General features: G+C 43.4%; 2 protein-coding genes across 2 annotated transcripts; both read right to left on the bottom strand.

Moving 5' to 3' along the window:
• Positions 1 to 18803: 18803 nt before the first annotated feature.
• On the bottom strand, positions 18804 to 19189 carry LOC123082568 (protein RADIALIS-like 3). The gene has a single exon (XM_044504875.1). The coding sequence runs from the start codon at positions 19147 to 19149 to the stop codon at positions 18859 to 18861; it is 291 nt and encodes a 96-aa protein (XP_044360810.1). The 5' UTR covers positions 19150 to 19189; the 3' UTR covers positions 18804 to 18858.
• Positions 19190 to 21889: 2700 nt separating this feature from the next.
• Positions 21890 to 26448, bottom strand: LOC123087498 (outer envelope pore protein 24, chloroplastic). The gene is made up of 3 exons (XM_044509516.1): positions 26125 to 26448; positions 25581 to 26027; positions 21890 to 22210 (listed from the first exon to the last, which is right to left on the bottom strand). The coding sequence occupies exons 1-3, from the start codon at positions 26323 to 26325 to the stop codon at positions 22130 to 22132; spliced, it is 729 nt and encodes a 242-aa protein (XP_044365451.1). The 5' UTR covers positions 26326 to 26448; the 3' UTR covers positions 21890 to 22129.
• Between the last annotated feature and the right edge of the window lie 45641 nt (positions 26449 to 72089).

The following is a 72089-nucleotide window of genomic DNA, read 5'->3' as shown; positions in this document are numbered from 1 at the left end:
ATGAAGAAATCGTGATAATTGACAGGAATGCCATGAACGATGTTGAATACCAGATTCTTCATGATGCCAACAATTTCCTCATCAGATGAGTCGTGGCCTTTGATGGGACTGATTGTCCTCGTAAGAATACGATAGACAGTTCTGGGCACGTACAGCAATTCCTTCACGAGGAATTTGGTTCTTGGTGCTTGACCTGGCTTCAAAGGTTTCATCAGCACCTGCATGTAATGATGTGTGAGCTCAGGTTCACTGTAGATGCAGCGAGCTTCTTCAAGGGGAGGACTGAGTGGTAGAGCACGAAGCAATTCAGAGGCTGGTGCAGTGTAGTGAGTGTTTTCAGACATCCAGTCCAGCACCCATGAATTCACATCTTCAGCATCTCCGGTGATGTGCAGCGTTGCATAGAATTGAAGAATCAGTTCTTCATTCCAATCGCAGATGTCAGAGCAAAAGTTTAGCAGTCCAGCGTCGTGAAGAACACTGAGGACTGGTGCGAAGCACGGCAGAGATTCCATATCCACGTGAGGAATATGCTCATGGTAGAAGATCTTCTCCTTGTTGAACAGCACTGAGGAATAGAAATTGGCTTGACTAGCAGTCCAGAAACGCCTCTTCCTAATGCGAGCAGAGTCATATGGGTTGTAATCTTCGAAGAATACGTGCTCACCGAAGAAATCATCAGCCTTGAACTTTTGCTTGCGTGAGAATGGATCCTTTGGCTTCGGCAGAGGAGTGTCAGTGAGTTGCATCACGACCTCAGGAATCTCAATCGCAGGTTCTTCAGGCTGAGGAATTTCTGGTTCCTCCTCAGTGGCAGTCTGCGTCGTTGGTTGTTCAGCAGCAGCAGTTTCTTCAGCGCTAGTGGCTGGAATTTCCTCATGGACAGATGCAGTGGGATGAGTTTCTTCAGAGCCCATGTGAACAGTTTGTGTGGGGGACTGAGGAATTTGCTGTAGAGGGGTGAACATTGGAGAGTTTGGATGCTGACTTTCCCAGAATTCATCACTGATTACGGGTGTGGAGCAGCCAATGTCCACATCTTCATCTTCCATTTCTTCAACGCCAGCCTCTTCAGCTGTGAACTGAGGCATAGGCGAGGAGATGATAGGTGTTGAAGGGATCGCATCCACTTCAATTTCTTCATCCAACGGTTCAGACGAAGCAGCAGAAGGAGTTTCTTCATCAGATCCGCTGGGGATCACATATTCTTCATCAAAAGGAACAAGGTCCTTTGATGGCCTGGTTGAGATGGGAACAACATCAATCGGATTTGCAAATGAACTTGTCATAGGCTTCATTTTCTTCGGAGCTGAAGAATCTGAAGCAGCTGATGCTTTCCTTTTCTTCACTGCAGCACGCTCTGCAGCCTTGGTCTTCTTCACATCTGATGCAGATGGAAGGATTGGAGTTGAAGTTGGTGCAGGAGCAGCTGAGGAATCTGGTTGATTTTCTTCAGGCACAACTGATGCAGTTGCCCTGAGTTCTTCAGTTTCTTCAGGCACACCACTAGTGGGTGCCCTGGCAATTTCTTCAGCGGCTGGAATGCAGTCATCAGCCCTGGAACTCACATTATCTTCAGCAGCCTGATTGTCATCAGCGGTGCTGGCATTTTCTTCAGTAGGCTGAGCAGATGCTTCAGCCTGAGGAATTTCCTGTTGCGTTGGGGCTGCAACATTGGAAGTGAAGTTATCCGCAAGTTTCACAAAACAAACCTTGGCTCCAAGCCAATCAGCACGATATGCGTCAAAGTCATCACTGAGTTTCTTAATCTCAGTCTGAATAGTGACAAGTTCTTCAGTTGTCATAGAGATAACGTTTTCTTCAGATAGCGCTCTTTCTTGTACTGCGCTTTCTTGATCTGCCTGGCCTTCTCAAATTTCCACTTTTCTTCTTGAATGAAGTGGGTCAGCATGTGACTCTGGCCAGGAGTCAGCTTGAAGTCAGGCAAGGGAGTGTTGGGGTCCTTGTGCCAATCATCAATGTAGTCGAGGATCAGCTTGGGATCCAAAAGCTGTGGCACCTCTGATCCCTTGGCTCTAGCGGCCCTGACCTGCCTGTCTCTGATGATTTCTGGAAGTTCATCATCATCAGCTTCGTCTTCATCAGACGGCACTTGGAAAGCGACTTGCTTCTTTTGAGGACTTGGGAGAGGACCTCGTCCAGCAGTGGCCTTTGTCTTCTGCAGTGAGGGGCCAGCTGAGGAACTTGGTGCAGCTGAGGAACTAGCTGAGACACCTGAGGCAATGGAGCTGCCGGCAGTCCTTTGGCATGAGCCGAGATGCACAGGTGCTGAGGATTTAGTCAGAACAGCTGAGGGCTTTGGCGGAGGAGCTGAGGACTTTGGAGGAACAGGAGCGGCATGAGGAATTAGCCGTGAGGGCTTTGATGATTCTGGTCGTGAGGGCATTGCTGATTCTGGCCGTGAGGGCATTGCTGAGGAACTTGGCCTACGCGCAGGCTTCTTAGACATAGCCTTCTTTGGCTTGACAGTAGAGGCCTCAGTAGAGGCAGCAGTAGCAGAGTCTTCATTAAATTTCCTTACTGCTTCTCTGGCTTGCTTAGCCAACTTGGCTTGGCGCTTCGCCCATTCATCAGGATAGTCCTCACCGCGCTTGAGGCTGGTGGGATCTGCTATTTGGCCAGGTGCCAATGGAGCTCTTGGGCATGGAGGATTGAGTGTGAATTTCTTCATGTACTTAGGAGTGACATATCTATACTCCCTCCATTCTCTTGCCCATCTCCTCTCTATCCTCTGTTTGCGCACTTTGCGCTCAATCTTGGTTTCCTCAGTAGGTGTGCAGTACCCAGCATATATGTCGTTAGGGATCTCAAACGCTGTATTTACCTCAGGCCTCTTTCCTCCTTTCTGTGGCCTTTTACCATCAGCCATTTTCTTCAGTTGAGGAATTTGAACAATCGAATTCTTTGAAGAAGTATGCAACTTTTCTTCGAGGAACACTGCAAATGAGTTAAGTTGATGAGAACCTAGTGATTCAGCAGCTGACATGTGTACCTGTGAACAGAGTATAGTTGCAAGGAATTTGGAGAGGTCATATGCGTTCTCAGAAGGTTTTTCAAAAAGAACAAGTTTGAGGAATTTGACCAGATGAGTCTTGAAGATTTTCACTAAGCGTTCTTTGTCTTAGGTTCCAGAGTTGTATAGATCGAAGATCCACACAATTGAGGAATCTTGAAGAAAAATGATGCTTAGAGAAACGAATCAAGAACAGATGACTTGTGAGGTGTTCAGTGTGTGAAGATATGAAGAAAAACACTTTTGAAGATTTTGTAGATAATCATTCGAATCAACGAGGGCAGTAAAAGTAACTTTTAATTACCCTGGATGAAGAACACGACGAACAGTGAAGTGGAGAGGTGAAGTTCGTCTGTGTAGATCTTCCACGCCCTAACTCGGCGGAGGAAGACAGCTACGGCGGCGGCGGAGTGAAGATTTCCGCGGTCGGCGCGAGTACGTCGGCGACGAGGTCGAGGCAGTGAAGCTCTTCCTCACCGGCGGCGATGAAGTAGCGGCGGCGCTAGGGTTTGAGAAGCTCGAGCTGGAGAGAGAGGTCGAGCGGAGTAAAAGAAGTGAGGAAGGGAAGGAGGGGTATTTATAGCCATGGTGAAAAACTGCTCGCCCGAAGAAATTGGACGAACGTGCCCCTGACCCTTCTCATTCGCATGACATGTGTCACCCACGTAGTGAGAGGTGGAGATCGTGTTAGATCGTGGGTGAGTGGATAAGTGTATCGTGGGATGCGGAACGGTTTGAGCGGCAAAGCCGAAAATTTCGATAAGATAGGTTTTAAAGTTCCGTTCGCAATTTCTTCAGCTGACAAGGACACAGTGAAGATTTTGAACGAGTTTCAAATAGAACGCACATGAAGAATTTGTGAACAGATTGGGTTGAGTATAGCATAGAGGGGAAGGGTCCGATCACATTCACTTAGCAGAAAACCAACTTGAAGAAATAGCAATAAGTGAATGCTGTAGAGGACATAAACTCATATATATATATAGCCAATGAAGAAAAATGACGGAACCAGTGAAGACTATGCAAAGTTGAAGAATATGAATAATTTGAGGAATTTCAACTTTTGGTGGTGGCGTGACCCACCATATAAGAATGATGATTTCAGACACGGCGTACAATTATCGTAGGGTTCTGAGAATCAAATTCTTCATTAATTTCTTCACACTAAGAGTGTTATTCTTCATTGATTGAAGAAAAACGTTTCTTCATGTGTTGCACATCTAAGTCATCAATTTTGCATAAGTGTTAGGATGAGTGTCCTTTTCAAAGAACATTCGAAGATTCTAGGATATTTAGCTCACACCGCAACTTGCTAAAATCTCTTCTCATCCAAGGGCTTTGTGAAGATATTGGCTAGCTGTTCTTCAGTCTTCACATGCTCAATAGAAATGTCGCCCTTCAACACATGATCACGAAGAAAATGATGACAAATCTGAATGTGCTTTGTCTTCGAGTGTTGAACTGGGTTGTGAGCAATCTTGATGGCACTCTCATTGTCACAGAAGAGAGGCACATTCTTCATGTTGACGCCGTAGTCCTGGAGAGTTTGCTTCATCCATAGCAATTGGGCACAGCAAGAACCAGCGGCAATGTACTCAACTTCAGCAGTAGATAGTGATACGCAGTTCTGTTTCTTCGAGGACCAACAGACCAAAGATCGTCCGAGGAAATGACATGTACCAGATGTTGACTTGCGATCCACACGATCACCAGCATAGTCAGAGTCAGAATATCCAACAAGATCAAAAGCCGAGCCCTTGGGGTACCATAATCCAAGTGTTGGTGTGTGAGCTAGATATCGAAGAATATGCTTCACAGCCTTATGGTGTGATTCCTTCGGTGTAGCTTGAAATCGGGCACACATGCAAACACTAAGCATTATATCTGGCCTAGATGCACATAAGTACAATAAGGAACCTATCATGGAGCGGTATACCTTATGATCGAAGTCAATACCATTTTCATCAGTGCACAGATGGCCATTTGTGGGCATAGGAATTTTGACGCCTTTGCAATCTTGCATGCCGAATTTCCTCAGTACATCCTTGAGGTATTTCTCCTGAGATATGAATATGCCATTGCGTTGTTGACGAATTTGAAGACCTAAGAAGAATTTCAACTCTCCCATCCTAGACATTTGATATTCTTCACTCATCATATAGGCAAATTCATCACTATAACGTTGGTCAGTACAGCCAAAGATAATATCATCAACATATATTTGGCACACAAACAATTCACCATCATAAGATTTAGTGAAAAGAGTAGGGTCGAGTGAACCGGGTTTGAAGCCTTTCTTCATGAGGAGTTCCTTCAAGGTATCATACCAAGCCCGTGGGGCCTGCTTGAGGCCATAGAGGGCCTTGTTGAGTCTGAAGACTTTGTCAGGATTCTTTGGATCTTCAAAACCTGGGGGTTGAGCAACATATACTTCTTCCTCAAGCTTACCATTGAGGAATGCACTTTTCACATCCATTTGATATAAAGTGATATCATGATGGTTAGCATAAGCAAGTAATATGCGAATAGCCTCAAGTCTAGCAACAGGTGCAAAAGTTTCATCGAAATCAATTCCTTCAACCTGTGTGTAGCCTTGAGCTACAAGTCGTGCCTTGTTCCTCACCACAAGGCCATTTTCATCTTGCTTGTTGCGGTAGATCCACTTTGTGCCGATGATATTGTGCTTGCGAGGATCTGGACGTTTGACCAGTTCCCAGACATTGTTGAGCTCGAACTGATGTAATTCTTCTTGCATGGCCTGAATCCACTCAGGCTCCAGAAATGCTTCATCTACCTTAGTGGGCTCTGTAATAGACAAAAGCATAGTGCCCACAAAAGTTAGACAAATGTGAAGCTTTTGAGCGTGTGAGAGGACCTGGCGCTTTGATGTCATTGATGATATTTTCAACTTGCACTTCTTTTGCAATGCGAGGATGAGCTGGTTGTCGTTGAAGAATTTGATCAACGTTTTCTTCAGCACCATTTTCTTCAACATTTTCTTCAGGTGCATTAGCCCGACGTTCTTCATGTTCTGGAATGAATTCTTCAGCGATTCTTCAGTAGGAATGACATCCTCAGTAGCCTTGAACTTGATAGTTTCCTCAGGTGATGTTTCATCTATCACAATAGGTAGGTGCTCTCTTTACGAGCCATTAGTTTCATCGAACCGCACATCTACAGTTTCAACAACTTTTTGAAGAACGTTGTTGAAGACTCTGTAGGTGTGCGAGTCCTTTCCGTAACCAAGCATAAAACCTTCATGTGCTTTCGGTGCAAATTTTGAGTTGTGATGAGGATCTCTAATCCAACATTTAGCACCGAAGACTTTGAAATAACTTACATTGGGTTTCTTATCAGTGAGGAGTTCATAGGCAGTCTTTTTGAAGAATTTGTGAAGATATACTCTGTTGATGATGTGGCACACAGTATCAATTGCCTTAGTCCAGAAACGACGAGGCATTTTGTATTCATCAAGCATAGTGTGAGCCATCTCAGCAAGAGTCCTGTTCTTGTGCTCCACGGCGCCATTTTGCTGAGGAGTGTAAGGAGCAGATAACTCATGAGTAATACCAAGTTCATCAAGATAGTCATCGAGACCAGAATTCTTGAACTCAGTGCCATTGTCACTTCTGATGTGCTTGATCTTCACACCAAAGTTGGTTGAAGCCCTCGAGGAAAATCGTTTGAAGACTTCCTGCACTTCATGTTTCTAAGTAACAAGGTGTACCCATGTGTAGCGAGAATAATCATCAACAATAACAAAGCCATATTGAGATGCTTCATTTGAAATAGCAGAATAATGATTAGGACCAAAGAGATCCATGTGAAGCAATTCAAACGGGCGAGTGGTGGTCATGATAGTCTTTGCTGGATGCTTGGCCTTCGTCATCTTCCCAGCTTCACAGGCTCCGCATAGGTGATCCTTGAGGAATTTGACATTCTCGATGCCAATGACATGCTTCTTCTTCGCAAGCGTGTGCAAATTCCTCATGCCTGCATGACCAAGTCGTCGATGCCAAAGCCAGCCTTCTGAAGCTTTTGCAAGTAAGCACACGGCTGGTTGTGGTCCTGTAGAGAAATCAACAATATACAGGTCTCCTCTCCTAAAGCCTTCGAAGACTTTGGAATTGTCAGCTTCCATAACCACAACACAACGGTACTTGCCAAAGACAACAACCATATCAAGATCACAAAGCATTGAGACAGACATAATGTTGTATCCTAAGGACTCAACAAGCATGACTTTGTCCATGTGTCGATCCTTTGTAATCGCAACCTTACCTAGACCCAATACCTGACTTTTGCCTTTGTCAGCAAAGATGATATGCTTCAGATGTGATGGAGATAATGAAGCATCCATCAATAGATTCTTGTCACCAGTCATGTGGTTTGTACATCCACTATCGAGGACCCACTCAGTGGCTTTGGGTTGATCATCCTTGGCACCCTTTGCCATGAAGCAGTAGGTGGGAGCGTAGTCATCATCCCCTTCATTAGCTTTGTTGGTGAGGTTATTTTCTTCAGTGTTGAAGATAGACTTGCTGACGAATGCAGTAGCGAGAGCTAGGCTCGCCACTCCGGATTCAGACTCCTCAGATGACTCCTCTTCCTCATTTTCTTCAGATTCAGCCTCAGAGTCCATTTCCTTGCCAATGAATGCCCTGGCCTTCTTGGAACTGCTCTTCTTGTGATGTGAAGGCTTTGAGGATTTTGATGATGATGATTTTGAGGATTTCTTCTTTTTCTTCGCATCATCAGAACTGCAATCCTTGTATTTCTTCTTCTTTGATTCCTTTTCCCATTGAGGACAGTCTTGAATGTAATGACCAAGCTTCTTGCATTTGTGGCAGAGCCTCCTCTTGTAGTCACTTGATGAGGAATCATTGCTCCTTGAGGGTCTTCCAAGGCGACCACGTCTTGAGAACTTTTGGAACTTCTTCACGAGCAGAGCCAGATCATGGCTCAGTTCTTCAGGATCACCAACGCTGCTATCAGAGTCTTCATCTTCGGACTCAGATACTGCCTTGGCCTTTAGTGCACATGATCTGCCATAGCTTGAACCATAGAGATCTCTCTTTTTAGCAAGTTGGGACTCATGAGTATTTAGCCTCTCAAGAATATCGGTGGGATCAAGTGACTTGTAATCAGCACGTTCTTGTATCATCAATGCCAGAGTGTCAAATGAGGAATCAAGCGATCTCGGCAATTTCTTCACCACCTAATGGTCAGTGATGTCAGTGGCACCAAGTGCTTGAAGCTCATTTGAGATGTCAGTGAGGTGATCGAAGGTTTGTTGAACATTTTCATTGTCAAGTCTTTTGAAGCGGTTGAAGAGATTGCGAAGAACATCAACTCGAGAGTCACGCTGAGTTGAGACTCCTTCATTCACTTTGGACAACCTGTCCCAGATAAGCTTTGCTATCTCCGAAGCACTCACTTTGCCATACTATCCTTTGCTCAGATGGCCACATATGATATTCTTCGCTTGAGAGTCGAGTTGCTTGAATCTCCTCACATCAGCAGCATTCAGAGAAGGTGTGACTGAGGGAACATCATTTTCCACAACATACCAGAGATCGTTATCAATTGCTTCAAGATGCATTCGCATCTTATTCTTCCAGTAGGGGTAGTCCGTCCCATCGAAGGTAGGACACCCAGCAGAGACCTTGATCATACTTGCGGTTGACATAACTAAAACTCCAGGCGGTTAAACCAAAATCACACAGAACAAGGGAGTACCTTGCTCTGATACCAATTGAAAGTGCGTTATATCGACTAGAGGGGGGTGAATAGGCGATTTTTATGAAATTATTCACTGAGGAATTTGCCGGTGAGGAAATTCCATAGCGAAGAACTACTAGCAGCGGAATAAGTACTCAAAAGTAAACATAACAGAATACAAGCATAGTCATCATGATGAAATGAAGATAGGCACAGAGTACAGGAAGCGTAATCACAGGATAACACAGGATGAAGACAAGCAGACTGAAGAAATTGAACTGAGGAAATTGAGAAAGTCTTCAGTCAAAGTCTTCAAACACAGATATGAACAAACACACAACACAGTTATGAGGAAATGAAATAGTTGAGGAAATAGAACTAGTAAGCTTGGTGAAGACAATGATTTGGTAGACCAGTTCCAACTGTTGTCTCAGTTATACGTCTGCTTGGAGCGGCTGAGTATTTAAACTCGAGGACACACAGTCCCGGACACCCAGTCCTGAACACGCAGCTCAGGACACCCAGTCCTCACCGTATTCTCCTTGAACTAAGGTCACACAGACCTCGTCCAATCACTCGTGGTAAGTCTTCAGGCGACTTCCAAACCTTCACAAACTTGGTCACTCGACGATCCACAATTCCTCTTGGATGCTCTAGACCATGACGCCTAACCATCTGGAAGAAGCACAGTCTTCAAAGGTAACAAGCATCGGATCCACGCGGGATCAATCTCTTCAGTGATGCTCAATCACTTGGGGTTTGTAGGTGTTTGGGTTTTTGGTTTTTCCTCACTTGATGATTTTCGCTCAAAGTCCTCAGAGGATGGGTTGCTCTCAAATGACAAGTGTCAGTTTCTCTCGGAGCAGCCAACCAGCTAGTGGTTGTAGGGGGCGGCTATTTATAGCCTAGGGAGCAGCCCGACATGATAAGACATAAATGCCCTTCAATGATATGACCGTTAGGTGGATAGATATTTTGGGACAGCTGGCGCATAGCACAACAACGGTCGGAATTTTGAGTAGTAAAATCCTCAGGGCTATCATGTTCCTCACTGTGTAGGTAATCCGCACTGGCGAATTCCTAACTCCTCAGTCAGGACAAATTCCTCAGAGACTAGAAGAACTTCGTCTCTGTCACTGAAGAAATTGACTGAACTATATGAGATTTCCAATGGCTTCACTCAAAGGGATTGGTAGGTGTAGGATTTTGAGTTGAGTATCACATGGAAATTTTTCCTTAGTATTTCCTTGACCCCCTTTAACAGTACGGTGTTTCCTATGACTCAAGAAAGAGAAAAACAAAACTATGAAAATGAAAGTCTTCAAGCTTCATATTCCTCGCATGAATATCAAGTCTTCACGGACACACCAATTTCTTCACTTTCAAAGTCTTCATGAAAGTCTTCAGAAATACCAAAATCTTCAGTCGAAGATATTCATTTTTAGGGGTCAACTTTTCCTGTAAATATCAAACTCCTCATAGACTTATAGACCTGTGTACACTCACAAACGCATTAGTCCCTTAACTTATAAGTCTTCAATACACCAAAATCACTAAGGGGCACTAGATGCACTTACAGTGACAGGCCTAGAAATTTTAGAGAAGTGCTTAATCAATCTCCTATAGAAACTAGCATGACCAAGAAAATTTCTTATACCTTTGGTATCTCTAGGACATGGCATTTTCTTGATAGTATTTACCTTAGGTTTATTGACCATAATGCCTCTTTCAGAAATTTAATGACCAAGGACTATTCATTCGTTTACTATGAAGTGGCACTTCTCCTAGTCCAGGACAATATTTTTTCTCTCATATCTCTACAAAACTTTGTTAGGATTGTGCAAGCAATCATCAAAAGAAGTCCCATAGACGAAGAAGTCGTCCATGTAAACTTCAACAATTTTTCACAGAAATTAGAAAATATAGCAGTCATGCATCTCTTGAAAGCTAGAGGGTGCATTGCATAAAGGCATACATCTGTAAGCATAAGTTCCAAAAGGACAAGTAAAAGTGCTTTCTCTTGATCATCGGGTTGAACAGGTAATAGAGAGAAACTAGAATGGCCATCTAGAAAGCTAAAGTTTGTATGTTTAGACAATTTTTCTAGCATTTGATCAATAAATGGGTAAGAATAATGATCATTCCTGGTAGCTTTATTTAATTTTCTGAAATTAGTAGTCACTCTATATCTAGTAACTACTCTTTGTGGAATCAGTTCATTTGTATCACAGTAATGCCACCTTTCTTGGGGACGCAATGAACATCACTTACCCATCTATTATCAGCTATGGGATAAATTATACATGCCTCTAGAAGTATTAGTACTTCATTTCTGACCACTTCCTTCATTTTATGATTCAAGCAATGTTGATTATCAACGACAAGCTTAATTAGCATCGGGATCCATATTAATTTTATGTTGACGCATGATTGGGCTAATTCCTTTAAGATCATCCAGAGTATAACCAATCACAAACCGGTCTTTCCTGAGAACATTCAATAATATTTCTTCCTCATGAATTGAAAGGTTAGAATTGATAATAACATGATATTATTTTCATCTGGATACGGTATGTCTGGAATTGTTTTAAGTTCAAAAACAGGATCACCCTTGGGAGGTGCAGGCTCTCCCAAAGTTTTAAAGGGAAAATTATGTTCCAGAATATTCCTTGCATAAAGATGATATCATCTATTTCTTTTCTTTTACGCATATTATTCTCATTCTCATGTTCTAATAAGTATTGCTCTAGAGAATCAGTAGGAGGCATAGCTATGGGAGCAAGGCTAACAATTAAATCATCATGAGGTAAATCTTTAGCATGATGTTTTTTGGTGAACTTAGAAAAACTAAACTCATGAGATTCTTCAGCAAACTTAATAGTATTTTTTCCTTTTGCAATCTATAACATCACTAGTGGTATTCAAGAAGCGTCTACACAAAATTGTAGGACAAAAGTTATGTTGTTTAGATCCAAGTACCAAGAAATCCGTAGAATATTTAGTTTTTCCACATAGAACTTCAACATCCCTCATAATTCCTAAGGGTGAAATAGTATCCCCATTTGCAAGTCTAATGGTAACATCAATTTCTTCTATCTCACAAGGGGGAATATCATGCATAACTTCTTGATAGAGAGTAAAGCCAATAGCAGTTATACTAGCACCCAGGTCACGTAAACCATGATAGCAATGTCACCAATCTTAACGGAAACAACCGGCATGCCAACAACCCTAGTGGATAAATCGTCTCTAACAACATATGAAGCTTGCTCACAGAACTGAATAACATGCCCGTAAACATTTTCAACTACAAGATCCTTAACCATGGCTATTTGAGGTTCAACTTTAATTTGTTTGGGATGTTTATGTGCTCTATTGTACCTTTTATTAACCATTGTTTTTCCATGGAATTTTCCTTATGATAAAAGATAGACCCGGGGGCAATAGTTTTCACTAGAGGTTTCTCTCTTGAAAATAACATACGATGAGTAAACGAATTACTGTTGGGCAATTGATAGAAAAGAAAATAATTATGACAATATCCAAGGTAATGATCATGTATATAGGTATCACGTCCAAGGCAAGTGGACCGAAGTGATTCCGCATCTACTACTATTACTCCACACATCGACCTCTTTCCAACATGCATCTAGTGTATTAAGTTCATGAAAAATGGAGTAACGCCTTAAGAAAGATGACATGATGTAGACAAGATAAACTCACATATGAATAAACCCCATTTTTTACCCTTAATATCAACGATACATACGTATCATGTCCCTTCTATCATTGGGATTGAGCACCGCAAGATCGAACCATTACGTAGCACCTCTCCCATTGCAAGATAAATCAATCTAATTGCCCAAATCAAATCAATAGACAGGAGAGAAATATGATGCTATAATAATCATGCATAAAAGAGTTCAGAGAAAACTCAAATAATATTGATGGATAGATCTAATCATAAACTCACAATTAATCGGATCCCAACAAACACACCGCAAAAAGTGATTACATCGGATAGAACTCCAAGAACATCAAGGAGAACATTGTATTGAAGATAAAATAGAGATAAGAAGCCATCTAGCTACTAATTATGGACCCGTAGGTCTGTGGTAAACTACTCACTCATCATCTGAAGGGCGTCAAGGATGATGTAGAGCCCTCCATGATCGAACCCTCCTCTGGCAGAGTGCCAGAAATGGCCTCCAAATGGGATCTGTCAAGAACAGGAACTTATGGTGGTGGAAAAAGTATTTTGTGGACTCCTCTATTGGTTTCACGATTTTAGAGAATTTATAGAGGTGGAGTTAGGTCAAACGGAGCCACATGGGCCCCACAAGCCACCCTGGTGCGCCCCACCCCCTGGGCGCGCCATGGTGCCTCGTGGGCCACTCCTCCATCTTCTCGTCCCCTCCCAAAGCTTCCAGGGTCTCTTATTGCCTAAAATATATCTCCAAAATGTTTCATTGCATTTGGACTTCGTTTGGTACTGATATTCTGAAAAACCAAAAACAAGCAAAAAAACAGCAACTGGCACTGGGCACTAACTTAATAGGTTAGTCCCCAAAAATGACATATAATTTATTGAAAGTTTATATAAAACATCCAAGATTGATACTATAGTAGCATGGAACCATCAAAAATTATAGATATGTTGGAGACGTATCGCTCATCCTCTTTCACCATAGCCTCCACATCCCACCCCATTGCAATGGACCAATAGCTCACTGAATTGCCACATTGTCTGATGTTTATGTGGTTTTAGGGGCCTTTACTTACCCTATGGATTTTCTTGTCATGGAAATTCCCGAAGATGATCTTTGTCCCATTATTTCTGGAAGACATGTTCTTAACACTACATGGGCAAAGATTGCTTGCAAAAGAGAGGTGGTATCTCTCAGTTATGGAGAAGGGGCAAGGAAATTACTTCTCCAGATTCAAGAATCCTCCACAACCAAGTGAGTAAGGTAACAACGAAGACAAGACAATTGCACAACTCGCATCCATTTTATTTTGGGACACTAGCAGATGATCTTGAGAGGAGTCTCACCTATTATGAACAAGGGTCCGAAGACCCAGGTAAAATGGAAACCGATCAACACCTTGATGAGGCACCCGTGCAAGAACCTACCGCTGAGGAGAAATTTGAATACTAGAAAAGAAAGGAGACGAAAGACTACCCCCTCCTAAACTCAAACCTTTTCCAAAAGAATTAATTTATGAGTTTTTAGATGAAACAAATGGTTATTATTATTATAAGAGCTAACCATTCAGAAGAAGAAAACGATAAACACACAGAAACTTTAAAGAAGCACCGAAAAGCCTTCGGGTACTCTATGGATGATCTGAAAGGAATAAGCCCTTCCATATGCCACGCAACAGATATATATATATATATATATATATATATATATATATATATATATATATATATATATATATATATATATATATATATATATATGCAAGAAGGGACCACACCGGTGCATGAATATCAAAGTAAGTAACTCCTGAAATGAACGAGGTGGTAATAAAACAATTAATTTGTTTACTTGATATAGAAATCATATACCATGTTTTCGAACGTAAGTGGGTGCGCCTGCTCATTGTGCCCTTCATTAATCAAATGCTTGAAAGATTGGCAAAGTTTCTATTACCTCGATAGATACTCTGGATTTTCCTAAATAGTTGTGCATCTCGGTGATCAAGAGAGATCAGCATTCATTTGCCCCTTCGATATGTATTCTTACCGTCTCATGACATTTGGACTTTCTAATGCTCTTGCTACTTTTCAAATATGTATGAATGATATATTTGTTGATTTCATGGAGGAAATTATGGAAGTCTTCATGGACGATTTTCTATCTATGGCACATCATTTAATGATTGCCTTCACAATCTTGAGAAAGTTTTGCAGTCCTTTGAGGACACTAACCTGGTTCTACACTGGAAGAAATGCCACGTCTTGGTAAATGAAGGTATTGTGTTGGTTCACTTCATGGCAAAGTCCCCATGGTCCAACCAAATAGCAGTGTTCCGGCGTATGTTTGCTTTCGATTCTCTTGGTTGCTATGAAAAAAAAATTCACTTTGCTCAGAATGCTCACAACGCCTTCTGCGCCTGCTCACTTCCTGGGGCTTGCTTGCCGCTCGCTGTAGGCCGACCCAACAACACACGAACGCAGTCGTCGTTCTCTGCAAAAGCTCAATCATTTGACCAATGAAAAGCACGGCTTGACCATTGATAAGGACCACTGACCACTCAACGTTCACCACTAACTTTTAAAAAGATCATGGATTTCAAAACATTCACAAAATTGAAAAAAAGGCAAGTTCAAAAAGATCATAAATTCGGAATAATTTCACAACTTGGAAAAAGTTCTTGATTTGAAAAACTTCACTAAAATATAAAAAGGTGATGAACTTAAAAATCACAAATTTGAAAACAAATATGACTTGAAAAAGTTCGTAAATTGAAATCGTTCATGAAAATGAAGAATGTTCACAAATTTGAAAAAAAAATCAAACTTTTGAAAGAAGTTCATAAATTTGAAAAAAATCATGAATTTTTGAAAGGTTCACTAAGTTGTGAAATGTCCATGAATTGAAAAAAAAAGTTTACGGCTTGGAAAAGTTCGTCATTTGAAACAAGTTTGCAAACACGAAAAAAATCATCAATTATAAAAAATCATCGTTTTTTGTAAAAGTTGATAAATCTGAAAAAAGTGCACGAAATTTTTGAAAGGTTCACAAATTTACAAAATGTCCGCGCATTTGGAAAAATTAAAAACAGAAACCATAAAATAAAAAAGATAATAAAAAATGAGCAAACCGAGCAGACAAGTGCTGGGAAAAAAGAAGAAATCTAGCCCGAAAATAAATAAATAAACCAGTCCAAGAAAACCGGCGGGAACATTCCAGAAGGTTTCAAAAACCGGTGAAGGAGGAGGCAATGATATGGGCCAGCGGCTAGGGGAAAACGAAGTGGGCGCTGCTTACGGATTGTTCTGCACTTGGCATGTTAAGCGCAAAATAGCATTTTTCTCTCTCCTGTTCGCTTGCAGTTTTCAAGCATTGCGTCCAAATGATTTATATTATGGGTTTTCCCATTTAGCGTGTATCTGTGCTGGTTCTATGGTTTTGTTTATTTCATTTTTCATTTTCAATTCGCAGTTTTCCTGATTTTTTATAATTAACACGAAAATATTATTCATAAAAAAAACTGTAGAAACATTTTATTAAATAGTGATTGAAAAATATACATAGTTAAAAAAATTGACTTGCAATTTTATAATCCATGAATATTTTTTAAAATACGTGAATATATATTTTAAAACCATTAGCCTGTTTATTTTTCCTGAGCCAACTTCGTGTCTTTCCAAAGGGGCAAGTGCATTTGGTGTCTCCGTACTAGGTATATTTATTTCCATAGATATTTACAAACCATGATCACGTCTCCAGGCCGAAGGATCGACACTAAATCCCAGTCATGTCTTTCAAATATTACCAACTCCCTGTAGGCCATATTTTGGATAAAATTTCTCTGTTATTTTTCCCCGTTGCTAGGTTTTTGGTGATGCCGTTTGTGCGCTTGTGCATGTGTGCACGTGCTCACTCACGCACAATCTGCATTTTTTGTAAGACTTTTTAGGGTCTTTTTTTGACGGCGATCTCTTTCGCTTTCCTTCTTTAGAAACTATTTGTGTAGTCTTTTTTTCAGAAAGGAAGTATAAACTTCACTCTGCGTGCAGATATAAGGTCCGGCGTGTGGGAATCTTGTTAGCAAATGCATGTAAAGCCTTTGTAGTTAGGATAGGGCTCGTTGGAAGAACCTTATTAGGATGGATGGTAGCGTGCATCATCATTGTTTGCTGCTTCGTGCATACTGGCTGGGGAGCTCCTATTTGACACTCACTACGCCCAATAGGATTGTGACGCACAGGGCACTTCGTGTTGGGCCGACCCATGTAGCCGCGGCACTAATATCAATCCACGGCTACAGCAACGTTCAATCTGCTGTAGCGTTTGCAGGGATACTATTTGGCGCGCGGGTCATCAGTTATCGACCGAGCGCGCACCCTGCTTCCACGCTGAGTATGTCTGAGCCGGCCCAACATAGCTCATTTTCCATTTTTCTGTTTTCTCATTCTCATTTCCGGTTTTTCTCATTCACATTTTGTTTGTTTTTGAAACTATTTTTAAAATATGCGAGTATTTATTACAATTCTTCAACAATTTGCCAATTTCGAACAATTTTCTGAGACTAGTGAACATTCTTTTGAAACTCACGAAAACATTCTAAATGTATTATCATTTAAAAAGTTCACAGACCATTTTTTATTCCGTGAATATTTTATGATTTCTTGACACAATTACTAAAATTCACATTTTCGGAATTTTTTATCCTGTTTGTAAGCCCGAATTATTTTAAAGAAGAATACAACAAAAAACGAAATGAAAAATGTGAAGTTAAAAACGAAAAAAGAAAGCAGGGCGCGTCCAGCCCGCAAATGGGCCAGCCCAAAGTGGCGTGCCGGGGGGGAATGGAGGGTGTGCGCTGGCTTGTTTCACAGTGCGCACAGCGCTAAATAGGATAGTGCCCCTTTTTTTTAGTTCTCTTTTCTTTCTCAGTGACAAAAAAATTTTGAATTTTTTTCCGTAAATATTACCAAATTTAAAATTACTAGGCATTTTGTTTGTAAAACCAAAACATTTTTTTACAATTTTACACATTTTCTGAAAAAACGGAACAAAATGTGAAACGCGAACAATTTTTTGAGAAAGCTATAATTTTTGGATATTACCCATAAAATATGAAATTGCAAAAGAATAATAAAACATGAACATATCTTGAATTTGTGAACAAAATTTGTGTTTAAGAACATTTTCAAAATTCCTAAACATTTTTTAATTTTGGAATACATTGATAAAATGCGAATTGTTTCTGAATTTATGTAAAAAATTTGAAATCATAATATTTTTTGTATTTCGAAACTTTTTTGAAGAGATACAAGCACTTTTGTCACTCTTTTTTTGAATTTCTGAAATTTTTATGAAATTTCTTTGCAAATGCGAAAACAGGAGCATTTTTGTAATTGAAAAATGAACTTGAAATGTACAAAAAAGGAAATGGTAGAGAAGAAAAAAACGAAACTGCAAAGATAAAAACCAAAATGGGCCGGCCCAGGTGGTGGGAGCCCTTGTGTGAAGCCCCGACTACGCCGTCGTAGCGGCACATATGATTTGCCACTGGCTGGCTACAAAAAGCAATTGAAACAGGCCGGCTGTCCTAGCTTTGTTGCCGAATGATCCAGCAGGCCTTTTCTACACACATGCTCGACCACCGAGAAACCAAAAAAAAAAAAAAGACAAAAGTCGCTATGATGGCTTTCACTGTACAAAAATCGTGGAGGTCATAATTATAAGGAAAGACATGGTGCTCATGAAGAATGAATGTGGTAACTCCTAGCCAAAAGAGTAAAGAAATATTTTCACAGAAAAAGAAGAAATATGGTACTCCCTCTACTTTAGTGATCTAAAACATCTTATATTAGTTTATAGAAGAAGCACTTAATTAGCGTGTACCAATGACTTGCACACGGATTATCTTTTTCTTCAAGGAAGAACATGCATGGATTAATTTACAATCTACAAGCACATGTACAAAACGTAGACGTACCATGTATGTATGTACATGGCAGCACACATACACACAGAGTAGGTAACCAGCTAGCACACTGTTACTTCCTCCGTAAACTAATATAAAAGTGTTTAGAATACTAAAATAATGATTTAAATGTTTTTATATTAGTTTACAGAGGGAGTAGTTCGCAAACAAATAAAAAGGCCAGCACAGTGTGTTGCACTCTTGCACGTACACATGCATGCATACGGGTACGTAAGTGGAGTACATACGTACACGTGACAGATACATGCACGTACCCGCTAGCAATGTGCATGACGTGCGTACGTGTACATATACACGTACGCTACATGTATGTATGTAATGCAGATGTAGATTAGGATAGGGCTCATGTGAGTGTCCTCCTGTGCCGACCAGGCCACCACCTTGCATGATCCGATCCATCCATCAACTACCATTTATGTCTGGGGCCGCCGGCTGCCCCCTGACCCTCCTCTGCTGCCGTTGTTCCCCGCGCCGTTGCTGCTGCTGCCGCCGGTGGCATGAGTTCCGCCGTTGGAGTTGGCGCCGCCGGCGTCGATGCGGCGGAGGTCGTCGACGAGCCGGTCGTAGTGGCGCCTGACGTCGTCGGCCGTCTTGCCGCCGCCCACGGCGGCGGCGACGCGGTCCCAGCGGCCGGGCGTGTCACGGTCGTACGTGTCCAGCGCGCGCTCGAACCTCTCGTTCTCGCTCTCGCTCCACGCCGCCATGACCGATCAGATTAAGCTGAGCTAGCCAGATGGGTGTTCTTAATCTGTCTCTGCGACTGGCCTACGTGTGTGTCATTGCAAACCAAGTGTTCCATATATTTATACTAGCTAGCTCGACCGTAGGAAATTAATTAACTAAACCAAATGCAAATGCAAATGCGATGCAAAAGGTAATCGATCGATGTCACAATGTTAATCTAGTTGCAAATTGCAGGAATTGAATCAAGCTACCTACCTAGATTAGCATTGGCGAGCAAAACTACTGGATGGCATTTTATTCCCATCCCATGTATATATGTTTATCACACAAAATCAAAAGGTTTCAGTTGACTAACAAAAGTTAAAGGCACAAGAAATTCTGAGAAAACCAATGGTTTTGCCAATAATAGGGGATCTAATAAATCAGAATCTAGATCCTCTGTCTTTATGGAAATTAATAAGATAAGCTTAGCCAACCATATCCAAATTTGGTGGCATGGATGGCCCATTGCTAGTAATATATAGATGAGGATACTCCAAATAGCTAGGTTCCACTCCCATTCTCATCCATCCATCAGAGGCAAAAATAATAGCACTAGCAATTTTATATAAGTAGGTTAATTAGCATTGTCAAATCTGCCTTTGTGCCCAATATGCATCTAAAAGCCAGGGCATGAACTAGGGGTGTGGCTAGGTCTCAATCGACTTTGACTTGAAGAAAAAAGAAATGAAAAAAAAACTGAAATGAAAAAATATGTACGAATCTCCATGCAAAATCAAAAGAATATAGCAACGACCGAAACATAATGAAGTCTCAGTCAACCGAGACTTAGCAAAACTGATAAGCTAGTCATGAAACGACAACTTAATCTGCCTTCTAACCTCCATAATGTCTTTCTTCTGAGGAATAATGTACGTACGAGGACCATGTATGTGCACATAGATTCCTTAGTGTGCATCGGCTAAACAAGGCGATTATATCAAAGTCAGTGTGCTGACGCATGCGCCCTGCACCTGGGAGAGATTGCAAGCAAACAAGAGCAGTTTCTTAATTTAAATTTACATGGATGGTTTTGAACAAGTACCGCGATCATGGTTCTTACTTTCAGTGCAATTTCAGTAAAATTTCGTTACATACTAAAATAACTGCCTTTCTGTCAAAATATTTCGATAACTCTGGTAGTAGAAAAAAATTCAAAATATTTTAAAATTGTTTTTTGAATTTTAAAAATATCTGTTTTGATCTCAACCAAATTCAAGTGGAAATTTCAGTCCTTCGGCCCGAAAGGAAAACCGAAATCACCGACAATGGCTGAAATACTTCTGAAACTAAAATTCAAAACCATGACAGAGGTAGCTGGTTTATCTTATTCCTGGTCATCTTGAAACGAAATATTTATGTCGACATGCACAGGCTAGAGAATCTTTCCGACCATATTATTCATCTCCTACGTAAGCGCATCGATTAGCCATGGTTGTAAATATAATCACATAATGCAAAGTGATGCAGGGTGACCAATGCACAATGTAGAGAACCTAGCCATGGTTGTAAATATAATCACATAATGCAAAGTGATGCAGGGTGACCAATGCACAATGTAGAGAACCTAGCCATGGTTGTAAATATAATCACATAATGCAAAGTGATGCAGGGTGACCAATGCACAATGTAGAGAACCTAGCCATGGTTGTAAATATAATCACACAATGCAAAGTGATGCAGGGTGACCAATGCACAATCTAGAGAACCTGATGCTCGCTAAATACCCCCTCCGTCTCATAATGTAAGACGTTTTTTGACACAACAACAGTGTAAAAAAAACTGTCTTACATTACAGGGTAGAGGGTGGGGGTATTGATGAAGATGTGAACCATCGAATCAAAGCCGGATGGATGAAGTGGCACCAAGCTTCTGGCATTCTCTGTGACAAGAGAGTGCCACAAAAGCTAAAAGGCAAATTCTACAGGACGGCGGTTTGACCCGCAATGTTGTACGGCGCGGAGTGTTGGCCGACTAAAAGGCGACATGTTCAACAGTTAGGTGTGGCGGAGATGCGTATGTTGAGATGGATGTGTGGCCACACAAGAAAGGATCGAGTCCGGAATGATGATATACGAGATAGAGTTGGGGTAGCACCAATTGAGGAGAAGCTTGTCCAACATCATCTGAGATGGTTTGGGCATATTCAGCGCAGGCCTCCAGAAGGTCCAGTGCATAGCGGACGGCTAAAGCGTGCAGAGAATGTCAAGAGAGGGCGGGATAGACCGAATTTGACATGAGAGGAGTCCGTTAAAAGAGACCTGAAGGATTGGAGTATCACCAAAGAGCTAGCTATGGACAGGGGTGCGTGGAAGCTTGCTATCCATGTGCCAGAGCCATGAGTTGATTGCGAGATCTTATGGGTTTCATCTAGCCTACCCCAACTTCTTTGGGACTAAAGGCTTTGTTGTTGTTGTTGTTGTACATTACAGGGTAGAGGGAGCAGATATTTACGATGTGTCGTACTAGCATTGCTCCAGGCAAGAAGATAATTCCTACCTCACCTGGAAAAAAAAGGGAGATAACTCCTACCTAGCCCTGGAGTATATGGCATTTCCCTGAGATTTAGTCTTTGTAATCTGCATACATGTTGGTACTGATGAGATAGGTAAGCTAGGCATCCTCCATGTCCACAGGAACATCTGTGAAGATCAGGTACTGACATGGGTGTCCGAAAGAAAAGCGAAAACATCACACCAAGCAAACAGCAAGAGCCATTCGTGAAATTCTCGGCACAAGACAGTTGACTTAAACCTCATGTTCATGTCATAGCATCGCCAGCGACGACTCAGATGTCACACGACAAGCAAAAAATGGATAGCGGTAATAGGATCCGAATAATGGTGCACCCAGAGAGGGGCAGTCTGCCTGTTGAGTTGTAGTAGACAGTATGATGACACATGGTGCTGCTCTATGAGCAGGAACTCCCGCTTGCTCGCTGGCAGGCGGAGGCGGAGGCGATCAGATCTCATAGTTCCACGTGCTCTCCGCTACGAGCTTCGGTGCTTTGCTTTGATCGGACAGATCGAACGTCGTCGCAACCTGCACAGACAGAGCACGGCAGGATCAGATCAAAAAGCATACCTGTTAGATCAGATGATCTACAAAGTGAAACAACAAACAGACATGTCCAGCCAAATAATCAATCATGTGTTGTGAGGAAGAGGGATACTCTTATTTAGGGGGAGAGTGTATCCTGTGCACCCGGAGTTTATGTGCTACCAGTGGACCGAACATCAAAAACTTGTACTATAAGTACTAAAAAAATCCGAAAATAATTCAATATGAAGAAATACTCCCTCAGTCCCAGAATATAAGAACGTTTTTGACACTATGCTAGTGTTAAAAACGTTCTTATATTTTGGGACGGAGGGAGTAGCATACATCTAACATGTTACAAAATTTCAGTCGTAAATTCAACTCACAGCAAGAGAAACAAAAATAACAAATTCAGTTGTGGTAGTGCAAACAGGCCCAATTCATGGCCCAGTTTAAGTTAACAACATTCATGTCATGATTTGTCTTTTTGTTTCTCGAGGTGTGAGTTGAATTTTTAGTTAAAAATTGTAAGACATGATAGACATACATTGTGTTCGTGTACGCATTTATTTTGGGAAGTTTTTGCATGAGTTTCTGACATTGGTGCATTGGTAGCACAAGAATCACCGTTGCACCAGATACATGACTCTGGGGGTACACTGCACATATCAGCACTCTGTTCAACAGTCAGTCGCTTCAGTATTTCCTAGTGTTCGAGCGTTGGGTCTTGAAACAGAATCCGATTGGATAATGATGTTTTGAAGACTAGTTCTTACAAAAATCGATGTAATGAGTAGAACATGTACAAGGGACAATGGACAACCTCCTTGGAGGATTACTATTTGCAGACCTGCTAGATAAATCTGTGAAAAACACCACAGGAAGACAGTGCTCTGCATCCTCTCTTATTTCACCGTATTTCAGGCCCTACATGCTTTTCTTATTTACTCAGGGAAGACCAACTAACCTTTGACACCATAGCAATTGGGCTTCACAAAGATAAACCACATATACTAAGTTAAAAATTCTCTTGCTGCACTACATTATTGTCTCTATCTGTTTTGTAAGAGGTATAAACTTGGACAATTTGATGCATTTGCTATGAGATTTTCCTTTGCCCATTCAACATGATATAATTCATGGCTACTATATCATCTAACTTGGGCAATATCAGTTGGACTACCCCCAGGGCTATTCCATAGACAGCAAAAACAAGACCTTAAGATATGTCCGTAAGACGCACTATCAGTTCGACCACCCAAGCAGTAGCACTTTTGGCACACAGCAATTACAGAACACAGCAGCAATTATCCCCAACAACATAAGGCGATGTAGAAAACTGAGAGACAGGAATCCATTATCCAGGCCTTTGTGTTGGCTTGCTAGTAGAGATTAGACGACAATTTGCTGCTACTGCTCTGCTTCTGATGTAAGCCAGCATCCCATGCAATTACATATATGATATATGTATCATGCATCTCATCCAATACTAGAAATAAAACACCATTTTTAGTAAATTTGTCATGATAAATTTTTTGGTTCCTTTAAGGCATGATCTTCTGGTTATCTCATCTACCATCGGAAATACAAGTTGTATTACTATAATGTCTAGGCAAATATACGCACAAATAGTACAGATAACCACCATTACTAAATAGCTTTTCAGCTGTCACTATCCTTAAAGTTTCTTTACCAATTAATAAGTATAATTCAAAGCAGATGTTCAGGGAGCATCAGCTCTCTATACCCATATTTGGGATGAGCAAACTATATCTATACCCACATACATCCTTGTGGTACAAACATAATCACGGTCTTCCATGACTCAGCCAATCCACATCTTCAACCCCTCCCCCCATTTCATCAGTCCATGGGCGTCCCTCTGCCTCCTCAAGTCTAGATCATACTTGGAGTTACCAGTGCTTAAGCAAACTAGACAAAATTTGAGAAATATTGTTGCCAAGAAACTCATAAAGAAGAGTCAATGATGCTTAATTAGATAATCTAGTGCTTGTTCACTAAACAGACCCAATTCCTTCATTCTATTGTCTGCTTAGTTTTTAAGAAAGGAAAAGTTACACCTTCAGTCCTCAGTTCAGGCAAACAAAAACAAAAAGAGAAACATGGTATTTAGATGATGATCTCAAGACACCCTCAGAGCTAGCCTCATTGCAGTAATCTGCAGACACTACAAAATACTAGGAACTATCTTCAGTTGTATATATACAGTGATGTAAAATACTGAAACACAGGAATTCACTATAAAGGGCTTTGTGTTGAATGTTGACTTGCTAGTGGGTCATAAGACAAAGTGGTGCTGCTACGAATCTACATATATCTCAACTGATACTAAAGGAAACCATTGTCCTCCATGACACATCCATATCCTACAGTTTTAGTTTTGTCATATATATTCTTAGAACGCTCATACTATGCTCGTCATGTTCCGCATGCTGTGGTCTGTACTGGATCATTCTGGTGGAGGGACATGATGGCTCTCAGCTGGAATTTTCGTCCCATTACATCTTGTACGCCTGGCAACGGTGTTTCTATTGTCCTTTGGAAAGACAAGTGGCTTGGGCAGCCCTGGCTATGAAATTTCCTTGCGTATTTACCTTTTTCTGGATGAAGATGCTGGATTGAATGTGCTCATGCAGGAGGATCCATCGGTTGAACACCTATCCACTCATTTCACCATCCCGCTCTCTGAAACTGTGTTTCTTGAGCTTTAGCAACTAGCCTATTCGCTCAACGAGCAAGTTCTTAATGAGGATCATCCCAATGATTAATGTTTGGACTGCATAACTCTGGGAGATATTCCTCGGCCAGTTATTACAGTTTTGTGTTAAATGAGCTTCAGGCGCCCAAGGTTTTTTCTCTGGTTAGGACAAGCAAATATCTACTGAAGCAAAAAAGTTTTTCTCTGGTTAGCTCCTGATTTTATAATGTAAAAAATACCATAGGGGTTTCCCTTACGGTTTCACAGGTCCAAAAAAGATTGAGTTAGATACACTACACTCTTCCCAAGTTACTCTGTGAAATTAGATTACATTGTAGATCCGTACAGTGAGTTGAGAAACATTGGCAAAACAAATTAAGAACCATATGTGTGGGCTAGGCATGAAATTATTTAAGGGTTTGCAAACCACGCAGAACAAAATTTTAATACCACTCACCTTCCCTCACTGCTCTAGCTCCCCCATATTCAACACTAGCAATTAATCCACAGAATCATATGTGATCCATACACAAGATCATGGCATTCTGCACTATTCAATGATGCAAGGGTTCCACTGAAAAATGGTGGATTGGTTTCGTTCTAGGCATTACCACAGGCAAGCAAAAATGATGGATCGCGTAATCGAGATGGTACCTTGAAGGAGCCGCCGATGCTGGAGCTCCTGGTCCACTCGAGCCCGAGCTGCTTGGTGGAGGCCTGGTAGGTGCCCCTGACGACGTCCCCGGCGTCGAACTTCCTGGCGACGGCGAACTCCCAGGCGTTCTTGGCGGTGTCGTAGACGGGCTCGATGGTGGTGAGGCGGCCGGCGCCGTGCGCGTAGGTGTACTTGACCCGGCAGCCGCCCCCGCCGAGCGCGTGGGAGACGCTGACCTTGTTGGCGGGGTCGAAGGCGATGGAGAGGTCGAGCGCCGTGCGGCCGGGAGGCGGCCCCTTAGGCGGGGGCGCGGGCGCGGCGCCGGCGGCCGGGGCCGGGATGGCGGGCTTGGGCGCGGCGGGCGCGAGGGAGGTGGAGTGCGTGTAGGTGAGGCTGACCCGCTTGTCGAGCACCGTCGCCGAGTTCATGAACTGGAAGCGCACATCCTGCGCCGTCGCCGTCGTCGGCACGGGAGAGAATCAGATGGGATGTGGGAGGGGAAAGGGATGAACTTTAGGGAGGGGATTGGTTACGTGGTACTACCTGGTTGTGGGGCTTGAGGTCGAGGAGGAAGGCGCCGGGCTTCTCGAGGGTGAGGGTGAGGCCGTCGAGGGAGGGGCCGGCGGCGAAGGCGGCGTCGGTGGCGGAGGCGCGGAGGCGGAGGTCGCCGGCGGCGGCGAGCGCGAGCGTGGCGGCCGCGGTGGCCTTGTCGCCCTCGTAGCGGCCCTTGACCGTCGCCTTCATCCCGGCTCGCCTGGGCTTCTCCGGTTCCTTCCTTCCTTCCTCGGAGTCTCCGCCGCCGCAGCCGCCGCAGCTGGTGGTGGTGGAACTGGTGCTAGTGCTTGGAGGTTGGACCCAACAACCCTCCCCCCTTATCAACGGCCGGCCTCCTCTCCCGTTTATTTTTTCTCCCCTTTTTCGGTGGCGACTCCGTCGCCCACTATCATCTTCTTGAGCCCAATATCACCCTGCCTTGAGCCCATGACCAGCGTTGTGACTTCTTGTCATTGCTTTCCCAAAAAGAAGAGAGTGTCCAATTTTTTTTACTCAAAAAAAAAGAGACAGAAAGGAGTGTGCAATACTATGACATGACAAGATTTAATCTTTCGGATTAGGATCATGATTAAGTTTCAAGAACCACTTTGTTGGTGGGGCAACAAGTATTTTGCAGTGCTCAGGCAACCGGCCGAGAAGGGCGGAAAACCATCGTTGTTCCTGGTTTATGCCGATACAAACTTGCTATCTCGTGTATTTTGGGACGGAGGAACTGCTTATTTTCCCCACAACGGTGTGATTCCATAATCTTGCTAAGGTTGCAAAATGGTGGGACGAAGGGAGTACTACTTTATAGTGCTCGCTCAACCGAGAAGGGCGGAAAACCATTTGTAGTTTCTGGTTTATGCAAATACATATATCCTACCGCAGCTACAGTACATTACTCTCCACGGTATAGCTGGCTGCGCCCTGGATCCGGTGGCCATTTGCTCAGTTGCAATGCATGCCTTGTATAGTTGGACATGGCCTGCAGTAGAGGGGCGCGTCTAGGTCTCGCATGTAGCGACACCGAAGAATTCCTCACCTCCAAGAGCCTCTGCTTGGGCTGGCCAACTAAAATGTTACATTCGTTTGTTTTTCACAATTTTTAATATTTTGAAATAACCTAAATACATGTGTTTGAAACATCACTTCACTGAAATTTTTAAAACGTTCACCATGCGTTAAAAATATTGTTCATGTAATTTGTAAACGATATCATGTGATTCAGAAAAAATGTTCATTACATTTAACAAATGCTCACGCGTTTTAAAATCATGTTCGTGGCATTTTAGAAAATGTTGATACAATGTAAAAACGTGTTCACATATTTTTGGGAAAAAGGTTATTCACATTTAATGAATGTTTGTAACACTTTAAAACATTTTTGCACGTTTAAAAAATGTTCACGGCATTTATGAAATATGTTTAATGTGTGTTAAAAAAGTCCACCTTGTATTTAAATTTTTTGATGTGCATTTAACAATACATTAATAGTTATTCAGAAAAACAATCATCGTGTATTTAGAAAATGTTTAGAATGTATCTAAAAAATGTTCAACATGTATATAAAAAATATTGAATGTGCATCTGATAAATTTTCAACATGTATTCAAGCAAAAGTTTGTTCAACTTGTATCTAGAAAATGTTCTGCATGTATATGAAAAAATTAAAACATGTTTTCAAAAAATTCAACATGTATTTAGAAAAATGAAGAAAAAACAAAAAATTGAACAGAGAAAAAAACAAAGTAAACTGATCCGCAACCGCATGATATCAATAAAGACAACCATGATGGGCTTCCCTAGAAAAAGGGCAACACTACGCACATGCCACTCCAATGCATATATACCACAACATCGTACGGTGGAAATTGACCTTAATCTACCTACAAAAGGTGTAGGAAAAAATAGATCCTAATAAGTCTTAATATGTATCGACTGTATTGTAAGCTTCATCCCGCCACTCAAGGAAGCACGTGGCATGATAAAAACAACGAAAACAAGGCATTGTAGTAAATGAATGTGAATGGGGAGAAAGGAGATGCAGAGAATTATTTTATTTTACATACTACAAACATTTAAATATCTCACAACAGAAATGTCATATCCACGGCCGCCTTGTTTGAACTTCACGGTATTTTAAGGGTGAATTATTTTGATCTAGTCGGCAAAAACATGGAATCATAATTATCTCTCAAGTTAGTTAATGGACATCCAATAAATGTATGATAAATTTGCATACTCCTATTTTCCGAGGGATTGCAGCATAGACATATTTTGCTCTACACAGTAACAACATGGTGTATAATTAAAATACATAGAACATAGAACTATTAAGAACAAAGACTAAGCATTAAACAATACCCCTAACAATCACCAAGCCATTTCACCTTTTCAAAATATTTATTCACACCTTGATATTTCTCCCTCTTTTGTTCTTCGGGTCAATTGTATCATAAACTACATCCGGTGACGGTCATGACATAAATCTTAGATTAAGGTTGCAAAGAGAGCCTTGTCACAAGTATAAAAATTGTTTCAATATGCAGTGAACATCAAATTTTTAGGGTGACAAATCATACGTTTTTAGGGCAAACTATGTTGTCACAAGGATGTAAATTTCCTTTAGCAAGCACGGCAAAATCCGACATGTTCAGTTTTGCCAGGATTTGTTGTGCTTGCCAATTGAATTGTCATCCTCGGTACAAAATAATTTGCAATAAGTAGTTTAATTTTCCACCCCTAAAAAAAAAATCTTGAATTGAGTGTCTGGCTGGTCACAGCCCCTTCGGAATGAACAACTGCGTCAGACGTAAATAACACGTGAAATGGAAACTAACAAACTTCTGTGGTGGCCTTGGACCAGTGGCGGAGCGTGAAGCAAAAATGAGGAGGAGGCAACAGGCAACTGGTTCAGATTTATGAAAAAATAGCAAGTGACAGCAAGAAAATGCAAGTTCATCTATGTATCAGATATTTAGAGCCATTGGAAAATATGCACATATATATTAATATATAAAAATGTGTACAGAATATAGCAGTCTAAGAGCACCTAAGCATACTGAGGCATTTAGCAAGCTCCTAACCTTTCAGCAAAATACGAGTCAAACATGGATAGTTAGACATCATGGATGATTCGCTCAAGAGTTGCTCTCCTCTTCTTCCGATCTTTGAAGTCAGCAATTATATTTTAAAAGGTGAATTTTGTTGCAAGTTCTCGTTCAACTTGTATAAGCAAGCGAGGTGTTCATCTTCCATTTTGTTGTGCAACCTTGTCTTGATAATCTTCAAGCTAGAGAAGGCACACGGAGAGTAGCGATTCAGTGCCATGGCTCATCTGCATCTTTGATGAAGAAAAAATTCAAAACAAATACTAGAAAAAAAATCATTGTTTGCATGGTTGATAATTTGATGCGTGAGGTGTGCTTCAAATTTCAAGCCATTTGAACATATGAATAGCTCTTGAGGAAAAATACAAATTTATGGTCTGTAAAAAAATTATTGTTTATGTATTGTTCTTATCCAGATTTTTTTATTGCCGAGAGCTAGTCATATGTCCAATGATCTAAAATTTGGAGCACGTCGCACGTACAAAAATAGCTACCATGCAAAAAAAGGATATTTTAAATTTTGTTTTGTATTTTTTATTTTCATGACCGAGTGCAAATGAGTCTGGACTCAGAAATGAATATTTGGAGATACACATCTTTTTGTTTGGTGGCACACTGTAGTAGCTAGTTCCAAATAGTACATTGATATAATCTCGAACTAAAGTAGACACTACGTACTTGTTCTTACAAGTAGAAAATAGGGCTTTGGTTCTGGTCAGGTCAGAGCTTTAGACCTGGTCCAGCTACGAACCGGGACTAATGGATGCATCAGTCCCGGTTCGAGCGGTCAGGGAGCCGGCTGGGCCTCGGCAGGCACTAGTCCCGGTTCGTCCGACTTCTTTAGTCCCGGTTCCAGACACGAACCGGAACTAAAGGTACTAGTAGAAAACAGGGTTTTGGTCTAGGCCTAGCCAGCCCATTAGTCCCGGTTCAGTCACGAACCGGGACCCATGGGGCCATACGTCCCGGTCCGTGAGCCCAGGTGGTCAGCCGGGCCTCGTTGGGCATTGGTTCCGGTTCGTCTGGACCCTTTGGTCCCGGTTCCAGACACGAACCGGGAACAATGGGCCTCGCTCCTGACCCACATCCATTGGTCCCGATTCGTGGGTTGAACCAGGACCAAAGAAGGGCATTTAGTTTCGGTTCTAGCCACAAACCGGAACCAATGATGTGGATATATATACCACCTCGCCCGCGAGCAGAGCACTCCACTGCTCTGTTTTTTCTAGCCGGCGAGGGGAGGGCTTTGTGGTGCTCTAGCTCACCTCCTATGCACATGAGGTGTTCGATGAAATGCCCGAGCCACACTACTTAAGATTTCTCCTCTCCAAGCTCGACCTCCAAACTCCATTTTCCTCAAGATTTGTCTAGGTTTAGCGGTACGTCCCGTCCCATCCCCGTCTTCACCGTCGTCGATCGCCCGCGCCGATCTCGTCGCCGGCACCACCGTGGCGAGCCTCTTGTTCTCATCTTATTTCTAAAAGAAAAAGTTCTTACTTGTATGATTTAGATCAATTGTTACCTTGGTTGCAATTATGATCGCATTTTCCTACTTTTATTATTGTTTGTTATTATATAGTGCGATGGTTTTGGTATCCGCCTCCGTCGGTCCTCGTCCTGTATATGATTCGGATGTGGTATATATTATCTTTTATAACTATTTGGTTCATTTATTGTTTATGACAATTATTGTAACACCCTCGATGCGACTATAACTCCCACGTGTCGAGGCACGACTTAGAGACATAATCACATTGAAGGCATATTTCGCAAGTTAGGCAATCTTCACAACATCCCATGTAATATAGATAATAAAAGGGGAGATAACATAGTTGGCTTACACTCGCCACGTCAATCAAGTACATAAATAACATTACATCAACCAAACACTCATGGCCCAACTACGGCGCCAAAATAAAAGATAACCCAACATGCGACACGGTCCCGATCACCCCCAACTGGGCACCACTACTGATCATCAGGAAAGGAAACATAATAACGCTGAGAGTCCTCGTCGAACTCCCACTTGAGCTCGAGCACGTCACCTGGAGCGGAATCATCAGGCCCTGCATCTGCTGTAATAGTAATCTGTGAGCCACAGGGACTCAGCAATCTCGCACCCTCGCGATCAAGACTATTTAAGCTTATAGGTAAGGCAAGGTAAATATATATGTGGAGCTGCAGCAAGCGACTAGCAAATATGGTGACTATCCTGTTCGCAAAAGAGAGCGGGAAGAGGAGGCAAAGTGCGAGCGAGAAACTAGAGAACAACCTGCGCAAACATTACTCCAACACCGTGTCCACTTCCCGGACTCCGCCGAGAAGAGGCCATCACGGTAACACACTCAGTTGATTCATTTTAATTAATTTAAGGTTCACGTTATCTACAACCGGACATTAACAAATTCCCATCTGCCCATAACCGCGGGCACGGCTTTCGAAAGTTCAAATCCCTGCAGGGGAGTCCCAACTTAGCCCATGACAAGCTCTCACGGTCAACGAAGGAATAGACCTCCTCCCGAGACGTTCCGATCAGACTCGGTACCTCAGTTCTTCAAGACACTTCGACAGGTTAAAACAAGACCAGCAACACCGCCCGAATGTGCCGACAAATCCCGATAGGAGCTGCACATATCTCTTTCTCAGGGTACATTCAGATTGTCTTAGGTACGGGTAGGCCAGCCCAGAGTTGCCCCTGGTGGCCACCGGCAGCTGACAGGTGGACCAACACTCAGAGGAGCACTGGCCCGGGGGGGGGGGGTTAAAATAAGATGACCCTCGGGCTCCGGAAACCCAAGGGAAAAAGAGGCTAGGTGGCAAATGGTAAAACCAAGGTTGCGCATTACTAGAAAAGCTTTAATCAAGGCGAACTATCAAGGGGTTCCCATTATAACCCAACCGCGTAAGGAACGCAAAATCCGGGAACATAACACCGATATGATGGAAACTAGGGCGGCAAGAGTGGAACAAAACACTAGGCGAGAGGCCGAGCCTTCCACCCTTTACCAAGTATATAGATGCATCAAGATAACATGGCAATATAATGATATCCCAACAAGTAAATAAATGTTCCAACAAGGGACGGCCTCCAATCTTCACCTGCAACTAGCAACGCTATAAGAGGGGCTGAGCAAAGCGGTAACATAGCCAATCAACGGTTTGCTAGGACATGGTGGATTAGAGGTTTGACATGGCAATTTGGGAGGCTTGAAAGCAAGTGGTAGGCATCGTAGCATTGGCATAGCAAAAGAGTGAGCAATCTAGCATATCAAAGATAGTAGTGATTTCGAGGGTATGATCATCTTGCCTGCAAAGTTGTCAGAGTTGACTGGATCCTCGAAAGCAAAGTCAACGGGCTCCTCATTAGCGAACTCGTGTCCCGGCTCTACCCAAACAAGACAAACAAGCAACAAGGACACAATCAACCCCGTGCAAGGATCAAACAATATGATGCAAGGAAGGTATGCTATGCGGGATGCGATGCGGGATGCATATGCAAGATTTGACAAGGGATGCATGAACCTGACCTCAACTTGGAAATCCAAGTGTGTCACTGGAAAGATGATATGAAATCGCTTGAAAACGATATAAAGAACGCCGGAATCGGAGTTACGGTTTGGAAATGGCAAGCGATTCAAATATGACACCGGTCTGCGATTTACAGCAAGTAGCTATCTAAATGCAACGAGATGAACAAGCTACAGCACCCAAACATGACAACAAAATACATGGCAGGGATGCATTCAAGATTCTTAACAAGAGTCTAGCACTGAGCTACGGCCAATTCATCCATTAACAGGTTCAAACAAGCATGGCAAAAATGCATATGGTAAACAGATCTCGGACTTAGTGAAATTAACACTTGTCTGGAATTTCAGATCAGGTAGCACTCTTCGGAGCAACAAAACTACATGCTACATGACCTGAACATGGCAAAGTAAAGCATGGCATGGAGCTACTCAAAGAGCTTAACAAAAGTACCTTAGTGACCTTGAGCCAAAAGGGATCATAAAATACAATTACAAGCATGTGAACATGGCAAAAACATAATCAGTTTTCAGACTTAGTGAAAACTGGAGCATGCTGAAAACAGATATCAAGTAGGCATGTTTACAAGCTCGATGCACTCACTACGGAGCAAGTCATGACAATCTAAGCATACACCCATCAAGAATACACAAAATGCAAGCTAGACATGGCAAGAACAATAGCATAGCATGCACGGTTCAACTACAACAGCATTGGCAAAATCGCTAACAAGTAGACAATCTGCCCAGATTCACGAAGTAGCAAAAGTAGAGCTCGATTGACTCAAGCTAGGGTGCTCCATAATTGCAAACAAAGACATGGATGGATAGATCACTACAAGATTAACAAAACATCCTTACTGATCATCCTCAAAAGAGGCACGGATCACTAGGAAAGAACATGAACATATGGCCATATGAGATAAACGGGTCAAGGACTTAGTGGAAATGCTAAGTCCCTGAAATCAGCATTACCAAGTGCCTCACTTTGCAAGCTTGTGCTAGTTACCACATACATCACAAAAATACATGGGTTGCACCTCTGGAAATATGACAAAACCCTTAACAAAACATATGTAGAGCTCATGGGCATATCATGCACACAATAATCATGGCAAAAATGACAAATATCTAAATGAAGTAGCAGATCTGACAATTATCTCAAGTAGCACTCTTCTAACAGCATTTCGAGCATCAAGATGAACTCAAATGAAAATGATGCAATGGAATGAAATGATGTACTCTCTGAGATGAACATTTTGATATGCTATATGCCCAAAACGGAGTTACAGATGCAAAGTTACGATGCGATGAACATGGCAAGATAATTAAGGTTTCGGGAGAAAGTCAACCCGCGTTTTGGATCTAGATCCAGATCCGGCACTGTTCACGCGCGGACTACGAGGTTCACTGGCTGGACTTGGAACTCGCCGGAGTCGAACTTGGCGCGGAGGAGGGGGCTCGCCGGCCAGACCCGAGGGAGAGGAGGAGGCGGCGGACGGCGGCGGTCTCCGGGCCGGGGCTTGAGGGCGCGGCGGTCGGATGCGGCGGCGCCGGCGATGGCGCGCGGGGCGGTCGGACCGGGTCGAGGCGGCGGAGGAGCGGCGGGCGCCGGTCGCCGGACCGCGGGAAGAAGGCGGCGGGGTCGGCGAGAGGAGGCGCGGCGGTGATGGGCTCGGGGGGGGGCATGGGCTCTCCAGGGCCGATGGCGGTGAGATGCGGCCGAGCCAGTGGGGGCACGACACGTGGCGGCGGCGGCTAGCCGGACATGTCCGACTCGGCGCGGACGTTGTCCGGCGGCGCGAGGAGGAGCGGATCTAGGGTTTCGGGGAGAAGAAGAAGAAAACGGAGGGGGTCTTTAAATAGGCATAGAGGGAGCTAGGAGAGTCCAAATGAGGTGTGGTTTTCGGCCACGCGATCGTGATCGAACGCTCTAGATGATGGAGAGAGTTTTGGACCAACTTGGAGGGGTGTTGGGTTGCAACACACACGAGGCCTTTTCGGTCCCTCGGTTAACCGTTGGAGTATCAAACGAAGTCCAAATGGCACGAAACTTGACAGGCGGTCTACCGGTAGTAAACCAAGGACGCTTGACAAGTCTCGGTCCAATCCGGAAATGTTTAATCCCCACACACGAAAGAAAGGTAGAAATGACCACCGAAGGAGAACGATGCACCGGAATGCAAAACGGACAACGGGGAAAAAGCTCGAATGCATGAGATGAACACGTATGCAAATGCAATGCACATGATGACATGATATGAGATGCATGACAACGGTACCAACACACGGAGACAAAGACCCGAACCCAAGAAAATAAAATAACTTAACGCCGGAAACGGCAAGAGTTGGAGTACAAATTGGGAAAGTCATATCCGGGGTGTTACAACACTCCACCACTACGAAAGGATCTCGTCCCGAGATCTAGGACTGAAAAAAACGCCGGGTACTCAGAACGGAGGTGATCCTCGCGTTCCCAGGTAGCTTCACGGTCGGAATGGTGTGACCACTTGACTTTGAGGAATTTGATTGACTTGTTGCGAGTCTTGCGTTCAGTCTCTTCAAGAATAGCAATGGGGTGCTCACGATAGGAGAGATCTTCTTGGAGCTCAATGTCCTCGAAGTTGATGGTGCGGTCAGAAGTCTTGAAACACTTTCGAAGCTGAGAGACATGGAACACATCATGAACACTTGCAAAGTTTGAAGGAAGCTCGAGTTGATAGGCGAGATCGCCTCTCTTGCTGACAATCTTGAAAGGTCCCACGTATCTGGGGGCAAGCTTCCCTTTGATACCGAAGCGACGAGTGCCTTTCATAGGAGAGACGTGGAGGTAAACATGATCTCCGATCTCGAAAGCCAAATCATGGTGCTTACTGTCATAGTATCTCTTCTGGCCGAATTGGGCTGCTTTGAGGTTATCTCGAATGACTTTGCACATTTCCTCTGCCTCTGTGATTAAGTCATTTCCGAGAAGCTGACGTTCACCGGTTTCAGACCAGTTGAGAGGGGTACGACACTTCCTGCCATACAGAATTTCAAATGGGGCCTTGCCCGAACTTGCTTGAAAACTATTGTTGTAGGAGAATTCAACATAAGGAAGACAATCCTCCCACTTCATGCCGAAGGAGATCACACAAGCCCTGAGCATATCTTCAAGAATCTGGTTGACACGCTCGACTTGACCGCTAGTTTGAGGATGGAAAGCTGTGCTGAAGCGGATGTTGGTGCCCATGGCCTTCTGAAAAGAATCCCAAAACTTGGAGGTAAAGATGCTGCCACGGACTGAAGAGATCACTTGTGGAATACCATGCAGAGAGACAATCCGAGAGGTATAGAGTTCCGCCAATTGAGCTGCAATGATCGACTCTTTGATAGGCAGAAAGTGAGACACTTTGGTGAGTTTGTCGATGACAACGAATATAGCATCATTGCCACGTTTGGACTTTGGAAACCCAGTCACGAAGTCCATTTCAATGTGGTCAAACTTCCATTCTGGAATGGCAAGAGGTTGGAGGAGACCAGCTGGCCTTTGGTGTTCTGCCTTCACTCTTCTGCAGACATCACATTCATTCACGAATTGAGCAATCTCGCGCTTCATTCGAGTCCACCAATAAGCCTGCTTGAGGTCCTGATACATCTTCGTACTCCCAGGGTGGATGGAGACGAGAGAATTGTGAGCCTCGTTCATGATCACTTTACGAAGGTCACCTTTGGGCACAACAATACGATCCTCGAAGAAGAGAGTGTCCTTGTTGTCAAGGCGGTAGCACTTGTACTTGGGTTGACTCTTGGCAATCCCAATCTTCACCTTTTTCACCATAGCATCAAGAAGCTGGGCTTGGCGAATCTGGTCTTCCAAGGTAGGAGAGACTTGAAGGTTGGCGAGGAAACCTTGAGGAACAACTTGCAGATTAAGTTTGCGGAAAGCTTCACAAAGCTCGGGATAAGGCTTGAGAATCAAACTGTTGCAATAAGCTTTCCTACTCAATGCGTCAGCAATCACATTGGCCTTGCCTGGAGTATACTCGATACTCGGATTATACTCTTGAATCATTTCGACCCATCGAGTTTGCCTGAGGTTGAGATTAGGCTGAGTGAAGATGTACTTGAGACTCTTGCGGTCAGTGAAAATGTCCACTTTTCTTCCCAATAAGAGATGTCTCCAAGTCAAAAGAGCGTGCACAACTGCCGCCAACTCGAGATCATGAGTGGGGTAGTTCTTTTCATTGGGCTTCAATTGGCGAGAGGTATAAGCAAAAAATTTCTTCTCTTGCATCAATACTGCGCCAAGACCTTGGAGAGAGGCATCACAAAAGACCTCGTACGGTTTGGATTCATCAGGCGGAGTCAGAACTGGAGCAGTGATCAGTTTCTCTTTCAAAGTGTTGAAAGCAATGTCACACTCCGGAGACCAAACGTACTTGACGTGCTTCTGGAGAAGATTTGAGAGAGGCTTCACGATCTTAGAAAAGTTTTCAACGAATCTTCGACAGTAGCTTGCGAGATCGAGGAAGCTGCGGAGTTGCTTCACGTTCTGAGGAGGTTCCCAATTCACAATTGTAGACACCTTCTCAGGATTCACGACAATGCCCTTGGCAGAGATGATATGACCAAGATAAAGAACCTCATCGAGCCAAAATTCGCACTTGGAGAACTTGGCGTAGAACTTGTGTTCCCTCAACTTATCGAGTACCAAACGCAAGTGCTTGGCATGATCTTCCTTGTTCTTCGAGAAAACCAGAATGTCATCGAGATAGACCAAAACGAAGTCATTGGTATAGGCATTGAAGATGAAGTTCATCATGCGAGAGAACGTCAGAGGAGCGTTGACGAGGCCAAAAGACATGGCAGTGTATTCATATGACCCATAGCTTGTCCTGAAAGCCGTCTTGGGAATATCTTGTTCACGGATTCGAATCTGATGATAACCCATGCGGAGATCAAGCTTGGAGAATACTTGGGCACCTTTGAGTTGTTCGAACAGCTCGTTGATGTTGGGAAGTGGGTATTTGTTCTTGATGGTCTTATTGTTCAATGGACAGTAATCAACACAAAGTCGGTTCGTTCCATCCTTCTTCTTTACAAAAAGAACACCACAACCCCACAGAGAAGAACTAGGCCGGATGAGACCCATTTTCTCTTGAATATCGAGTTGCTTCTTCAGCTCCTTCAACTCTTCAGGTCCGAGCTTGTAAGGACGCTTGCACACAGGTTCCGTGCCGGGCTCAAGAACATTGATAGACAAATATTGAAGCTGAATCCAACGGAATGAAAACTGCAACATATAGTCTTCACATTCGAACAAAATGAACGAATGCATTCCTCTTGAAATGGTCACATATCCCTAAATTGAGAAGCCACGTAGGATTAAGGTAGAGAAATAAATCAATAAGGTACGGATCAAGAACGAATAATCGGTAATAAATCCCAATCTCAAACCAATATCCGTGGAAGAAGAACTAGAGCTACTAGAATTCCCACCTATGAAACTCCCGAACATTTCGGGTTATGCAATCAGGTGTTGGGGATACAGGGGAAGCATAATATCTCACCCAAACTAGCAAATCCTACATCCAGCTGTATCCATCCTTCAACACATAACCAAGAAAAACTTCGGAAACCATCTACCTCAACCTTCGAAAAGCATCCGTTATACAAGTTATGGCGATACTCCCAAACTCCCGCCCCAGTACTGGGTGGCGTCGAGGTTATCTCACCAATGAACTGCATAAAAGAGATTTTCGATGTCGGCATACTAAACTCAGGTATTCCAGAACTGCAACGATAAAATTATGACGACACCACCTCAGAGCTCAACTCCCCGGGACACTTCCACAAAACCCCTGACAGGAGGCACCAAGACAATGTTCTCGTCATAAAACCATCGGAACGATTCCAAGATACCCGCGTGATCCTAAATTTTTTTTAGTGAAATTTGAGAAGAGAAGAGTCAAAACTCTACGTCAGGATGCCTTACCAGAGCGATGAGGAGACTGGGAAGTAAAAAGAATTCCTAAACTCTCCGATATATAATTCCTAAATGACTCAAAATATTTTTCTAGACACAACTCGGCCGCTAATAACGATCAAGCAATGGGGCTCCTAAGGTCGGGGAAGGCTCTGATTACCAACTTGTAACACCCTCGATGCGACTATAACTCCCACGTGTCGAGGCACGACTTAGAGACATAATCGCATTGAAGGCATATGTTGCAAGTTAGGCAATCTTCACAACATCCCATGTAATATAGATAATAAAAGGGGAGATAACATAGTTGGCTTACACTCACCACATCAATCAAGTACATAAATAACATTACATCAACCAAACACTCATGGCCCGACTACGGCACCAAAATAAAAGATAACCCAACATGCGACACGGTCCCGATCCCCCCAACTGGGCACCACTACTGATCATCAGGAAAGGAAACATAATAACACTGAGAGTCCTCGTCGAACTCCCACTTGAGCTCAAGCGCGTCACCTGGAGCGGAATCATCAGGCCCTGCATTTGGTGTAATAGTAATCTGTGAGCCACAGGGACTCAGCAATCTCGCACCCTCGCGATCAAGACTATTTAAGCTTATAGGTAAGGCAAGGTAAATATATATGTGGAGCTGCAGCAAGTGACTAGCAAATATGGTGGCTATCCTATTCGCAAAAGAGAGCGGGAAGAGGAGGCAAAGCGCGAGCGAGAAACTAGAGAACAACCTGCGCAAATATTACTCCAACACCATGTCCACTTCCCGGACTCCGCCGAGAAGAGGCCATCACGGTAACACACTCAGTTGATTCATTTTAATTAATTTAAGGTTCAAGTTATCTACAACCGGACATTAACAAATTCCCATCTGCCCATAACCGCGGGCACGGCTTTCGAAAGTTCAAATCCCTGCAGGGGAGTCCCAACTTAGCCCATGACAAGCTCTCACGGTCAACAAAGGAATAGACCTCCTCCCGAGACGTTCCGATCAGACTCGGTACCTCGGTTCTTCAAGACACTTCGACAGGTTAAAATAAGACCAGCAACACCGCCCGAATGTGCCGACAAATCCCGATAGGAGCTGCACATATCTCTTTCTCAGGGCACATTCAGATTGTCTTAGGTACGGGTAGGCCAGCCCAGAGTTGCCCCTAGTGGCCACCGGGAGCTGACAGGTGGACCAACACTCAGAGGAGCACTGGCCCGGGGGGGGGGTTAAAATAAGATGACCCTCGGGCTCCAGAAACCCAAGGGAAAAAGAGGCTAGGTGGCAAATGGTAAAACCAAGGTTGCGCATTGCTGGAAAATCTTTAATCAAGGCGAACTATCAAGGGGTTCCCATTATAACCCAACCGCGTAAGGAACGCAAAATCCGGGAACATAACACCGATATGACGGAAACTAGGGTGGCAAGAGTGGAACAAAACACTAGGCGAGAGGCCGAGCCTTCCACCCTTTACCAAGTATATAGATGCATCAAGATAACATGGCAATATAATGATATCCCAACAAGTAAATAAATGTTCCAACAAGGGACGGCCTCCAATCTTCACCTACAACTAGCAACGCTATAAGAGGGGTTGAGCAAAGCGGTAACATAGCCAATCAACGGTTTGCTAGGACATGGTGGGTTAGAGGTTTGACATGGCAATTTGGGAGGCTTGAAATCAAGTGGTAGGCATCGTAGCATTGGCATAGCAAAAGAGCGAGCAATCTAGCATAGCAAAGATAGTAGTGATTTCGAGGGTATGATCATCTTGCCTGCAAAGTTGTCAGAGTTGACTGGATCCTCAAAAGCAAACTCAACAGGCTCCTCATTAGCGAACTCATCTCCTGGCTCTACCCAAACAAGACAAACAAGCAACAAGGACACAATCAACCCCGTGCAAGGATCAAACAATATGATGCAAGGAAGGTATGCTATGCGGGATGCGATGCGGGATGCATATGCAAGATTTGACAAGGGATGCGTGAACCTGGCCTCAACTTGGAAATCCAAGTGTGCCACTGGAAAGATGATATGAAATCGCTTGAAAACGATATAAAGAACGCCGGAATCGGAGTTACGGTTTGGAAATGGCAAGCGATTCAAATATGACACCGGTCTGCGATTTACAGCAAGTAGCCATCTAAATGCAATGAGATGAACAAGCTACAGCACCCAAACATGACAACAAAATACATGGCAGGGATGCATTCAAGATTCTTAACAAGAGTCTAGCACTGAGCTACGGCCAATTCATCCATTAACAGGTTCAAACAAGCATGGCAAAAATGCATATGGTAAACAGATCTCAGACTTAGTGAAATTAACACTTGTCTGGAATTTCAGATCAGGTAGCACTCTTCGGAGCAACAAAACTACATGCTACATGACCTGAACATGGCAAAGTAAAGCATGGCATGGAGCTACTCAAAGAGCTTAACAAAAGTACCTTAGTGACCTTGAGCCAAAAGGGACCAGAAAATACAATTGCAAGCATGTGAACATGGCAAAAACATAATCAGTTTTCAGACTTAGTGAAAACTGGAGCATGCTGAAAACAGATATCAAGTAGGCATGTTTACGAGCTCGATGCACTCACTACGGAGCAAGTCATGACAATCTAAGCATACACCCATCAAGAATATACAAAATGCAAGCTAGACATGGCAAGAACAATAGCATAGCATGCACGGTTCAACTACAACATCATCGGCAAAATCGCTAAGAAGTAGACAATCTGCCCAGATTCACGAAGTAGCAAAAGTAGAGCTCGATTAACTCAAGCTAGGGTGCTCCATAATTGCAAACAAAGACATGGATGGATAGAGCACTACAAGATTAACAAAACATCCTTACTAATCATCCTCAAAAGAGGCACGGATCACTAGGAAACAACATGAACATATGGCCATATGAGATAAACATGTCAAGGACTTAGTGGAAATGCTAAGTCCCTGAAATCAGCATTACCAAGTGCCTCACTTTGCAAGCTTGTGCTAGTCACCACACACATCACAAAAATACATGGGTTGCACCTCTGGAAAGATGACAAAACCCTTAACAAAACATATGTAGAGCTCATGGGCATATCATGCACACAATAATCATGGCAAAAATGACAAATATCTAAATGGAGTAGCAGATCTGACAATTATCTCAAGTAGCACTCTTCTAACAGCATTTCGGGCATCAAGGTGAACTCAAATGAAAATGATGCAATGGAATGAAATGATGTACTCTCTGAGATGAACACTTTGATATGCTATATGCCCAAAACGGAGTTACGGATGCAAAATTATGATGCGATGAACATGGCAAGATAATTAAGGTTTCGGGAGAAAGTCAACCCGCGTTTTGGATCTAGATCCAGATCCGGCACTGTTCACGCGCGGACTACCAGGTTCACCGACCGGACTTGGAAGTCGCCGGAGTCGGACTTGGCGCGGAGGAGGGGGCTCGCCGGCCGGACCCGAGGGAGAGGAGGAGGCGGCGGACGGGGCGGTCTCCGGGCCGGGGCTTGAGGGCGCGGTGGCCAGATGCGGCGGCGCCAGCGATGGCGCGCGGGGCGGCCGGACCGGGTCGAGGCGGCGGAGGGCTCTCCCGGGCCGGTGGCGGTGAGATGCGGCCGAGCTAGTGGGGGGGCGACACATGGCGGCGGCAGCTAGCCGGACATGTCCGACTCGGCGTGGACGTTATCCGACGGCGCGAGGAGGAGCGGATCTAGGGTTTTGGGGAGAAGAAGAAGAAAACGGAGGGGGTCTTTAAATAGGCATAGAGGGAGCTAGGAGAGTCCCAATGAGGTGCGGTTTTTGGCCACGCGATCATGATCGAACGCTCTAGATGATGGAGAGGGTTTTGGGCCAACTTGGAGGGGTGTTGGGCTGCAACACATACGAGGCCTTTTCGGTCCCTCGGTTAACCGTTGGAGTATCAAACGAAGTCCAAATGGCACGAAACTTGACAGGCGGTCTACTGGTAGTAAACCAAGGCCACTTGACAAGTCTCGGTCCAATCTAGAAATGTTTAATCCCCACACGCGAAAGAAAGGTAGAAATGACCACCGGAGGAGAACGATGCGCCGGAATGCAAAACGGACAACGGGGAAAAAGCTCGAATGCATGAGATGAACACGTATGCAAATGCAATGCACATGATGACATGATATGAGATGCATGACAATGATACCAACACACGGAGACAAAGACCCGAACCCGAGAAAATAAAATAACTTAACGCCGGAAACGGCAAGAGTTGGAGTACAAATTGGGAAAGTCATATCCGGGGTGTTACAATTATGCCAACCAACGTGACATAGATATTTTTATCTAGGAGGTATGTGAACCGGAAATTCCAACCGACCCTATTGTCGAGAGGTTAAATTTAGTTGAAGAAGAAAACAATTACTTGAAGGAAAAAATAAAAAAATTGAGGAGGAGAAGATGATATTGGAGTTGCATGTTGCGGATGTTGTCGATGATCACAAGATCAAGATGGATGCAATGCGCTTGAAGATTAGAAAGATTAGAAAATATGCCATTAATACCGAGGCTTGGTATCATTATGCCATTTGATCATTTGTTACCTTGGTTGTGATTATGATCACATTTGTTGTTGCACTGAAATGTTTTACATAGTTTCAATGTATGGTTTAATTAGATGCTCTGGAGAGCTATATGTTGTTCAGTGAGAACCATGTATGTACTTTGGTTTTAATGTGATGATGAATTTCTATTAATTTGGTCAATTATCTATTCATGATGTTCCGTAATGGTTTTTGACACACTTAATTATATATAATGCACGCAGATAAACTGGCAATGGATGTACGGTGATAGACGCACCTCCGAGTACATTAAGGGCGTGCATAATTTTCTCGAAGTGGCTGAGGCAAACAAGCAGAATGGTTTTATGTGTTGTCCATGCCCTATATGTGGGAATACGAAGTCTTACTCTGACCGAAAAATCCTTCACAGCCAACTGCTTTATAAGGGTTTCATGCCACACTATACTGTTTGGACCAAGCACGGAGAAATAGGGGTTATGATGGAAGACAGCGAAGAAGAAGAGGATGATGACAACTATGTGCCCCCTGAATACGGTGATGCTGCAATGGGGGAAGTTAAAGATCAAGTGGAACCAGACGATGTGCCCGATGATGATCTCCACCGGGTCATTGTTGATGCAAAGAGACAGTGCAAAAGTGAAAAGGAGAAGCTGAAGTTCGATCGCATGTTAGAGGATCACAAAAAAGGGTGTACCCCAATTGTGAAGATGGAAACACAAAGCCCGATACCGTACTGGAATTGTTGCAGTGGAAGGTAGAGAATGGTGTGCCTGACAAAGGATTTGATAAGCTACTGAAAATATTGAAGAAGAAGCTTCCAAAGGATAACGAATTTCTCGACAATACGTATGCAACAAAAAAGGTCGTATGCCCTCTAGGATTGGAGGTGCAGAAGATACATGCATGCCCTAATGACTGCGTCCTCTACTGCGGCGCGTATGAGGATTCGAATGCATGCCCGATATGTGGTGCATTGCGGTATAAGATTAGACGAGATGACCCTGGTGATGTTGACGGCGAGCCCCCCAGGAAGAGGGTTCCTGCCAAGGTGATGTGGAATGCTCCTATAATACCACGGTTGAAACGTCTGTTCAGAAACAAAGAGCATGCCAAGTTGATGCGATGGCACAGAGAGGACCATAAGAAAGACGGGAAGTTGAGAGCACCCGCTGATGGGTCGCAGTGGAGAAAAATCAAGAGAAAATACTAGGAGGAGTTTGCAGGTGACGCAAGGAACATATGGTTTGGATTAAGCGCGGATGGCATTAATCCTTTCGGGGAGCAGAGCAGCAATCACAGCACCTGGCCCGTGACTCTATGTATCTATAACCTTCCTCCTTGGTTGTGCATGAAGCGGAAGTTCATTATGATGCCAGTTCTCATCCAAGGCCCTAAGCAACCCGTCAACGACATTGATGTGTACCTAAGGCCATTAGTTGAAGAACTTTTACCACTGTGGAATGGAACGGTGTACGTGTGTGGGATGAGCACAGACAGGAGGAATTTGACCTCCATGTGTTGCTGTTTGTAACCATCAATGATTGGCCTGCTCTCAGTAACCTTTCAGGACAGACAAACAAGGGATACCACGCATGCACGCACTATTTAGTTAACACCGAAAGTATATACCTGGACAAATGCAGGAAGAATGTGTACCTGGGGCATCGCCGATTTCTTCCGACCAACCATCAATGTCGAAAGAAAGGGAAGCATTTCAAAGACGAGGCAGATCACCGGAAGAAGCCTGCCATGCGTACCGGTGATCACATACTTGCTATGGTCAATGATTTACACGTAATCTTTGAAAAGGGTCCCGGCGGACTATCTGTTCCGAATGATGCTGAGGGACGCACACCCCTGTGGAAGAAGAAATGTATATTTTGGGACCTACCCTACTGGAAAGACCTAGAGGTCCGCTCTTCAATCGACGTGATGCACGTGATGAAGAACCTTTGCGTGAACCTGCTAGGCTTCTTGGGCGTGTATGGGAAGACAAAAGATACACCAGAGGCACGGGAGGACCTGCAAAGTTTGCACGAAAAAGAGGGCATGCCTCCAAAGCAGTATGAAGGTCCTATCAGCTACGTACTTACCAAAGAAGGGAAGGAAATCTTCTTTGAATGCCTGCTCAGTATGAAGGTCCCGTCTGGATTCTCGTCGAATACAAAGGGAATAATAAATATGGCGGAGAAAAAGTTCCAGAACCTAAAGTCTCATGACTGCCACGTGATTATGACGCAACTGCTTTCGGTTGCATTGAGGGGCATCTACCGAAAAATGTTCGATTAGCCATTGGGAAGCTATGTGCATTCCTCAATGCAATCTCTCAGATGGTGATCGGTCCAGAAATCCTACCAAGGTTAAGGAGTGATGTAGCACAATGTCTTATCAGTTTCGAGCTGGTGTTCCCACCATCCTTCTTCAATATCATGACGCACGTCCTAGTTCATCTAGTCGATGAGATTGTCATTCTAGGCCCTGTATTTCTACACAATATGTTCCCCTTTGAGAGGTTCATGGGAGTCCTACAGAAATATGTTCGTAACCGCGCTAGGCCAGAAGGAAGCATCTCCATGGGCCATCAAATAGAGGATGTCATTGGGTTTTGTGTTGACTTCATTCCTGACCTTAAGAAGATTGGTCTCCCTCAATCGCGGTATGAGGGGAGACTGACTGGAAAAGGCACGCTAGGAGGGGACTCAATAATATGTAGGGATGGGCATTCTTGGTCTCAAGCACACTGCAAAGTTCTACAGAACTCTAGCTTGGTGACCCGGTATATTGATGAACACAAGAACATTCTGCGCTCCAAACACCCGGAGCAGTGTGATGACTGGATTACATGTGAACACATCAGGACTTTTGGTAGTTGGTCAGAAACACGTCTCAGAGGTGACAACACTGTTTCTGATGAGTTGTACTCATTGTCCAGGGGACCATCTTCGACTGTATTGACTTACAAAGGATACGACATAAATGGGAATATATTTTACATGATCGCCCAAGATCAAAAGAGCACCAACCAAAATAGTGGTGTCCGCTTTGATGCAGCAACCAAGAGGGGAAATGACACATATTATGGTTACATAGTGGACATATGAGAACTTGACTACGGACATGATTTTAAGGTCCCTTTGGTTCAGTGCAAATGGGTTAATCTGTCAGGAGGCGGGGTACAGGTAGACCCATAGTACGGAATGACAACAGTGGATCTGAACAATCTTGGGTACATAGACGAACCGTTCATCCTAGCCAATGATCTGGTGCATGTTTTCTATGTGAAGGACATGTCTACCAAACCGAGAAAAAGAAAAGATAAGGAAGCGAATACATCATACGATGAGCCAAAGCGCCACATAGTTCTTTTAGGAAAAAGAGACATCGTGGGCAAGACAGACATGTCTGAAGATTATGAAAAGTTTCATGAAATTCCTCCCTTCAAAGTCAAGGCTGACCCAAGCACCATGTTAAGCGATGAAGAATATCCATGGTTACAGCGCAATAAGCAAAGGACACAAGCAAAGAAAAAGTGAAGAATTTCTCTCCATAGCTATTATGATGATGCCTTTGATCTAGAATATCACTGCAGTTACATGTGAAGAAATGAAATGCCTTTTGTACTAGATGAGTTTCCGTATGAAACCCTGATACTTTGAAAGAGATTGTCCGTTTTGTACACGAAGTGCATCCAGTTTTTGCCGTAACCCTCTCAACTTTTTATCACATGCTATGTGGGTGAAATGATGATACCCTGCCAATTTTCAACTCTTCAGAGTTCATTTGTAGTGCTTTTCAATTTCAGTGTCATTTAGCTTACAAAAATCAGTAAATGCATGAAAAATACCAGATGAAGTCGGAAAGGGTTGAAAATTGATGACATGGCTTTGAATGGTTCATTTTGAACACACAAAAAGTCTGGAGTTCAAATAAGTTAAAAAAATGAAATCCCTTTGTAACAGATGAGTTTTCGTCTGAAACCCTGATACTTCGAAAGAGATTGTCCGTTTTGTACACGAAGTGCATCCTGTTTTTGCCGTAACCCTCTTAACTTTTTAGCACATGCTATGTGAGTCAAATGATGATACCATGCCAACTTTCAACCATTTCAGAGTTCATTTGTAGTGCTTTTCAATTTCAGGGTCATATAGCTAAAAAAATCAGTAAATGCATGAAGAATAACAAATGAAGTCAAAAAGGGTTGAAAATTGATGATGTGGCTTTGAATGGTGCATTTTGAACACACAAAAAGTCTGGAGTTCAAATAAGTTCAAAAAATGAAATCCCTTTGTAACAGATGGGTTTTCATCCGAAACCCTGATACTTTGAAAGAGATTATCAGTTTTGTACACAAAGTGCATCCAGTTTTTGCCGTAACCCTGTCAAGTTTTTAGCACATGCTATGTGGGTGAAATGATGATACCATGCCAACTTTCAACCTTTTTAGAGTTCATTTGTAGTGCTTTTCAATTTCAGGGTCATATAGCTAAAAAAATCAGTAAATGCATGAAAAATAACAAATGAAGTTAGAAAGGGTTGAAAACCAATGATGTGGCTTTGAATGGTGCATTTTGAGCACACAAAAAGTTTGGAGTTCAAATAAGTTAAAAAAATGAAATCCCTTTGTAACAGATGAGTTTTCGTCCGAAACCCTGATACTTCGAAAGAGATCGTCCGTTTTGTACACGAAGTGCATCTAGTTTTTGCCGTAACCCTCTCAACTTTTAGCACATGCTATGTGGGTGAAATGATGATACCATGCCAACTTTCAACCTTTTCAGAGTTCATTTGCAGTGCTTTTCAATTTCAGGGTCATATAGCTCAAAAAAAATCAGTAAATGCATGAAAAATAACAAATGAAGTCAGAAAGGGTTAAAAATTGATGATGTGGCTTTGAATGGTGCATTTTGAACACACAAAAAGTCTGGAGTTCAAATAAGTTAAAAAAATCCCTTTAGAACAGATGAGTTTTCGTCCAAAACCCTGATACTTCGAAAGAGATTGCCCGTTTTGTACACGAAGTTCATCCAGTTTTTGCCGTAACCCTGTCAACTTTTTAGCACATGCTATGTGGGTGAAATGATGATACCATACCAACTTTCAACCTTTTAACAGTTCATTTGTAGTGCTTTTTAATTTCAGGGTCATTTAGCGCAAAAAGAATGATCTTAAAATAATCAATTAAAATATTCTATTATGATCAACTAAAACAAAATTATAATATTCTTCAATAGCAAAAAGAATCAACTAAAAAGCTTTTATAAAACTCTAATAGCAAAAGGAATCAACTAAAAAGCTTTTACAAACTTCTAGTATTTTTTAAACTAAAATTATATAAAATTTATGCAACTAAAATTATCAAATTATTTTCTGTTCAAAACATTAATGGCAAAAAGAATTTTCATAAAGATATTTTTTGTTAGAAACTTTAATAGCAAACTAAAATAACAAAATCTATTGTTGATTAAAATAGATATTTAAAATAACCTAAAATTTACCAAATTTAATATAATGATAAAACACAATAATATTAAATAGCAGGAAAAAGAATCACTCAAAAATCTATTTTTATAGTAAAGTTATTCACAAACTAGTGATTCACACTAATTTAAAAGAATTCAAATTTTAACTATTCAATTTTGAAAATTAATGGCAGTAACATAAAGTCTATAATTTTTGTGACCTAACAGCAAAAAGAATCACTGGAAAACTGCAAAAAAGCAAAAAAGAAAACAAAAAAACTGAAAAATGCCACCTAGTCGGCCACCACGGCCCGAATACGACTAGAAACCCAACTAGCTGGCCAGGATTCAGACCCGCAGAAGGCCCAACAGGCCCACATGCATAGCAGTGTGAGATTAGGCCCATAGGCCTGCAGTTCAAAGGAGTTTGAGAGAGATGGTGAGTCAATGCTTATAAACAGGTGCGACCGCTCCTCAACTAGCGAGGTGGGACTAAACATCCCACCGCACCGCGGCTTTGGCAGGCGCGGTCCATTGGTCCCGGTTGGTGCCACGAACTGGGACGAATGCCCACCTTTGGTCCTGGTTGGTGGCACGAACCAGGACCAAAGGTCTCTGCTTCCCGCCCTTTGGGCTGCTAAGGAGAGACCTTTGGTCCCAGTTGGTGGCACGAATCGGGACCAAATGTCTCTTCTTCCTGCCCTTTGAGTTGCTGAAAAGAGACCTTTGGTCCCCGTTGGTAGCACGAACTGGGACCAAAGGGGGGCATTGGTCCCAGTTTGTGCCACGAATTGGGACCAAAGCCTTTGCTATATAAGCCAGCACTTAGTGTTTTTTCACATTTCATCGCCAGTTGGCACCCGAAGACACCGAGGTCATCGACGCCGCTAGGCTGCCCCGCCCCCGTCCACCGTCTCCATTGTCATCGTCGCCCCTGCCCCGACCTCGCCGCCGCTCCTCGCGAACTGTGAGCCGCACCTCGTCGTTGCCCCTCCTCTCCTCCTTCCCCCCAAGCCGCAATGCCGCCGCCCGCCCCGACGCCGATTTCGCCCGCACTCTGGCCGCACCCCTATTTTTTTCTTTCTTTTTTCCTTTGTTCAAGTTGAATTGTGTAATGGAGAATTTTATGTATGTATGTTCATATGCAAAATTTAGAATATTTTATGTTCATAGATTTTTTTGATGATATTATTGTAGAATATGTAAATGTTTGTATGTTCATATGCAAAGAATATGTCAATTTTTTTGTAGTAGATGATGATGATGATATGATGACATATGATGATATATGAACATTACCGGATGTTATCCCCGAACATTACCAGATGAGGGGGGGGGTCAATATACCGGATGTTATCCCCCCTTCACCTATATATCGTGTAGTGTCGTGTTAGAACACCCCTAACTCTATCGGGAATTCAACATTTATTCAATATGATTTCACAAAAAACATATATTCAACATGAGGGGGGGTCGATATACCCCCTCCCCGATAACTTCGACATGAGGGGGGGTCGATATACCCCCTCCCCGATAACACTTTTTCCATGTATGTATGTCGTCGTTGTCGATATACCCCCTCCCCGATAACTTCGACATGAGGGGGGGGTCGATATACCCCTCCCCGATAACATTTTTTTCATGTATGTATGTCGTCATTGTCGATATACCCCCTCCCCGATAACTTCGACATGAGGGGGGGGTTCGATATACCCCCTCCTCGATAACTTTGACATGATGGGGGGTCAAGATTCATAAGAGATTTATCAAGAATGCCCCCATTATGGATGTGCACAAGTTGATCCATTTTTTTCTAATCTCATCTACGTAATGTTCTATATGTCATGTTGTCTTGTGTCATAGTATTGAAGAAATCCATGGCTTCATCATTAGCCGGAAGTAACTGGGGCATCATGGTACGAAGCTCTCCAAAGTTATTCTGGAACGGAGTCCCGGATAGGATAATCCGCTTTTTGCTACGAAGTTCAGCAAAGACTTTCCAAATAGCGATATTCAGAAGGATCTTGCTGAACTTCATAACAAAAAGCGAATTATCCTATCTGGGACTCCATTCCAAAATAACTTTGGAGAGCTTCGTACCATCATGCGCCTGTTACTTTCGCTTAATGATGAAGCCATGGTTTTCTTGAATCCTTTGACATTAGACTGAAGGAAATATGCCCTAGAGGCAATAATAAAGTTATTATTTATTTCCTTATATCATGATAAATGTTTATTATTCATGCTAGAATTGTATTAACTGGAAACGTAATACATGTGTGAATACATAGACAAACAGTATGTCACTAGTATGCCTCTACTTGACTAGCTCGTTGATCAAAGATGGTTAAGTTTCCTAGACATTGACATGGGTTGTCATTTGATTAACGGGATCACATCATTAGGAGAATGATGTGATTGACTTGACCCATCCCGTTAGCTTAGCACTCAATCATTTAGTATGTTGCTATTGCTTTCTTCATGACTTATACATGTTCCTATGACTATGAGATTATGCAACTCCCGTTTACCGGAGGAACACTTTGTGTGCTACCAAACATCACAACGTAGCCGGGTGATTATAAAGGTGCTCTACAGGTGTCTCCGAAGGTACTTGTTGGGTTGGCGTATTTCGAGATTAGGATTTGTCACTCCGATTGTCGGAGAGGTATCTCTGGGCCCTCTCGGTAATGCACATCACTTAAGCCTTGCAAGCATTGCAACTAATGAGTTAGTTGCGGAATGGTGTATTACAGAACGAGTAAAGAGACTTGCCGGTAACGAGATTGAACTAGGTATTGAGATACCGACGATCGAATCTCGGGCAAGTAACATACCGATGACAAAGGGAACAACGTATGTTGTTATGCGGTCTGACCGATAAAGATCTTCATAGAATATGTGGGAGCCAATATGAGCATCCAGGTTCCGCTATTGGTTATTGACCGGAGACGTGTCTCGGTCATGTCTACATAGTTCTCGAACCCATAGGGTCCGCACGCTTAACGTTTCGATGACAGTTATATTATGAGTTTATATGTTTTGATGTACCGAAGGTTGTTCGGAGTCCCGGATGTGATCACGGACATGACAAGGAGTCTCTAAATGGTCGAGACATGAAGATTGATATATTGGAAGCCTATGTTTGGATATCGGAAGTGTTCCGGGTGAAATCAGGATTTTACCGGAGCCAATATGAGCATCTAGGTTCCGCTATTGGTTATTGACTGGAGACGTGTCTCGGTCATGTCTACATAGTTCTCGAACCCGTAGGGTCCGCACGCTTAACATTTTGATGATAGTTATATTATGAGTTTATATATTTTGATGTACCGAAGGTTGTTCGGAGTCCCGGAAGTGATCACGGACATAACAAGGAGTCTCGAAATGGTCGAGACATGAAGATTGATATATTGGAAGCCTATGTTTGGATATCGGAAGTGTTCCGTGTGAAATCGGGATTTTATCGGAGTACCGGGAGGTTACCGGAACCCCCCGGGAGGTTAATGGGCCATAGTGGGCCTTAGTGGAAGAGAGGAGAGGCGGCCAGGGCAAGGGCCGCGCGGCCCTCCCCCTTTCCTTCTTCTCCTCCACCTCTTTCCCCCCAAGTCCTAATCCAACTAGGAAAAGGGAGGGAGTCCTACTCCCGATGGGAGTAGGACTCCTACTGGCGCGCCCCTCTCCTGGTCGGCCGCACCCCCCTTGCTCCTTTATATACGGGGGCAGGGGGGCACCCTAGAGACACAACAATTGATCGTTTGATCTTTTAGCTGTGTGCGGTGCCCCCCTCCACCATAGTCCACCTCGAAAAAACTGTAGCAGTGCTTAAGCGAAGCCCTGTGTCGGTAGAACATCATCATCGTCACCATGTTGTCGTGCTGAAGAAACTCTCCCTCAACACTCGGTTGGATCGGAGTTCGAGGGATGTCATCGGGCTGAACGTGTGCTGAACTCGGAGGTGCCGTGCATTCGGTACTTGATCGGTCGGATCGTGAAGACGTACGACTACATCAACCGCGTTGTGCTAATGCTTCCGCTTTCGGTCTACGAGGGTACATGGACAACACTCTCCCCTCTCGTTGCTATGCATCACCATGATCTTGTGTGTGCGTAGAAATTTTTTTGAAAGTACTACGTTCCCCAACAGTGGCATCCGAGCCAGGTTTTATGCGTAGATGTCATATGCACGAGTAGAACACAAGTGAGTTGTGGGCGATATAAGTCATACTGCTTACTAGCATGTCATACTTTGGTTCGGCGGTATTGTTGGATGAAGCGGCCCGGAATGACATTACGCGTACGCTTACGCGAGACTGGTTCTACCGACGTGCTTTGCACACAGGTGGCTGCCGGGTGTCAGTTTCTCCAACTTTAGTTGAACCGAGTGTGGCTATGCCTGGTCCTTGTGAAGGTTAATTAAAACAACACCAACTTGACAAACTATCGTTGTGGTTTTGATGCGTAGGTAAGAACGGTTCTTGCTAAGCCCGTAGCATCCACGTAAAATTTGCAACAACAAAGTAGAGGATGTCTAACTTGTTTTTGCAGGGCATGTTGTGATGTGATATGGTCAAGACATGATGCTAAATTTTATTATATGAGATGATCATGTTTTGTAACCGAGCTATCGGTAACTGGCAGGAGCCTTATGGTTGTCACTTTATTGTATGCAATGCAGTCGCCCTGTAATGCTTTACTTTATCACTAAGCGGTAGCAATAGTCGTAGAAGCATAAGATTGGCGAGATGACAACGATGCTACGATGGAGATCAATGTGTCGCGCCGGTGACGATGGTGATCATGACGGTGCTTCAGAGATGGAGATCACAAGCACAAGATGATGATGGCCATATCATATAACTTATATTGATTGCATGTGATGTTTATCTTTTATGCATCTTATCTTGCTTTGATTGACGGTAGCATTATAAGATGATCCCTCACTAAATTATCAAAGTATAAGTTTTCTCCCTGAGTATGCACCGTTGCGAAAATTCTTCGTGCTGAGACACCACGTGATGATCGGGTGTGATAGGCTCTACATTCAAATACAACGGGTGCAAAATAGTTGCACACGTTGAATACTCAGGTTAAACTTGACGAGCCTAGCATATAACAGATATGGCCTCGGAACACGGAGATCGAAAGGTCGAGCGTGAATCATATAGTAGATATGATCAACATAGTGATGTTCACCATTGAAACTACTCCATCTCACGTGATGATCGGACATGGTTTAGTTGATTTGGATCACGTGATCACTTAGAGGATTAGAGGGATGTCTATCTAAGTGGGAGTTCTTAAGTAATATGATTAATTGAACTTAAATTTATCATGAACTTAGTACTTGATAGTATCTTTCTTGTCTATGTTGATTGTAGATAGATGTCCCGTGCTGTAGTTCCGTTGAATTTTAATGCGTTCCTTGAGAAAGCAAAGTTGAAATATGATGGTAGCAATTACACGGACTGGGTCCGTAACTTGAGGATTATCCTCATTGCTGCACAGAAGAATTACGTCCTGGAAGCACCGCTGGGTGCCAGGCCTGCTGCTAATGCAACTGACGACGTTAAGAACGTCTGGCAGAGCAAAGCTGATGACTACTCGATAGTTCAATGTGCCATGCTTTACGTCTTAGAACCGGGACTTCAACGACGTTTTGAACGTCATGGATCATATGAGATGTTCCAGGAGTTGAAGTTAATATTTCAAAAGAATGCCCGGATTGAGAGATATGAAGTCTCCAATAAGTTCTACAGCTGCAAGATGGAGGAGAATAGTTCTGTGAGTGAGCATATACTCAAGATGTCTGGGTACTGCAATCACTTGATTCAACTGGGAGTTAATCTTCTGGATGATAGCGTCATTGACAGAATTCTTCAATCACTGCCACCAAGCTACAAGAGCTTTGTGATGAACTATAACATGCAAGGGATGGATAAGACAATTCCCGACCTTTTCGCAATGCTAAAGGCTGCGGAGGTAGAAATCAAAAAGGAGCATCAAGTGTTGATGGTTAATAAGACCAACAGTTTCAAGAAAAAGGGCAAAGGGAAGAAGAAGGGGAACTTCAAGAAGAACAACAAGCAAGTTGTTGCTCAGGAGAAGAAACGCAAGTCTAGACCTAAGCCTGAGACTGAGTGCTTCTACTGCAAGCAGACTGGTCACTGGAAGCGGAACTGCCCCAAGTATTTGGCGGATAAGAAAGATGGCAAGGTGAACAAAGGTATATGTGATATACATGTTATTGATGTGTACCTTACTAATGCTCGCAATAGCACCTGGGTATTTGATACTAGTTATGTTGGTAATATTTGCAACTCGAAACAGGGGCTACAGATTAAGCGAAGATTGGCTAAGGACGAGGTGACAATGCGCGTGGGAAATAGTACCAAAGTCGATGTGATCGCAGTCGACACACTACCTCTACATCTACCTTCGGGATTAGTATTAGACCTAAATAATTGTTATTTGGTTCCAGCATTGAGCATGAACATTATATCTGGATCTTGTTTGATGCGAGACAGTTATTCATTTAAATCAGAGAACAATGGTTGTTCTATTTATATGAGTAATATCTTTTATGGTCATGCACCCTTGAAGAGTGGTCTATTTTTGTTGAATCTCGATAGTAGTGATACACATATTCATAATATTGAGGCCAAAAGATGCAGAGTTGATAATGATAGTGCAACTTATTTGTAGCACTGCCATTTAGGTCATATCGGTGTAAAGCACATGAAGAAGCTCCATACTGATGGACTTTTGGAATCACTTGATTATGAATCACTTGGTACTTGCGAACCGTGCCTCATGGGCAAGATGACTAAAACGTCGTTCTCCGAAACTATGGAGAGAGCAACAGATTTTTTGGAAATCAAACATACAGATGTACGTGGTCCGATGAATGTTGAGGCTCGTGGTGGATATCATTATTTTCTCACCTTCACAGATGATTTAAGCAGATATGGGTATATCTACTTAATGAAACATAAGTCTGAAACATTTGAAAAGTTCAAAGAATTTCAGAGTGAAGTTGAAAATCATCGTAACAAGAAAATAAAGTTTCTACGATCTGATCGTTGAGGAGAATATTTGAGTATGAGTTTGGTCTTCATTTGAAACAATGCGGAATAGTTTCGCAACTCACGCCACCCGGAACACCACAGCGTAATGGTGTGTCCGAATGTCGTAATCGTACTTTACTAGATATGGTACGATCTATGATGTCTCTTACCGATTTACTGCTATCGTTTTGGGGTTATGCTTTAGAGACGGCCGCATTCACGTTAAATTGGGCACCATCGAAATCCGTTGAGACGACGCCTTATGAACTATGGTTTGGCAAGAAACCAAAGTTGTCGTTTCTGAAAGTTTGGGGCTACGATGCTTATGTGAAAAAACTTCAACCTAATAAGCTCGAACCCAAATCAGAGAAATGTGTCTTCATAGGATACCCAAAGGAGACTGTTGGGTACACCTTCTATCACAGATCCGTAGGCAAGACTTTTGTTGCTAAATTCGGAATCTTTCTGGAGAAGGAGTTTATCTCGAAAGAAATGAGTGGGTGGAAAGTAGAACTTGATGAGGTAACTGTACCTAGGGGTGGGCATAAAAACCGACAAACCGAAAACCGAACCGATGCCGAAACCGAATAAACCGAATTTTCGGTTTTTTCTCATGTCACAACAAAATTCGGTTTTCAAGTGCACTAACCGAACAGAATTCGGTTGGTCCGGTTTTCTTCTCGGTTAACCGAACAAAAACCAAAGAAACCTTAATCAGCTTAAGAAACGACGCACATGCAGGCACAGGCGCGCAACAACGTCTCCCGATAGTCACGTGCGCACGCGCCCACCATTGGCCACCAATGCATCGTGCACATCACATGGGCCTACTTGACCAAAGTGCATGCAAAGTTGCAAGGCCCATCTCTGCAACGTCTCCCGATAGTCACGCGCGCACAGCCGACCAGGCATCAAATCCTTTAGTCCCACCTCGCCAGACGGACGTGATGATTCAGATCTGCTGCCTATATAAGAGGGTGCCACTTCTAAAATCCTAGCACAAATACTTGGCATGGTACATCGGTACAAAACCGAAAACCGCACCGAATATTCGGTTAGCCGAATTTTCGGCTAGCTAGTTTTAGCTAACATTTTCGGTTTCCAGTTTTACAAACCGAAATTTAATAAACACTGAACGGTAGAAACCGAATTTTCGGTTTATACCGAACGCCCAGCCCTAACTATACCTGCTCCCTTATTGGAAAGTAGTTCATCACAGAAACCGGTTTCTACGACACCTACACCATTTAGTGAGGAATTTAATGATGATGATCATGAAACTTCAGATCAAGTTGTTACTGAACCTCGTAGGCCAACTAGAGTAAGATTCGCACCAGAGTGGTACGGTAATCCTGTTCTGGAAGTTATGTTACTAGACCATGACGAACCTACGAACTATGAAGAAGCGATGGTGAGTCCAGATTCCGCGAAATGTCTTGAGGCCATGAAATCTGAGATGGCATCCATGTATGAGAACAAAGTGTGGACTTTCATTGACTTGCCCGATGATCGGCAAGCAATTTAGAATAAATGCATCTTCAAGAAGAAGACTGACACTGACGGTAATGTTACTGTCTATAAAGCTTGACTTGTTGCGAAAGGTTTTCAACAAGTTCAAGGGATTGACTATGATGAGACCTTCTCACCCGTAGCGATGCTTAAGTCTATCCGAATCATGTTAGCAATTGCCACATTTTATGAATATGAAATTTGGCAAATGGATGTCAAAACTGCATTCCTGAATGGATTTCTGGAAGAAGAGTTGTATATGATGCAACCGAAAGGTTTTGTTGATCCAAAGGGAGCTAACAAAGTATGCAAGCTCTAGCGATCCATTTATGGACTGGTGCAAGCTTCTCGGAGTTGGAATAAACGCTTTGATAGTGTGATCAAAGCATTTGGTTTTGTACAGACTTTTGGAGAAGCCTGTATTTACAAGAAAGTGAGTGGGAGCTCTGTAGCATTTTTGATATCATATGTGGATGGCATATTGTTGATTGGAAATGATATAGAATTTCTGGATAGCATAAAGGGATACTTGAATAAGAGTTTTTCAATGAAAGACCTCGGTGAAGCTGCTTATATATTGGGCATCAAGATCTATAGAGATAGATCAAGACACTTAATTGGACTTTCACAAAGCACATACCTTGACAAAGTTTTGAAGAAGTTCAAAATAGATCAAGCAAAGAAAGGGTTCTTGCCTGTGTTACAAGGTGTGAAGTTGAGTAAGACTCAATGCCCGACCACTGCAGAAGATAGAGAGAAAATGAAAGATGTTCCCTATGCTTCAGCCATAGGCTCTATCATGTATGAAATGCTGTGTACCAGACCTGATGTGTGCCTTGCTATAAGTCTAGCAGGGAGGTATCAAAGTAATCCAGGAGTGGATCACTGGACAACGGTCAAGAACATCCTGAAATACCTGGAAAGGACTAAGGATATGTTTCTCATTTATGGAGGTGACAAAGAGCTCATCGCAAATGGTTACGTTGATGCAAGCTTTGACACTGATCCAGACAATTCTAAATCACAAACCGGATACGTGTTTACACTAAACGGTAGAGCTGTCTGTTGGTGCAGTTCTAAACAAAGCGTCGTGGTGGGATCTACGTGTGAAGCGGAATACATAGCTGCTTCGGAAGCAGGAAATGAAGGAGTTGATATCCAATCTACGTGTCATACCTAGTGCATCGGGTCCAATGAAAATCTTTTGTGACAATACTGGTGCAATTGCCTTGGCGAAGGAATCCAGATTTCACAAGAGAACCAAACACATCAAGAGACGCTTCAATTCCATCCGGGATTTAGTCCAGGTGGGAGACATAGAAATTTGCAAGATACATATGGATCTAAATGTTGCAGGCCCATTGACTAAGCCTCTTCCAAGAGCAAAACATGATCAGCACCAAGGCTCCATGGGTGTTAGAATCATTACTTTGTAATCTAGATTATTGACTCTAGTGCAAGTGGGAGACTGAAGGAAATATGCCCTAGAGGCAATAATAAAGTTATTATTTATTTCCTTATATCATGATAAATGTTTATTATTCATGCTAGAATTTTATTAACCGGAAACATAATACATGTGTGAATACATAGACAAATAGTATGTCACTAGTATGCCTCTACTTTACTAGCTCGTTGATCAAAGATGGTTAAGTTTCTTAGCCATTGACATGGGTTGTCATTTGATTAACGGGATCATATCATTAGGAGAATGATGTGATTGACTTGACCCATTCTGTTAGCTTAGCACTCGATCGTTTAGTATGTTGCTATTGCTTTCTTCATGACTTATACATGTTCCTATGACTATGAGATTATGCAACTCCCGTTTACCGGAGGAACACTTTGTGTGCTACCAAATGTCACAATGTAAGTGGGTGATTATAAAGGTGCTCTACAGGTGTCTCCGAAGGTACTTATTGGGTTGGCGTATTTTGAGATTAAGATTTGTCACTCCGATTGTCGGAGAGGTATCTCTAGGCCCTCTCGGTAATGCACATCACTTAAGCCTTGCAAGCATTGCAACTAATGAGTTAGTTGCGAAATGATGTATTACGGATGAGTAAAGAGACTTGCTAGTAACGAGATTGAACTAGGTATTGAAATACTGACGATCGAATCTCGGGCAAGTAACATACCGATGACAAAGGGAACACCGTATGTTGTTATGCGGTCTGACCGATAAAGATCTTCGTAGAATATGTGGGAGCCAATATGAGCATCTAGGTTCCGCTATTGGTTATTGACTGGAGACGTGTCTCGGTCATGTCTACATAGTTCTCGAACCCGTAGGGTCCGCACGCTTAACATTTCGATGATAGTTATATTATGAGTTTATATATTTTGATGTACCGAAGGTTGTTCGGAGTCCCGGATGTGATCACGGACATAATGAGGAGTCTCGAAATGGTTGAGACATGAAGATTGATATATTGGAAGCATATGTTTGGATATCAGAAGTGTTCCGTGTGAAATCGGGATTTTATCGGAGTACCGGGAGGTTACCGGAACCCCCCGGGAGGTTAATGGGCCATAGTGGGCCTTAGTGGAAGAGAGGAGAGGCGGCCAGGGCAAGGGCCATGCGCCCCTCCCCCCTAGTCCGAATACGACAAGGAGAGGGGGGCGGCATCCCCCCTTTCCTTCTTCACCTCCACCTCTTTCCCCCCAAGTCCTAATGCAAATAGGAAAAGGGTGGGAGTCCTACTCCCGGTGGGAGTAGTGGGAGTCGGACTCCTCCTGGCGCGCCCCTCTCCTGGCCGGCCGCACCCCCCTTGCTCCATTATATACGGGGGCAGGGGGGCATGATACGTCCATTTTGCATCATGTTTTTATATCAACATTTATTGCATTATGGGCTGTTATTACACATTATGTCACAATACTTATGCCTATTCTCTCTTATTTTACAAGGTTTACATAAAGAGGGAGAATGCCGACAGCTGGGATTCTGGGCTGGAAAAGGAGCAAATATTAGAGACCTATTTTGTTGGAAATATGCCCTAGAGGCAATAATAAAATGGTTATTATTATATTTCCTTGTTCATGATAATTGTCTATTGTTCATGCTATAATTGTGTTATCCGGAAATTGTAATACATGTGTGAATACATAGACCACAACATGTCCCTAGTGAGCCTCTAGTTGACTAGCTCGTTGATCAATAGATAGTTACGGTTTCCTGACCATGGACATTGGATGTCATTGATAACGGGATCACATCATTAGGAGAATGATGTGATGGACAAGACCCAATCCTAAGCATATCACAAGATCATGTAGTTCGTCTGCTAGAGCTTTTCTAAGTGTCAAGTATCATTTCCTTAGACCATGAGATTGTGCAACTCCCAGATACCGTAGGAGTGCTTTGGGTGTACCAAACGTCACAACATAACTGGGTGGCTATAAAGGTGCACTACAGGTGTCTCCGAAAGTGTCTGTTGGGTTGGCATGAATCGAGACTGGGATTTGTCACTCCGTATGACGGAGAGGTATCTCTGGGCCCACTCGGTAATGCATCATCATAATGAGCTCAGTGTGACTAAGTAGTTGGTCACGGGATCATGCATTACGGAACGACTAAAGTGACTTGCCGGTAATGAGATTGAACGAGGTATTGGGATACCGACGATCGAATCTCGGGCAAGTAACGTACAGAATGACAAAGGGAATTGTCTACGGGATTGCTTGAATCCTCGACATTGTGGTTCATCCGATGAGATCATCGTGGAACATGTGGGAGTCAACATGGGTATCCAGATCCTGGTGTTGGTTATTGGCCGGAGAGTTGTCTCGGTCATGTCTGCATGGTTCCCGAACCCGTAGGGTCTACACACTTAAGGTTCAATGACGCTAGGGTTATTAGGAAGACTTGTATGTGATTACCAAATGTTGTTCGGAGTCCCAGATGAGATCCTAGATGTCACGAGGAGTTCCGGAATGGTCCGGAGGTGAAGATTTATATGTAGGAAGTTGTCATACGGTCACCGAAAAGGTTTGGGGGCATATCGGATTTGTACCGGGGCCACCGGGAGGGGCCACCTCTCTCGGAGGGCCTAATGGGCCGTAGAGGAAAGGGAACCAGCCCTACATGGGCTAGGCGCATCCCCCCATGGGCCCATGCGCCTAGGGTTGGGGGGAAACCCTAAGGGGGGTGCCCCCCTTGCTTGGGGGGCAAGCCCCCTCCCCCTTGGCCGCCGCCCCCCCTCTAGATCTCATCTAGAGGGGGCCGGCCCCCCTTCCTCCTTCCCCTATATATAGAGGGGCAAGGGGAGGGCTGTACACGACATCCAAGGCGCAGCCCCTCCCCTCCCCAACACCTCTCCTCTTCCGCAAGAGCTTGACGAAGCCCTGCTGGAGTGCTGCTGCTCCACCACCACCACACCGTCATGCTGCTGTTGGAGCCCTCTTCCTCAACCTCGCCCTCCTCCTTGCTGGATCAAGGCGTGGGAGATGTCCTCGCTCCGTACGTGTGTTGAACGCGGAGGTGCCATCCGTTCGGCTCTAGGATCATCGGTGATTTGGATCACGACGAGTACGTCTCCTTTCATCCCCGTTCTCTTGAACGCTTCCGCTCGCGACCTAAAGGGTATGTAGATGCAATCCTCTTCCCCTCGTTGCTAGCTGACTCCATAGATTGATCTTGGTGATGCGTAGAAAATTTTAAATTTCTGCTACGATCCCCAACAGTGGCATCATGAGCTAGGTCTATGCGTAGTTTCTATGCATGAGTAGAACACAAGTTGTTGTGGGCGTGATTTTGTGAATTTACTTGCCATTACTATTCTTATCTTGATTCAGCGACATCGTGGGATGAAGCGGCCCGGACCGACCTTACACGTACGCTTACATGAGACTGGTTCCACCGACTGGCATGCACTAGTTGCATAAGGTGGCTAGCGGGTGTCTGTCTCTCCCACTTTAGTCGGATCGGATTCAGTGAAAAGGGTCCTTATGAATGGTAAATAGAAATTGGCATATCACGTTGTGTTTTTGGCATAGGTAAGAAACGTTCTTGCTAGAAACCTATAGCAGCCACGTAAAAACTTGCAACAACAATTAGAGGACGTCTAACTTGTTTTTGCAGCATATGCCGTGTGATGTGATATGGCCAAAAGGATGTGATGAATGATATATGTGATGTATGAGATTGATCATGTTCTTGCAATAGGAATCACGACTTGCATGTCGATGAGTATGACAACCGGCAGGAGCCGTAGGAGTTTTCTTAATTCATTTATGACCTGCGTGTCAACTTATACGTCATGTAATTACTATACTTTATCGCTAACCGTTAGCCATAGTAGTAGAAGTAATAGTTGACGAGACAACTTCATGAAGACACGATGATGGAGATCATGGTGTCATGCCGGTGGCGACGATGATCATGGTGCCCCGAAGATGGAGATCAAAAGGAGCAAAATGATATTGGCCATATCATGTCACTATTTGATTGCATGTGATGTTTATCATGTTTTACATCTTAGTTGCTTAGAACGACGGTAGCATAAATAAGATGATCCCTCGCAATAATTTCAAGAAAGTGTTCCCCCTAACTGTGCGCCGTTGCTAAGGTCCGTTGTTCTGCAGCACCACGTGATGATCGGGTGTGATAGGTTCTAACATTCGCATACAACGGGTGTAAGCCAGATTTACACACGCAAAACACTTAGGTTGACTTGACGAGCCTAGCATGTACAGACATGGCCTCGGAACACGGAAGACCGAAAGGTCGAACATGAGTCGTATAGAAGATATGATCAACATGAAGATGTTCACCGATGATGACTAGTCCATCTCACGTGATGATCGGACACGGCCTAGTTGAATTGGATCATGTATCACTTAGATGACTAGAGGGATGTCTATCTGAGTGGGAGTTCATTAAATAATTTGATTAGATGAACTTAATTATCATGAACTTAGTCTAAAATCTTTACAATATGTCTTGTAGATCAAATGGCCCACGCTAATGTTGTCCTCAACTTCAACGCGTTCCTATAGAAAACCAAGCTGAAAGACGATGGTAGCAACTATACGGACTGGGTCTGGAACTTGAGGATCATCCTCATAGCTGCCAAGAAAGCATATGTCCTTGAAGCACCGCTAGGTGAAGCACCACCCCCAGCAAACCAAGACGTTATGAACTCTTGGCAGTCCTGTGCTGATGATTACTCCCTGGTTCAGTGTGGCATGCTTTACAACTTAGAACCGGGGCTCCAGAAGCGTTTTGAGCAACACGGAGCATATGGGATGTTCCAAGAGCTGAAAATGGTTTTTCAAGCTCATGCCCAGCTCGAGAGATATGAAGTCTCTGACAAGTTCTACAGTTGTAAGATGGAGGAGAATAGTTCCGTGAGCGAGCACATACTCAAAATGTCTGGGTTGCACAATCGCTTGTCTCAGCTGGGAGTTAATCTCCCGGATGATGCGGTCATTGACAGAATCCTTCAGTCGCTCCCACCTAGCTACAAGAGCTTTGTGATGAACTTCAATATGCAGGGGATGGAAAAGACCATTCCTGAGGTATATTCAATGCTGAAATCAGCGGAGGTGGAAATCAAAAAGGAACATCAAGTCTTGATGGTGAATAAAACCACTAAGTTCAAGAAAGGCAAGGGTAAAAAGAACTTCAAGAAGGACGGCAAGGGAGTTGCCGCGCCCAGTAAGCAAGCTGCCAGGAAGAAGCCAAAGAATGGACCCAAGCCCGAGACTGAGTGTTTTTATTGCAAGGGAAGTGGTCACTAGAAGCGGAACTGCCCCAAGTACTTAGCGGACAAGAAGGCCGGCAACACCAAAGGTATATGTGATATACATGTTATTGATGTGTACCTTACCAGTACTCGTAGTAGCTCATGGGTATTTGATACTGGTGCGGTTGCTCATATTTGTAACTCAAAACAGGAGCTGCGGAATAAGCGGAGACTGGCGAAGGACGAGGTGACGATGCGCGTCGGGAATGGTTCCAAGGTCGATGTGATCGCCGTCGGCACGCTACCTCTACATTTACCTACGGGATTAGTTTTAAACCTCAATAATTGTTATTTAGTGCCAGCTTTGAGCATGAACATTGTATCAGGATCTCGTTTAATACGATATGGCTACTCATTTAAATCCGAGAATAATGGTTGTTCTATTTATATGAGAGATATGTTTTATGGTCATGCCCCGCTGGTCAATGGTTTATTCTTATTTAATCTCGAGCATGATGTTACACATATTCATAGTGTGAATACCAAAAGATGTAAGGTTGATAATGATAGTCCCACATACTTGTGGCACTGCCGCCTTGGTCACATTGGTGTCAAACGCATGAAGAAACTCCATGCAGATGGACTTTTGGAGTCTCTTGATTATGGATCATTTGACACGTGCGAACCATGCCTCATGGGCAAAATGACCAAGACTCCGTTCTCCGGAACAATGGAGCGAGCAACCAACTTATTGGAAATCATACATACTGATGTGTGCAGTCCAATGAGTGTTGAGGCTCGCGGTGGCTATCATTATGTTCTCACCCTCACTGATGACTTGAGTATATATGGGTATGTCTACTTAATGAAACACAAGTCTGAGACCTTTGAAAAGTTCAAGGAATTTCAGAGTGAGGTTGAGAATCAACGTGACAGGAAAATCAAGTTCTTGCGATCAGATCGTGGGGGAGAATATTTGTGTCACGAATTTGGCACGCACTTAAGGAAATGTGGAATAGTTTCACAGCTCACGCCGCCTGGAACACCTCAGCGTAATGGTGTGTCCGAACATCGTAATCGCACTCTATTAGATATGGTGCGATCTATGATGTCTCTTACCAATCTACCGCTGTCATTTTGGGGCTATGCTTTAGAGACTGCCGCATTCACTTTAAATAGGGCTCCATTGAAATCCGTTGAGACGACACCGTATGAATTATGGTTTGGGAAGAAACCTAAGCTGTCATTTCTAAAAGTTTGGGGATGCGATGCTTACGTGAAGAAACTTCAACCTGAAAAGCTCGAACCCAAATCAGAAAAATGTGTCTTCATAGGATACCCTAAAGAAACTATTGGGTATACCTTCTACCTCAGATCCGAAGGCAAGATCTTTGTTGCCAAGAATGGATCCTTTCTAGAGAAAGAGTTTCTCTCGAAAGAAGTAAGTGGGAGGAAAGTAGAACTTGATGAAGTATTGCCTCTTGAATTGGAGAGTGGCGCAGCTCAGGAAAATGTTCCTGAGGTGTCTGCACCGACTAGAGAGGAAGTTAATGATGATGATCACGAAACTTCAGATGAAGTTGCTACTGAACTTCGTAGGTCCACAAGGACACGTTCCGCACCAGAGTGGTACGGCAACCCTGTCCTGGAAATCATGTTATTGGACAATGGTGAACCTTCGAACTATGAAGAAGCGATGGCGGGCCCAGATTCCGACAAATGGTTGGAAGCCATGAAATCCGAGATAGGATCCATGTATGAAAATGAAGTATGGACTTTGACTGACTTGCCTGTTGATCGGCGAGCCATAGAAAATAAATGGATCTTTAAGAAGAAGATAGACGCGGATGGTAATGTGACCATCTATAAGGCTCGGCTTGTCGCTAAGGGTTATCGACAAGTTCAAGGGGTTGACTACGATGAGACTTTCTCACCCGTAGCGAAGCTGAAGTCCATCCGAATCATGTTAGCAATTGCCGCATTCTATGATTATGAGATATGGCAAATGGACGTCAAAACGACATTCCTTAATGGTTTCCTTAAGGAAGAATTGTATATGATGCAGCCGGAAGGTTTTGTCGATCCTAAGAATGCTGACAAGGTGTGCAAGCTCCAATGCTCAATCTATGGGCTGGTGCAAGCATCTTGGAGTTGGAACATTTGATTTGATGAGATTATCAAAGCGTTTGGGTTTACGCAGACTTATCGAGAAGCCTGTGTTTACAAGAAAGTGAGTGGGAGCTCTGTAGCATTTCTCATATTATATGTGGATGACATACTATTGATGGGAAATGATATAGAATTCTTGGAAAGCATAAAGGCTTACTTGAACAAGTGTTTTTCAATGAAGGATCTTGGAGAAGCTGCTTATATATTAGGCATCAAGATCTATAGAGATAGATCGAGATGCCTCATTGGTCTTTCACGGAGTACGTACCTTGACAAGATATTGAAGAAGTTCAATATGGATCAGTCAAAGAAGGGGTTCTTGCCTGTGTTGCAAGGTACGAGATTGAGCACGGCTCAATGCCCGACCACGACAGAAGATAGAGAAAAGATGAATGTCGTCCCCTATGCCTCGGCCATAGGGTCTATTATGTATGCCATGCTATGTACCAGACCTGATGTAAACCTTGTCGTAAGTTTGGTAGGAAGGTACCAAAGTAATCCCGGCATGGAACACTGGACAGCGGTCAAGAATATCCGGAAGTACCTGAAAAGGACTAAGGATATGTTTCTCGTTTATGGAGGTGACGAAGGGCTCGTCGTAAAGGGTTACGTCGATGCTAGCTTCGACACAGATCTGGATGACTCTAAGTCACAAACCGGACACGTGTATATTTTGAATGGTGGGGCAGTCAGCTGGTGCAGTTGCAAGCAAAGCGTCATGGCAGGATCTAGAGGTGAAGCGGAGTACATGGCAGCATCGGAGACAGCACAAGAAGCAATCTGGGTGAAGGAGTTCATTACCGACCTAGGAGTTATTCCCAATGCGTCAGGCCCAACGACTCTCTTCTGTGACAACACTGGAGCTATTGCCCTTGCCAAGGAGCCCAGGTTTCACAGGAAGACTAGGCATATCAAGCCTCGCTTCAACTCCATTCATGAAAATGTTCAAAATGGAGACATAGATATTTGTAAAGTGCATACGGACCTGAATGTCGTAGATCTATTGACTAAACCTCTTCCTCGAGCAAAACATGATCAACACCAGAACTCTATGGGTGTTCGATTCATCACAGTGTAACTAGATTATTGACTCTAGTGCAAGTGGGCGACTGTTGGAAATATGCCCTAGAGGCAATAATAAAATGGTTATTATTATATTTCCTTGTTCATGATAATTGTCTATTGTTCATGCTATAATTGTGTTATCTGGAAATCACAATACATGTGTGAATACATAGACCACAACATGTACCTAGTGAGCCTCTAGTTGACTAGCTCGTTGATCAATAGATGGTTACGGTTTCCTAACCATGGACACTGGATGTCATTGGTAACGGGATCACATCATTAGGAGAATGATGTGATGGACAAGACCCAATCCTAAGCATAGCACAAGACCGTGTAGTTCGTCTGCTAGAGCTTTTCTAAGTGTCAAGTATCATTTCCTTAGACCATGAGATTGTGCAACTCCCGGATACCGTAGGAGTGCTTTGGGTGTACCAAATGTCACAACATAACTGGGTGGCTATAAAGGTGCACTACAGGTGTCTCCGAAAGTGTCTGTTGGGTTGGCATGAATCGAGACTAGGATTTGTCACTCCATATGACGGAGAGGTATCTCTGGGCCCACTTGGTAATGCATCATCATAATGAGCTCAGTGTGACTAAGTAGTTGGTCATAGGATCATGCATTACGGAATGAGTAAAGTGACTTGCCGGTAACGAGATTGAACAAGGTATTGGGATACCGACGATCGAATCTCGGGCAAGTAACGTACCGATTGACAAAGGGAATTGTATACGGGATTGCTTGAATCCTCGACATCGTGGTTCATCCGATGAGATCATCGTGGAACATTTGGGAGTCAACATGGGTATCCAGATCCCGTTGTTGGTTATTGGCCGGAGAGTTGTCTCGGTCATGTCTGCATGGTTCCCGAACCCGTAGGGTCTACACACTTAAGGTTCGATGACGCTGGGGTTATTAGGAAGACTTGTATGTGATTACCGAATGTTGTTCGGAGTCCCGGATGAGATCCCGGATGTCACGAGGAGTTCCGGAATGGTCTGGAGGTGAAGATTTATATGTAGGAAGTTGTCATACGGTCACCGGAAAGGTTTGGGGGCATATCGGTATTGTACCGGGTCCACCGGAGGGGTTCCGGGGGTCCACTTGGAGGGGCCACCTCTCTCGGAGGGCCTAATGGGCCGTAGAGGAAAGGGAACCAGCCCTACATGGGCTGGGCGCATCCTCCCATGGGCCTAGGGTTGGGGGGAAACCCTAAGGGGGGCGCCTCCCTTGCTTGGGGGGCAAGCCCCCTCCCCCTTGGCCGTCGGCCCCTCTAGATCTCATCTAGAGGGGGCCGGCCCCCATTCCTCCTTCCCCTATATATAGAGAGGCAAGGGGAGGGCTGCACACGACCTCCAAGGCGCAGCCCCTCCCCTCCCCAACACCTCTCCTCCTCCGCAAGAGCTTGGCGAAGCCCTGCCGGAGTACTGCTGCTCCACCACCACCACGCCGTCGTGCTGCTGTTGGAGCCCTCTTCCTCAACCTCTCCCTCCTCCTTGCTGGATCAAGGTACGGGAGACGTCCTCGCTCCATACGTGTGTTGAACGCGGTGGTGCCGTCCGTTCGGTGCTAGGATCATCGGTGATTTGGATCACGACGAGTACGACTCCTTTCATCCCCGTTCTCTTGAACGCTTCCGCTTGCGATCTACAAGGGTATGTAGATGCACTCCTCTTCCCCTCGTTGCTAGATGACTCCATAGATTGATCTTGGTGATGCGTTGAAAATTTTAAATTTCTGCTACGATCCCCAACATATTCTGCACAGCTCCAAAAGTCCTGAAACTTCACGGAAGATGTTTTCCAAATATATAAAAAATACTGAGAGCAAGAACTTCACCAGGGGGGCACACCCTGCCCACGAGGGTGAGGGGCGCGCCCTACCCCCCTGGGCGCGCCCCCTACCTCATGGGCCCCCTGGTGGCCCTCCGGTGGCCATCTTCTGCTATATGGAGTCTTTCGATGGGAAAACATTCATAAGCCATCTTCTCGGACGAAACTTCGCCGCCACGAGGCGGAACCTTGGCGGAACAAATCTAGGGCTCTCGTAGAGTTGTTCTGCTGGGGAAACTTCCCTCTCGGAGGCGGAAATCATCACCATCATCATCACCAACGCTCCTCTCATTGGGAGAGGGCAATCTCCATCAACATCTTCATCAACACCATCTCATCTCAAAACCCTAGGTCATCTCTTGTATCTAATTCTTGTCTCCATGTCCGGGATTGGTGCTAGTAGGTTGCTAGTAGTGTTAATTACTACTTGTAGTTGATGCTAGTTGGTTTAATTGGTGGAAGATCATATGTTCAGATCCTATATGCATATTAACACCCCTTTGATTACGAACATGTTTATGCTTTGTGAGTAGTTAGTTTTGTTCCTGAGGACATGGGAGAAGTCTTGCTATTAGTAGTCATGTGAATTTGGTATTCGTTCGATATTTTGATGAGATGTATGTTGTCTCTTCTCCAGTGGTGTTATGTGAACGTCGACTACATGACACTTCACCATTATTTGGGCCTAGAGGAAGGCATTGGGAAGTAATAAGTAGATGGTGGGTTTCTAGAGTGACAGAAGCTTAAACCCTAGTTTATGCGTTGCTTCGTAAGGGGATGATTTGGATCCATATGTTTCATGCTATGGTTAGGTTTACCTTAATACTTTTGTTGTAGTTGTGGATGCTTGCAATAGAGGTTAATCATAAGTGGGATGCTTGTCCAAGTAAGGACAGTACCCAAGCACCGGTCCACCCACATACCAAATTATCAAAGTACCAAACGCAAATCATATGAACATGATGAAAACTAGCTTGACGATATTCCCATGTGTCCTCGGGAGCGCTTTACATCTTATAAGAGTTTGTCCAGGCTTGTCCTTTGCTACAAAAAGGATTGGTCCACCTTGCTGCACCTTATTTACTTTTGTTACTTGTTGCTCGTTACAAATTATCTTATCACAAAACTATCTGTTACCACTTATTTCAGTACCTGCAGAGAATACCTTGCTCGAAACCGCTTATCATTTCCTTCTGCTCCTCATTGGGTTTGACACTCTTACTTATCGAAAGGACTACGATAGATCCCCTATACTTGTGGGTCATCAAGACTCTTTTCTGGCACCATTGCCGGGGAGTGAAGCGCCTTTGGTAGGTGGAATTTGGTAGGGAAAAATGTATATGGTGTGCTGAAATTTACTGTCACTTGTTACAATGGAAGGTAATCCTCTGAGGGGCTTGTTCGGGGTATCTTCACCCCGACAATTAGAGCAAAGAGTTGCTCCTCAACCTACTAAACCTACTGAAAATGAATATGAAAATGAAAATGCTTGCTTTGAAGTTCCTTCGGGTATGATAGAAAAACTGCTAGCTAATCATTTTTTAGGAGATGGAACAAAACATCCTCATGAACATTTGATATATGTGGATGAAGTTTGTGGATTATTTAAGCTTGCAGGTTTACCCAGAGATGTTGTTAAGAAGAAGGTCTTCCCCTTATCTTTGAGGGGAGATGCATCGACATGGTATAGGCTATGTGATGATATGAGGTCTTGGAATTACAAACAATTAAAATTGGAATTTCATCAGAAGTTTTATCCTATGCATCTTGTTCATCATGATCGCAATTATATATATAATTTTTGGCCTCGTGATGGAGAAAGCATCGCTCAAGCTTGGGGGAGGCTTAAATCAATGTTATATTCATGCCCCAATCATGAGCTATCAAGAGAAATGATTATTCAAAAAATTTATGCTCGACTTTCTGGTAACAATCGCACCATGCTTGATACTTCTTGTGATGGCTCTTTTATGATGAAGACTATTGAATTCAAATGGGATTTATTGGAAAGAATTAAACGCAACTCTGAAGATTGGGACCTCGACAATGGTAAGGAGTTAGGTATGACACCTAGTTTTGATTGTGTTAAATCTTTTATGGATACCGATATTTTTCGTAAATTTAGCACTAAATATGGACTTGACTCTGAGATAGTAGCTTCTTTCTGTGAATCATTTGCTACTTATGTTGATCTCCCCAAAGAGAAGTGGTTCAAATATCATCCTCCCATAGAAGTAAAATTAGATGCACCTATTAAAATTGAAGAAAAGACTATTACTTATAATGATCCTATTTTTCCTACTTCTTATGTTGAGAAACCACCTTTCCCTGTTAGGATAAAGGATCATGCTAAAGCTTCAACTGTAGTTCGTAAAAGCAATATTAAAACATATACACCTCCTGAGCAAGTTAAAGTTGAACCTAATATTGCTATTGTTAAAGATCTTTTGTCTGATAATATAGATGGGCATGTTACTTATTTCTGTAATGAAACTGCTAGAATTGCTAAACCCCGTGATAAAGATAAACCTAGACCTATGGTAGGCATGCCTGTTATTTCTGTTAAAATAGGAGATCATTGTTATCATGGCTTATGTGATATGGGTACTAGTGCTAGTGCAATACCTTATTCCTTATACCAAGAAGTTATGCATGATATTGCACCTACTGAGATGGAAGATATTGATGTCACAATTAAACTTGCCAATAGAGATAATATTTCACCAATGGGAATTGTTAGAGATGTTGAAGTCTTATGTGGGAGAACTAAATATCCTGCTGATTTTCTTGTTCTTGGTTCACCACAAGATAGCTTTTGTCCCATTATATTTGGTAGACCCTTCTTAAATACTGTTAATGCTACCATAGTGTAATGTCCCGTATGTAACTTGCCATATTTGTATTCCAACTCTTGCCATTTTCGGCCCTAAGTTATGATATTCCCTTGTGGTTGGGTTTTGTCTTCGTTTTTCTTTTTGTCCATGTCATGCATCTCATATCATGT

The sequence above is a fragment of the Triticum aestivum genome, chromosome 4A (assembly GCF_018294505.1).
Source record: "Triticum aestivum cultivar Chinese Spring chromosome 4A, IWGSC CS RefSeq v2.1, whole genome shotgun sequence".
Lineage (NCBI taxonomy): Eukaryota > Viridiplantae > Streptophyta > Magnoliopsida > Poales > Poaceae > Triticum > Triticum aestivum.
Note: the sequence above shows the minus strand (reverse complement) of the source record. Positions and strands in the feature narration are given on the sequence as shown.

Excerpts from the sequence above, each read along its gene's own strand:
- LOC123082568 (XM_044504875.1), bottom strand. The coding sequence starts at position 19,149 with ATGGCGGCGTGGAGCGAGAGCGAGAACGAGAGGTTCGAGCGCGCGCTG.
- LOC123087498 (XM_044509516.1), bottom strand. The coding sequence starts at position 26,325 with ATGAAGGCGACGGTCAAGGGCCGCTACGAGGGCGACAAGGCCACCGCG. Across the intron at positions 26,028-26,124 it reads ACCTCAAGCCCCACAACCAG|GATGTGCGCTTCCAGTTCAT; the intron begins GTAGTACCACGT and ends GCGACGGCGCAG. Across the intron at positions 22,211-25,580 it reads GCATCGGCGGCTCCTTCAAG|GTTGCGACGACGTTCGATCT; the intron begins GTACCATCTCGA and ends CTGTCTGTGCAG.